This window comes from Idiotropiscis lumnitzeri, chromosome 2 (assembly GCF_059441095.1).
Source record: "Idiotropiscis lumnitzeri isolate Australia: NSW breed Sydney's pygmy pipehorse chromosome 2, RoL_Ilum_1.0, whole genome shotgun sequence".
Taxonomy (NCBI): Eukaryota; Metazoa; Chordata; class Actinopteri; order Syngnathiformes; family Syngnathidae; genus Idiotropiscis; species Idiotropiscis lumnitzeri.
Window position 1 is genome coordinate 21,508,505 of NC_142392.1, and position 72,089 is coordinate 21,580,593.

At 46.3% G+C, this 72,089-nt stretch overlaps 1 protein-coding gene across 3 annotated transcripts; it reads left to right on the forward strand.

Annotated features, from left to right (window-relative positions):
• The first annotated feature begins 41,433 nt into the window (after positions 1-41,433).
• Positions 41,434-47,983, forward strand: LOC148341944 (uncharacterized). 3 transcript variants are annotated; one of them, XM_088288368.1, is made up of 3 exons: positions 41,434-41,840; positions 44,156-44,362; positions 46,683-47,983. In XM_088288368.1, the coding sequence occupies exons 1-3, from the start codon at positions 41,660-41,662 to the stop codon at positions 46,820-46,822; spliced, it is 528 nt and encodes a 175-aa protein (XP_088144494.1). In that variant the 5' UTR covers positions 41,434-41,659; the 3' UTR covers positions 46,823-47,983. The 3 variants fall into 3 exon arrangements, with proteins under 3 accessions (XP_088144494.1, XP_088144492.1, XP_088144493.1); XM_088288367.1 differs by lacking the exon at positions 46,683-47,983 and adding an exon at positions 42,262-42,750 and having other exon boundaries at positions 41,705-41,840; positions 44,156-46,317; XM_088288366.1 differs by lacking the exon at positions 46,683-47,983 and having other exon boundaries at positions 44,156-46,317.
• The last annotated feature ends 24,106 nt before the right edge of the window (positions 47,984-72,089 follow it).

Here is a 72,089-nt window from a genome sequence, read left to right on the forward strand (position 1 = left end):
CAGCAACCGTATTTCCTTGGGTCAGTGAGAAAAGCAAATGGGACTTCACAGCAATGGGCCGTGAAGTTGTTGCTGGGATCTACACCAGCAGAATTTAAAATTGACACAGGGGGAGACGTGAACATCATCTGCGAACAGACCTATCGCTCGCTAATCCACAAAACACAATTGCAGCCTGCTGACATTCCGCTTGATAGTCGAGGTGGTGAATTGCAGTGCTTAGGTCTGATCCAAAGCACAGTTAACTATAAAGGCAAAACCTACCCTCTCGCAGTTTATGTTATTCGTGGTTGCACGGTGAATAACCTCCTCAGCCGGCCAATGTCTGTGAAAATGAACCTGGTGAGGAGAATAGATAAGTTGGTGACCAACAGAGGCCACATACAAGCATACGGTGAACATGGGACTTTAAAGACTGAACCGGTGCGAATACAATTAAAAGACAATGCTCAACCATATGCTGTACACACAGCGCGACGTGTTCCTCTGCCCATGCTGCAAAAGGTGAAAGAAGAGTTACAGAGGATGGAACAAAATGGCATAATAGAGAGGGTTACACAGCCCACTGACTGATGTGCACCCATGGTGCCAGTCCTGAAGAAAAGCACAGGAAAAGCCCGCATCTGTGTCGACCTCAAAAGGCTGAATGAGGCTGTTAAACGAGAACGATACATTTTGCCCACAGCTGATGACATCATAGCGGAATTAAGCGGAGCTACAGTCTTTTCTTCCTTGGATGCAGCCAGCGGGTTCTTCCAGATACCTCTCCATCTAGACTGCTGTAGGCTCACTACATTCATCACTCGTTTTGGCCGCTTCAACTTTAAACGTCTCCCGTTTGGAATTACAAGTACACCAGAGATCTTCCAGAGAAAGATGATGGAGACTCTACAGGGCCTTGAAGGGGTTGAGGTCTTCATGGATGACATCCTGGTGTACGGGGCTACTGAGAAGGAGCATGACGACAACTTGGAGAAGGTAATGCAACGCATCAAGACTGCTGGCCTGAAGCTCAACAAAGATAAGTGTTCAATTAAACAGAGCCAGATGCGATTCCTTGGACACCTCATCGACCGGCCTGGCATCCAGCGAGACCCAGTGAAGGTGGAGGCTATACGGCAGTTGTCGCCACCAGGTGATTTGAAAGAGCTGAAGAGGATATTGGTGTCATGATCCGTGTTTTGTCATGCCACGTGTCTTTGTGTTTTGTTTGTTTATGTTCTCAGCTGGCCCGTGGGCATTCTCGTCATGCCATGTTTTCACGGCCGGAGAGACACGCCCACCGGCCACACAGCTGTGTCACGTAAGCCATGATTATTCAGTGTATTTAAGCCTCCGACGCTGAGGGGTCAGCGTCGGATTATTCCTTCCTCATTGCTCTCGCTACGTGCCACGTCTGTGTTGATTCCTCGTTTCCTTGATTCTCGTGTTATGACCTTTGTTACGCCAATTGACTACGTCTCGTGCCCAGTACTTGTCGGATTCCTTTGCTCGTTCCCAATTGACTCCCCTTGCTCTTCTGCGGCAAGCGATTTCCGTTCTTGTTCTTTTCCCTTGCGTTGCAAGCGTTTTTCGTTATCGTTAATGTTTTCCTCCTGGAGTGGACTTTCCCTGCAGCGCTTTATGTTGGACTTTGTCGGCTCCGCGCCCGTTTGTATTGTAAGTACCATTGTGCTAATAAACATTCTGTTAAGCACTGCATCTCCTGAGTCCGCGGTTAAAGGGTTCCTTCCACACTGCTTTTCCAGCCACGGGTGGAAAAGCAGCCCCTTACAATTGGGAATGGTCAATTACCTAGGAAGGTTTATTCCAAACCTCTCAACGGTGGGTCAGCCAATGCATAAGCTTATGAGGAATGATGCCGTCTGGACTTGGAGTCACGCTCAACAAGCAGCTTTTGAGAACATTAAGGACTTGCTAACAACTGCACCGGTGCTTGCCTACTACAATGTGGGGATGCCAACTGCTGTGTCAGCTGATGTGAGCAGTTATGGATTGGGTGGTGTGTTACTGCAACTCCATGGAGATCACTGGAAACCCGTAGCTTATTGCTCCCGAAGGCTAAGCGATGCAGAATCTCGCTACACACAGATAGAAAACGAAGCATTGGCTGGTGTCTGGGCGTGCGAGAAGTTCGACAGACACCTTAACGGACTGGAACAGTTCAAGTTGGTCACTGATCACAAGCCGCTTCTACCTCTCATCAACAATCGAAGCTTGGATAATGTACCCTTGCGTTGCCAGCGTCTTCTCATGAGACTAATGAGATTTAACCCTATCGCAGAATATGCTCCTGGGAAAACCCTGATTGTTGCGGACGCATTGTCATGCAGCCCGCTACTTAACGTAAACACTGTAAACGAAACGCATAGCGATGTGGCCTGTTATGTGGCTAGTGTGGTGGAAGGGATCCCGGCATCTACAGGCAAATTGGATGAAATTAGGGTAGCGACAGCCGCTGACCCCGAACTTCAATGTGTTGCAGGACTAATAGAGAGAGGATGGCCTGAGCACATCAGTAAAGTGCCAGTAGTTGCTAGAGCATATGTCAGTGCACGATGGCCTAATTCTGAGAGGGTGTAGGATTGTTGTGCCACGATCAATGAGAGGGGAAGTACTTCAGAAAGTTCATGAGGGACATCAAGGCCTCATCAAATGTAGACAGAGAGCGGGTTCATCCGTGTGGTGGCCCGGACTTTCATCAGAAATATGCAAGCTCGTGGCACCATGTCAAGTGTGCTACGAAAGGAGAAGAACTCAACAAAAGGAGCCACTCCTATCCACACCGCTTCCGGAGCGACCTTGGAAGAGAGTAGCCATGGACATCTGTGAATTTAAACAACATAACTACCTTGTAATCTCGGATTACTACTCAAGGTTTATTGAAATATTACACCTGCCATCTACAACGAGTGCACAAATGATAAAAGGTTTGAATACAGTTTTCGCTAGATTCGGCATTCCAAGTGAGATAGTGAGCGACAATGGTCCCCAGTTTACAAGTGCTGAATTCCAGGAGTTCGCGAAACAGCTCGACTTCCAACACTACACGTCCAGCCCTCATCATCCAAAAGGAAATGGACATGCAGAAAGAGCAGTGCAGACAGCTAAAAGGATCCTGTGGCAGGAGGACCCTGTCATGGCTCTCATGTGTCATCGAGCTACTCCCTGTTCCACGACAGGCTACAGCCCAGCTGAGCTGTTGATGGGGAGGAAAAATAGAACGACACTTCCAACGCTGGAGGAGAACCTCAAACCTAAGTGGCCCAGCAGGACAGATGTGGAGGAGACAGATAAGAAGGAAAAGGCTAAACAGGCTCACTACTTCAACCGTCGCCATGGAGCCAGAACTTTGCCTTCTTTACGTCCAGGTGACCAAGTGCTTTCCAAATTGGATCACGAGAAGTCATGGTGTTTGCCAGCTGCGGTTTCATGCGAGAGTACAACACCTAGGTCCTTCATCATCCGGACACCACAAGGAGCAGAACTGAGGCGGAACCGCCGTCACCTCAAACCTGGGCCAGTTCCCCAGCCAGTCCCAGCAGCATCCGAAGACTACAAGCCGACGGACGTCCACCCTGTCAACACCGGCATAGACGACAACGTTCCTGTATGCCGGAGCGAGTCGACATCCTCGACTTCCCCACCTACTCGGGTGGTGACCCGTTCTGGACGGGTGTGCAAACCAGTCGACAGGCTTGACCTGTGAGACTGAGACTCATGGTCTTTGGGAGGAAAAGGAAAAGAAAAAAAAATGGGAAAAATGGAAAAAGAAAACATTTCTCATGCTGTTGGGATTTGTTTGATTGATGCATATTTCAGGTTAACTTGTTTTCTGAGAGGCATCTTTACTTTTTTGCATTTTGCAGCCCAGTTGGGGAAAATGTATGCTTGTTTGATGTTATTGAAAATATTTGATGTTATTGAAAATAACACAAAAGAGGGGAGATGTCATGTAATGGTGCTAAATTTGTATTTGCGACTGTGTTGCACCTTTACGGTAACTGAGTGTCACAATTGTCTCGCAGGGGTCTCGCGAGATTGTTCATGCAAGTGGGGAGTTGTTGGAGTGGTATCGCCATTAAAACGTGTTACAAGACAAGAGCCTCGTTGCCATCATTTGCAATGACAATGCTCCACACAGCCAGTAGCCAATCATATCACAGCGGGGTGTGTCCTGTTCTTCCGCTTTAGTGCCGAACAGACTGCGGTTTTCTCGAAGGAAATCCTTTCAGTGCAACTTTGAAAAACGACGCCATCTTTCATTCGTCTCGTCGAACAAAGAGAAGCACACGAGTTATCGCCAAGCGGAGATCAAGTGCGGATTTGTTGGGATTGGCGTTTGAAAATGTGTGCAAAAACGACACCCAAGTACAAAGAGGAACTTTGTGGAATAAAAGAGAACGAGCAACATCTTCAACTGCTGGGCGAAGGTTGGAAGCAGCCTCGTGTTGTGCTACACGAAGCAGGTTTGTACACGTCTTACTCTCATTTGCTTTGTAAAGAACAACGTTAAAAATATGCATCACAACATGAAGTTGTTTGGGGGAAATCGTTCAAGGTTATTGCCGTTTTATTTTTTTAATATTGGGGGGGGGGGCTAGCAGAGAGAGGGTGCACAGAGCTGAAGGAAGCAGGTCGGCTGTCTGTCTCACTTTCCCGGTCGACCGGTAAAAATGAACAACAATACCTGCTTTTTCCCTGCTGTCAGTCACCTTTATCTGGTGCAGGAAGCTCAGGGCATTTCAACCTGACACCTCATGTTTCAAAACTATGCTTATAGGTTAATAGAAGGTCACAAAAACATGGACCTCTTAAACAGGAAAACGTGAGTTCAGTGGTAACAGAGTTGTGTCTATGCTGGCAGATTAGCAAGAATCCACTGTCAGGTTCGTCAATCAGACATAATATATTTTTAAAGTTTATCTTACCCCTGGTGTTCCGTGCTGTCCCTTCTGGTTCAGTCGGATGGTGATCGAGCCGAGAGTCGGGATGTTCTAGCGAGGCTGGCCTCAAGATGAGGGTTTTAAATACTAGTTGCTGTGCACAGTTTTTGTCCAGCCGTCACTGTTCCCTCCGCTCGATCCAGTCACCATCCAGCCCGAACTTTGAAATGTCACGGAAGAATCAGAGACAAAATAGACACGGACACCAAGTGGCAAGAGTCTGGCAGCCAGGAGAGATGATACCCCAGTGATAGGGTCGAATCTCTGAAGCTTACTGCACCTCCCTGGGCCTTTTATTGAAAATCACGAGTTATATCACAATACAGGTTTACACAACAGATCAAGGGTATGTTTATTCTGGTCGCAGCTGTTGTTGATCCTGCTCACGTCCGCACTTCTTTCATGTTGATTTGGAGTCGACTTAACCTGGGTGCAGGTGGCTGTTCCCAGAGTTGTTAGTTAATGTGTGAACCAAAATTAGCAACAAAACCTATACCGTGTAGTTAATGTTGTGCCGTGTGATATCAACTTCTCTTTATTACATTTGTTAATAATTGTTCTTATGTTATTTCTCTGTAGCCACTTCATAAGAATTTCTTTATTATTCTCGACATTCTTCTTTAGCATAGGTGTCGTCGTAGTTGCAGCAGACTTCAGCAAACATCTCTTATCAGGATTCAGCACGATGTTGGTTGCGTCAGCTTTTCTCCTGCATTTCAACTCAAACTGCAAACACTCAAGCATAATCTACTTCACTAGATTGCAACATGTGATATGCACTACGTATTAAAATAAAGCTGTGTCACGGCAAATGTTTAATAACCTCTTAATATTATTCTTACAGCCACAAAAACAGATGCACGCCTTGAACCGTGTTTGACAGGAAACCGTTTAGCTCGCATTTAACAAAAGTGTGACCCAAACATGTCTTGTAAGCTGAAACCGTTCGAACACCAGGAAGAGTGTGGACGGGTGTGATAAAGTCAAAGTGTTCATGTTTTTCCATTCTTTATGAGTTTGCATATTCAAATTGCTTTGCTGTGCTTCAATAAAACGCCGCACAGGAGCGGGAAAGGTTTTCTCTTTGGCGGACTGCTCCTTGCAAGTGACAAAGACAATCTTGGCTGGGTGATTCATTTGTGCAGGCTTGTCTCGTTTTTGCAAAAACTCTGTCTGACATATCTTGTTCAAGCAATTTCTTACGGAAGGAATTCTGCCTGACTCTAAAAAATGTGCACACTGGTGCAAAAACATCAATGGCGGTTGATCAATTTTAGTGAATAAAAAACAAAATATTAAGTTTTTTAAAAAAATCAAGTCCGTATTGGTCTTATTTATTTATGAACTTTGTACTGGCTTGGTCGGGCGAGAGTCAAAGAACCTCGGGTGGCCCTGCACAGTTTTGTGCACATGTGCGTAGTTTCACCCCATCCAAACATTTAAAATACATTGAATGCATCCATCCAGGGGTGCACGGTAGGGCTGGGCGATAAACCGAAAATTTACCGTAACCGAAATTTATTAGAATGACCGGCATCATTTTGCCCATGTCGGTAAATTCGGTGTCTAAAAAAAAAAGAAAGAAAAATAAGTCTTTTCTGTCTGCGGCGATGCTCATGCCCCTTTACGGCTCCAGCGCGTGTAGTCACGTGACTCCTCCCTTCTGAACAAGAATGTAAACAAGATGCGTTCGTAGCTGGCGATTCAAATCCTGAAGCGGCTGACACGGCTGCGGACGAAGTAACGTTAGTTGAAATTGTTCCTGTCGCGCTTGTCCCGAAAATAAAGTGGACATCTGTCGTTTGGAAATGTTTTGGGTTCCATAAAGACGACGTTTAAGCAAAAAAACATGAACTACAAAGTGCGTCGTAAGCAACAGAAACAGCGCGTCCAACCTTTTCTTTTTCACCACCCACAACACAACCATGCTGTTGACTTGGAGCTTGTGCTAAAAGTTCAAAGTGAGGAGCAAGTTTGGACAAGTGACAACAGCCCATAACGGAGGCGACACCATACGAGAGAACGTCTCAGAGGTGGACGCAATAGCCGAGCACATAGCTAAAGATAGAGCTCCTCTTGTTACAATGGAGCGGACAGGATTCAAACGCCTCATGAAAGTAGCCGACAAGAGGTACGAAAATATTTGCCGCAAACAGCACTTCCGATATGGACAACATCGGGACGGGAGCGGAGACATGTCAAGCATTTTGCATCCACATCCGACTTGTAGTCAAGTCGCAACATGGATCCCTGTTTGCGCCTGAATGTGCATTACATAGACGGCAAGTGGCAATTGCGCACCAGGGTAATCGAGACGGCACATTTTCCTGATGAAGCACATGCGTTTATTTGGCATTGGCATTCCATTGACATTTTTTTCCCATTCTATTTAGCATTTTGTTTACAGGCGACTAGCGCCTTTGCACATGGCATTATTTAGATTGTTTACACGATACCTTCACACAAATCTAGGCCTTTGCAAATGGAATTACAGCATCTCGGCACAATATATTTACATAAAAAGATTTTGTGAGAGGTACCCTTTTTCTCCTGTTCTTTGTGACATTGTTCAAGGCACGCAAAGCAAGCTAGTTTGAATGTTTATTCAAATGATTTTTGTACTTCTATTTTTCATTGAAAGTAATGCGTACCAGTTGGTCAATAAAAAAAGCAGTCAATATGCATTTCCTGCATTTATTTTGATTTTGGTCCTCAGGGGGAATTTATCGCGCATTTATCGTTATCGAGGTAAAACTGCCTAATTTATCGCGATATTGATTTTAGGTCATATCGCCCAGCCCTAGTGCACGGATCTCATCAGTGAACAAGCGCATGCTGCAAGGAATGCATCTGCATCTTTGGCTTACGCTGAAATTAAAAAGGGAGAACGTCACACCCCCCTTTTCTACCAACAAGCCCAGGAGCATTTAGTTATATCTCTTAATGCAAAATGAAATACTTGTAAACATATTTTACTTGAAGGATTTCTATTCTATCAATTACATTATGTTGCGATGGCCCCCAGTGGTCTGCATCAATATGTTAAGGTCCCACAACAGGTGTTCCATCAGATGCACACAATAGCTTGTGTGTGCTAACTTCAGCTCGCTTCCAGAAACGTCTGTGACTAATTCAGGAATTAAATCGGGCATCAGCCGCAACGTGCTTCCTTTTTAAATGCTCGTTTATCACTGTTGTGCTGCTAGGAAAGGGAGGTTTACATCGTAGGACGTAATTTTGTGAAATGCCCCCATGGTCTGGTCCAAATCGGGTTCGCACACATTGCACCGTGTGCGGCGAAACAAGTCAAGGTAGCACGGTGGAAACAATATAAGACAAAGTCGCCGCATGAGCTTTGACTTGACCAAACAAAATGTGTGTTTGTCTTTTTGTGTCCTGCAGACGTCTGTGAAAACAATCTCCGTTCTGTGAAAGAGGAGCCAGACTTGACTCACATCAAAAAGGAGGAGGAGGAGGAGATCAACAAGTCACCAGTGAACATTCTCCCTATAAAGACTGAAGATGAGAATGAGGACAAAAGAGGGGCGGAGCCTACAAGCAGCAGCTCAAGTCATCACGTGACAAAAGAAGTTGATGAAGACCACTGGGGGCCATCACACGCACATAATGAGGACACATTATCAGACGCTCATGACGACGATGATGATAATGGGCAAGCTAAAAGTAAAAGGGCATGTCACACTGACTCATTCACGTCAAAGCTGTTTTTAAAAGGGCACAGAAAAACACACAGTGGTGAAAAACCTTTTTCTTGCTCAGTTTGTGGGAAATGCTTCTCTCGAAAGTCTTATTTAGTAAGGCACACAAGAACGCACAGTGGAGAAAAACCTTTTTCTTGCTCAGTGTGTGGCAAAAGCTTTTCTCAAAAGTTTCATTTAACAATCCACACAAGAATGCACAATGGAGAAAAACCTTTTTCTTGCTCAGTTTGTGGCAAGAGTTTCTCTCAAAAGTCGCATTTAACAACCCACACAAGAACACACAGTGGAGAAAAACCCTTTTCCTGCTCAGTTTGTGGAAAATGCTTCTCTCAAACGGCAAGGTTAATAGCACACACAAGAACACACAGTGGTGAAAAACCTTTTTCTTGCTCAGTTTGTGGTAGACGCTTCTCTGCAAAGTCTAATTTAACTTGTCACACAAGAACACACACTGGAGAAAACCCTTTTTCTTGCTCAGTTTGTGGTAAAAGCTTCTCTCAAAATTCAAGTTTAACAATCCACACAAGAACGCACAGTGGTGAAAAACCTTTTTCCTGCTCAGTTTGTGGAAGACGCTTCTCTGCAAAGTCAAATATAACTTGTCACACAAGAACACACACTGAAGAAAACCCTTTTTCTTGCTCAGTTTGTGGTAAAAGCTTCTCTCAAAATTCAAGTTTAACATATCACACAAGAACGCACAGTGGAGAAAAACCTTTTTCCTGCTTAGTTTGTGGAAAGAGTTTCTATCATAAGTCGCATTTACGAAACCACACAAGAACACACACACACATTCCAAGATGGCGGCGCGCATGGACGCAGCGGCTAACAGCTCCCCCTCACAGTGCTCCTTTTTACTTTTTATTAGTGTTTGCTTGCTCTTATTGGCATCAACTGAGGCACAACATCGATATACCCGCCAGGACATCGTGAACATTGGATATCGATGCGAAATAACCATCGCAGAGGAATTTTGCTATGATCGCAAAATTCCGAACGAACTGGCGAGGCTGCCCGGCTCACCATGGCTGGTCATCGGGGCCGGGAGGCGGCGCAGGCAACGCAGAGAGAGGAAGCAGAAGCGAGGCTGCAGGTCCGGTGTCTTGCAACGGCTGCGACGGCAGCCCCATAGGCAACCACTACCGAGTCTGCACCTCACCAACGCCAGATCCGTGGTCCACAAAATCGACGACCTGGGATTACAAATCCTGGGAAACCGCTATGTGCGCGATAGCAGTGTGATCGTCGTCACGGAAACCTGGCTGCACGCAGACGTCCCCGACGCTAGCATCCAGCTGGCCGGGCGCTCGCTACATCGCGCGGATCGGACTAGGGACACCGGTAAGAGGAGGGGCGGGGGGCTCTGTGTTTACGTGCATGAGAACTGGTGCGGCGATAGCACGATCGTCGAGAAGCACTCTTCCCCCGACATCGAGTTCATGTCCGTTAAATGCCGGCCTTATTTTCTCCCGAGGGAGCTAACGGTAGTGATTGTCACAGCTGTTTACATCCCTCCCGACGCTAGCACTAGCACGGCGCTCTCGCTACTCGCGTGCGTCATCAATAAACATCAGTGGGCCCACCCTGATGGCGTTCACGTAGTAGCGGGAGACTTTAATAAGGCCAATTTAAAGACTGTACTCCCAGAGTTTCACCAGCATGTCAAGTGCCCAACGAGGGGAGACAACACTCTCGACCATGTGTACTCGAACATCAAGCACGCATACAGAGCCCTCCCACTCGCCCCTCTCGGCCAGTCAGACCACCTGTCCTTGCAGCTCGCACCTGCGTACACCCCTCTCAGGCGCAGATTCAGGCCTACCACAAAGACTGTGAAAACCTGGCGTGACGACGCCATGAGTGAATTACAGGACTGCTTTCATGACACAAACTGGGACCTTTTTGATCATCAGGACCTTGATGTCTACACGCATTGTGTACTGGACTACATCAAGTTCTGCATGGAAACTGTGTCCCAACATAAGACTATACGGACCTTCCCAAATGCGAAGCCCTGGATGTCCAGCAGGGTTCGCTCTCTCCTCAAGGCCCGTGACGCTGCCTTCAGGTCAGGCGACAAAGCCCAGTACAGGGTGGCTCGTGCTGACCTGAGCAAAGGCATCAAGCTAGCCAAGGCAACCTACAAGGGGAGGCTGGAGGCCCACCTTGCCAGTAACAGGCCACGGGAGGTGTGGCAGGGTCTACGGAGCATCACCAACTTCCGTGGCAGCAGCACGACCTCTGTAGACCCGAGTGCATCGCTGGCAGAGGAGCTTAACTGCTTCTTCGCTCGCTTTGACTCGCCCCAACCGTCACACCCCCGCACTTCAAGCTCCAACTCCCCCCCACTCATCGTAGAGGAACACGATGTGAGGCGCGCGCTCCTGGCGGTCAACCCCAGGAAAGCTACTGGACCCGACGGAATACCAGGCAAGGTCCTCAGAGCATGTGCCCACCAACTGTCACATGTTTTCTGCAGGATCTTCAACCGCTCCCTGGCTCAGGCAGTCATCCCCTCCTGCTTGAAAACTTCCACCATTATTCCTGTCCCCAAAAAGTCACCAGCCGTCCACCTGAATGACTACCGTCCTGTTGCTCTCACACCAGTCATTATGAAGTGCTTCGAGAGGCTGGTTCTCCAGCACATCAGGGACTGCCTTCCTCCCACTCTGGACCCCTACCAGTTTGCATACCGGGCTAACAGATCCACTGAGGACGCCATCGACACTGCTCTGCATGTTGTGCTGGGCCACCTGGAACGACAGCAGAGCTATGCAAGGATGCTCTTTGTGGACTACAGCTCGGCATTCAACACGATCATCCCAGACATCGCCAAACTGGACACTCTCGGCCTCCCTGCCCTCACACGCATCTGGATTAAGGACTTTCTGACCAACAGACCCCAGACTGTGTTGCTCGGCCCCTACACGTCCTCCACCCTCATGCTGAGCACCGGTTCCCCCCAAGGATGCGTGCTGAGCCCTCTCCTGTACGCCCTCTACACCTACGACTGCAGCCCGGCCCACGGCAACAACACCATCGTCAAGTTTGCTGACGACACGACAGTGGTCGGTCTGATCTCGGAAGGTGACGAGACAGCCTACAGAGAGGAGGTAAAGAGACTGACAACTTGGTGCAAGGACAACAGACTGCACCTTAACTCTGCTAAAACAAAGGAGATTGTCGTCGACTTCAGGAGGAACAAGACGCTGCCGCCCCCCCTCTGCATCGAAGGCGTGTGTGTGGAGAGGGTCCACACGTTCAAGTTCCTGGGAGTACAGATCTCCGATGACCTTTCTTGGAGTCACAACACCACAGCAGTGGTAAAGAAGGTCCGCCAACGTCTGCACTTCCTGAGAGTCCTCAGGAAATTCAACCTGGACAGGAAGCTGCTGCTGGCCTTCTACCACTCGTCCATCGAGAGCCTGCTGACGTACTGTGTCTCCACCTGGTACAGCGGCTGCACTGAGGCGGACAGAGTGAGGCTCCAGAGGACAGTCAAAACAGCGCAAAGGATTATTGGCTGCCCTCTCCCCCCACTGTCGGACATCTACACCGCCCGGTGCCTCAGAAGGGCTCTCAACATCGTCAATGACAATACCCACCCAAACTCACACCTGTTCGACCTGTTGCCCTCTGGCAGGCGCTACAGATGCATCAAATCAAGGACCAATAGACTGAGAAACAGTTTCTTTCCGAGAGCCATCTCCTTACTGAACTCTCACACACACACGAGACCACCCTAACCTCGCAAAACAGCATTGTGATGTGTTTCTATATGCCCTATTCAGTACTGAATTCCATTGCACTGTCTTCTTTATTTATCTAATTTATATATTTGTCTGTATTATTGTTGTATTGCACTGGAGAGGGGAGCCCTCTATTCTCGTTGCACACTTGAGTACAATGACAATAAAGGGATTTCTATTCTATTCTCTATTCTACAATGGAGAAAAGCCATTCAGATGCAGCGTTTGCGCTTAAAAATTCTTCACTAAACGTAGTGCTGAGAGACACGATTGTGCTGGTGAGAATTGCAGCGATCCTTGAAGCTTAAAAAAAGACAACAAAAAACTGAAGGAACTGACTCTTTGTGGTAAGATGTAAATGTGATTTTGAATGAAATATGCTTTTTTATTGACATTTACATGGCTACCAGGATGGCCGAGTGGTCTAAGGCGCCGCGTTCAGGACCCAGTCTCCCCAGGAGGCCTGGGTTCGAATCTCGAATTTCCCCATTGTGGGACTAATAAAGGGCAAATTATTATTATTATTATTATTATTTAGCCAATGTGATCAGTGCCAGAAGAACCATTGTGTCTGAGTGATGATGATTTTTTTGTGTGTGTTTACATCAAACATGTAAATGAAATTAATTGCCTTTGCCTGGAACAATATTTGTTAACGTTATGCTTTTCAGTTGTCTTTTTAATCGTACCTATTGGAAAAGGTGTGAGAAGAAACTGTGCTTATGAAATCGGTGCCTTCGACAATCATCAATTAAATAACTTGTTCCACTTGCTCAACTGGCCTCCATTACGCTGTGTGAAAAGGTGAAAAACTGATCGAGAAGTTGAACTATAAAAAGAACCAGAAAGAGAAACGCGAATAGTCTGTTTCTCTCAAAGGTTTTGGAATGTCAGGAGTTGGCAACTTGATGGCGACTCGAGTCAGCGCTGGTTTTCTCGCTGTGTTTGGCTGACTCGTATGTGTATGGTCCATTGAACAAAACTCAAACTCTTCAAATATCCCCTGTTGGAATTTAGCTCTAAATCAATGCTAGAATTTAATTTTAAACCAATGTAACCTCAAATTAGTAATCTGACTCCAATTTGTGACCTTACCCAACTCTCACTCATCCAACAATATGCGCGCTCGTTCTGCAATAGAAAGGTATCAGGAAGCCGGCATTTTCACGCACGAGTGGTGTTAGAATAAGAATCCTTCAGAGCCGTGAACCCAACATACTGGAGGCGTCCAGGGGCGAAGCCGACGACCGGGGACAATCGTGGCCACGACAAGATAAGGATTCTTTCTTTTTTTGGACCTGGTCCTCGACTTTGCTACTGGATGCTGAAAGTTGAAGGGAGGCTGCGGAGAGAGACGTTCAGCTCATCTTGGGTGAGTGTGTGAAGTCCGAATGTGATGAATGAGTGTGATAAATGTGTGCATGTGAAGGTACGTAGTTAAATTCCGCAATAACAGGAGGGCGGACTCCTCTGCAAATAAGTAGTTAAATTCCGCATTAACAGGAGGGCGGACTCCTCTACGACTAGACAGAGTAAGTCTTTAAAACTGTGTAAAACCGTAAGAATACTAGTCAATGTTACGTGAAGAGACAGAGATAGTCTATAAAACTGATAGAGGATAACAGGGGTGTATCCTCCACGCGTGTTTGAAAGGGAAAAAAAAGAGGGAAATAAGTAAGAAGGGGGAAAAACCAGTGTGAATGGAAAAGTGTGCATGGAGGCTTGCAACCTCATTTTGGAACAGGAAATTTAACCGACAACTGTCTGGGAAGCAGAAGCTTGGGAATTACCTAAGACAGAGTAATTGTCAGCCTGTTCAGGGATTGGAGAACAGTTTAGGAAAACATGGGGAAATCAAACAGTAAAAAAGCTAGCAAAAAGGATCCGAAACAACAATTGACGTGTAAGGACTGGAAATTTATAGAAAGCCAATGTCCGGAAAAAGTAAAACATTTAAACTCATGGATAACAAAATATAAATTCGCTGGTCAGCTTAATACACAAAAAATAGTCGACTTACAAAATAAAACGAAGAGAGGAGAGAAAGAAAAAAAAAAAAAAAAAAGGTGAATAAAGACGGATATGAAGATACAGAATTTTGGATGGCAATGGCACAAAGACAGAAACTAGATAAAAATAACAAAACCAAATTGCAACATTTAAATGTTCCACACATACTGTGGATACTGATGACATTACTTTAGGAAAGATAAGACAGCAAAAGAAGCAGCTACCAAGCCATTCATAGGTGTGGCTGTGTGTGCGCTGATAGATAACGTTCTGCGAGGCAACATCCTTGCAGACATGAAACAACAAAGTCTTATGCAAGAGAAAATCTATGGCTAGAAAAAGGAGCTACTTTGACTAATGGCATATATGTCAGTTCAGAGAAAAAAAAAAAAAAAAAAAAAACAATTCTTCCAAAAAATATTTTTCGCAATATTGACACATGTTGTCACACATGTCAAACAGGAGGGATGGTATGGTAAGACAGATAAACCAATTTTATACAACATATGGGTTTAATTTTTTCTCAAAAGATTTTTTGAAGAGCCTGTATGATCTGTGCTCGACACAATTGTCAGGGAAACATAAGCCCAAAACGAGGACAGTTTCCCCAAGCAACATACACCTTGTGCATTGTAAAAAGTCATCTCAACCCTACCCTATTAGGGGTCTCTCGGTTGACATGATTTTCGCGTGGATAAAAAATTGAGATTTTGTGTTGTGTAGTTTTGGTTGCACTAAAAGCTGTGTTTCATGCATGTGTCCGAGACCATTACTATGAGTAATTCCAACAGCTCTTCCATCAACATGCCTTTTAGAAGTAATGATGAAATTAACACCTAATGCGGACTGCATTGCTTGGAATGATGTGTACGCTGCGATTAAGGCAACGAAAGATAAGCCTATCTTTTCTACCGATGTGGCAGTGGCTAACTTTACTTGTGTTAATCTCACAGGAACACAAGTGGTGTAAGACAACTGTACTCCAAGCAGGTACACTACTGCCACGCAGCGATGTGTGGTGGTGGTGCGGGGTACTAAATTATGTGATTCATTAAAGGACGCAGTTGGAACTTGTGCATTGGTGTCACTTCTCTTACCAGTGTCTATTTTTCCATCCACAGCAGGGGACATTCGGAAGGCAGTTGAAGCCCACGAATAACCCTATTATTACGCCAGGAAAAGACGAAGTGCTTCCTGGAGGGATGGTGATATGACTTATTTGGATGCAATTGGCCAACCAAGGGGCGTACCAGATGAGTATAAGTTGGTAAATCAAATTGCAGCGGGGTTCGAGTCCATTCTTCTTTGGATTACACCGAATAAGAATGTGGATCGAATAAATTACATACACTATAACGTGCAAAGATTGGGGAACTTCATTGAAGAAGGATTTATAGCTATTAAAGAACAATTGGTCCTTCGTCGTCCTTCCATCTGGGGTGACGTAAAATTGGTCCAAAAGAACAATTGGCAGCAACATCACTCATGGCATTTCAAAACCGCATCGCGGTGGACATGCTGTTGGCAGAAAGAGGAGGGGTTTGCGCCATGATTGGGGATCAATGTTGTACTTTCATTCCTAACAACACTTCTCCGGAAGGGTCCCTCACAAGAGCCATTGCAGGCTTGCGCACCCTGAAGCATAAGCTGAAGGAACACTCAGGTGTGACTACCTCTGCATGAGTGGTGGAACAAAACGTTTGGTAAATATAAAAATATGGTATTTTCTGTAATGATTTCTATAACAATGTTCACCTCAATCCTTGTACTGTGTGGATGTTGTTGTATTCCCTGCATTCGCGTTTTGCTTTTCCGATTTATCTCAACAGCTCTCGCTCCAACAAATTCCAAACTACAGGAAATATATCCTTTGATTAATTACAGAAGTGCTGGTGATGGAGGAGACAGTGATGACCAAGTTGATGATGATGACTGAATTTACCTGGGAGATCCTATTCGTTAATCCAAAACGCTCAAATACATTAAAGTTAAACAAAGAAAAATAGAGGGGTTTACATTTGCTATCAAGCTAATGATTTGATGGAATTAAATCTTTGGAAATTCCATTGATGATAATATTTGGGGCAAATGTAGAATAAACAGGGGGGAATGTTAGAATAATATTTAGAGGTTATTATACATTTGCCATGACGCAACTTTATTTCAATACATGGTGCACATATCATGTTGAAAAGAAGGGCGGTGGCACTTCTTCAGAAGTGAGGATGAAGTAAACAACATCGTGATGAGTCCTGATAAAGAAGTTGGCCTCAAAGTCTGAAGCAAGCAACATCGTGCTAGGTCCTGATAAGAGATGCTGACGTCAAAGTCAGCTGCGACCCACGACGACACACCAATGATAAACCGGACCAAACCAGCTTTTGAGAAGACGAACTGTACCACCCTTGAATGTAATCTGATTTCTCGAAGTGTAATCTGATTCCTCGATGTTATAAAAGGGAATGTATGAAAAACATCGATGAACAGAAGGGAGATGAAGTTGCCAAATAAACTTTGTTAACCTTTCTGTCTCCACTTGGGCTGCGTGTCTCTCCTTTCAGCTATGAACCCTATATGTCAAATTGGCGAACCTGACAAGTGGATTTATTCCCAATACACAGATTTACTACATATGCGCCTGAGTCTCATATCCCTCTCAATACAACTCTACACCTCTCTTGCCACCAACAGAACAGAACTTTTCCAAGTTGCCCAGTAGTGATTCATACTATACAATATGTAAATGACACAAAGACAAAGGCATCCTGGCATGATTCTATTGGCTATGTGTATCCTGCAGTTAACTTTAGCTTGCTCTTATTGGTCTTTCTTTCCCCGCCGAATCCCGTGGCTCCTCCTGCGTGTGATCTTTTGATGGCTGCTCCTTCACCCACTGACCCCCGGAGTCATCTCGTCTCGCTCAGCACCGTCTGCTTCTAAAACATTCCATTCTTGCACATTCCTGCACCCCACACACCGTTCCGCACCACCAGTCACACGCTCAGCACTTTACAGTCTCACACTTTCATACACTGGACGCAGCAACATCGAATGAACTATGTTAAGCTCAAACTCTTATATTCCTTTAATAGTCAAATGTATGAAATCCTTTAAGTGTAACCGAAGTTTGGACCATGCTAATGACAAGACCCTCAGGAGATGAATGCAGGAAGATTGGATCAAGGCTGCAACAAAGGAGGTGTGAACGAGACACCTCTGAAACAATGGAATTTCATGCCGGGACAACAAAAGTCATGCTGGTGGCTCCTACCAGTCTACCCTTTGCTCTGTGTTTAGATCATGACTGCCATGATTACATTATCCTTTAATCCCTCTCATGACCTAAGACACCTGAGGTCATCACTTGAAGACCTTATTTTATTGTTGCACACGAGCTAGACATCACTTGCCATAAAACTAAAACTCATCAAACAATTAGTAAAAGAATAAGAATCAGTAGAAAATTTCATTCCCTCCTCATGGCTTCAGGTCCCTGAGGCCATCTTTCCATACTCACATCCTGGACTCCCGGAGGGCCACGCTACCTCCGCCTCCTGGGGGTCCTTTTGAGGGATCATCATGTACTGACCCCCCGGAGGGAGTGGCCCCAACGTGCGTTCTATTGTCTTAACAGTTAATGATCTGATACATGGAATACAGCAACATCCGCATAACACCATAATAGCGGCAAACACAGCGATAGAAATCAGTACTGATGCAATCAGGCTTTTATATTTACCAAAGATGTTTAACCAGTCAGAATACCAACTGGTGTCCACACCTGAGTGCTCCTTCATTTTGTTACTTAGCGTGCGCAGACCCTCCAATGCCTTGGTAAGGCGACCGTCAGGAGATGTATTGTTGGGAATCAGAGTACAACACTGATCCCCAAAAATACCACACACCCCTCCTCTTTCGGCTAACACCATATCTAAGCTTATTCTGTTCTGGAATGCCATAAGAGACGTGGCAGCCAATTGCTCATGCACTGCCTGGAGTGCTGAGGTGGTAAAATTCGCCAATCGTTGGACATTATAGTGGACATAATTAATCCGGTCCACATTTTTGTTTACTGTAACGAACAGGAAAAGACTCTCCCATCCTGCTGCAATTTGATCCACCAATTTATACTCGTCAGGGATCCCTCTTGGAACTCCAATTGCATCTATATACGTGGGATCTCCTGCATTCAACCATTCTTGCATGTCCCTTCTCTTCCTGTTAAGGAAGGGGATTCTTCCCCATTGTCCAACACCTTCCCACTCCATTTTGGCCAGATCTAAGGCTGTCACACTAACTGGCATGATCAGCGTTACCAGGGCGCACTTACCTGAGGCATTGGTGGGAAGCCTATCGTACAGCACTTTCTCTCCACACCACAGCCAAACATCATCACGAGCGAGAGGGATTCCTACTGGCAAAGACACATTTTCATTACACCATGACTCCTGGAGATTTCCAATCCCAGGACCAGTCCCATTTAACTTTTAGGCAGGTGAACTTTTGTTTTGCAACTTGGGTGTCAAAAATAGGCTCTTTCTTTTTTATTCCCACATCATTCCATGGGTGTGTCCAATTAAAATTGTCACCCAAGTGTTCACCTGTGTCGGTTGTTTACATTTCAGATTTAGCAGTAGTTGTTGTGTCTGTGTCAGCGTCTTACCATCATCTCGCTCTGCTCCATACCATACCATTCCATTACATGCTCCTTTCGCTCCATCACTTCTGTCATCCCGCATCCTATGTTCAAACGCCAACATCGTCCACACAAAGCACACGCCAGCAGGTAAAATAGTCAATAAGTTAAACATTTGCATCGTCATCGTCTTTGTTCAGACTCGAAAGTGTCTGACTTTGATCCAATTCATGCCATCTACACATTCCCTCTCTTGACCTGCCCGTCCGGGCGGTCAACCTCTAAGCTCAACCATGGCGGGCACAAATACTGGGGCCGGGCGCAACTGTGAGTTATGGTACCACTTTTGTCCTGTAGTTCCCAATTGGATGGCGTGTGAGGTTCTAGCCCGAACTCTAAACTGTCCTTATCAGCGAGATTGAGACCACCTCCGGGAAAGCACCCGGAGGTTGATGTACGGAGCGATGTCCGACTCCAGTGATGCTGAGTTCACTGAGTTCAAATATCTAACTGTGTTCCGAGATTACAAATTAAGCCTCGAGCTAACGCTCCAATTTTGACTGTTAATTGACAAATTTTAAAGCAACACAAATGAAATAGTAACCATTTATGCTTAAAATAAAAAATCCCAAAACTATAATAACGCAGATACCGAATTAAACCTCTATTTTTCTTTTTTTTTTTTTTATGGGAAGAAAAGGTGCTCTACAAGACATAGACAGCTCCAAGACCGCTGCAGTCTTCACCTCCTATTGTCTCATGATTGGCTCAATCCACCTACAGGCTGTGCCCACACTGATTCTGTCAACTGGGGGAGGGGGTAGAGACAGTAAAAACAATCGCGGAGCTGTGGAGCCGAGCCCCAACTCAGTCGGGCCCTGGGTCCACAACACCTCAAGCAGAGACACACACAGAACTACGACTTCTGAGCGACCCTTCTCTGGAAATTTCGACATTTAGTAATGTTCCCAAAACCAAAGAATTTGTAGTCGGTGCTGAAATATGATCTCCCGATTGTGACGCGGAGTATTCAACAACGATGGGGTCTAGATCTTTAGTATGATGACGTGCATCAATATTCAATGTGATTTGTGGCTCGGCGAAAGAAAACAATTCATACCATTACCGCTGCCCAGGGACAAGGCACGCGTGCGAGGCAACGCCGGTAGACATAACAAATATATAATTCTAACGCATGATGCACTCATGACTAAATTTGGATGAGTGCATTTTTGATAAACCAAATCATGTTTGTGATCACATGTACAATGTGATATGTCAATTGGTGAATTGAAAGGGTGGCGGTTGCTAAACCAGTCAGACCAGAGCAGAAACAGGGCATACCCACCGCGGGAGGATGGGAACCAGGTTTCAGAGCTGCCCTCAAATGTTTCAGTTCAGTTTAGCCACTGGGAAGGAAGAGAGCACGACATATGCTCCCTCCGACGGATGTGCACAGTCAAGTTCAGTCCCATCCGGGAATGCCACTCGAATTCCAGTGTTCATTCAGTCAATGGCAGTGACTCAGGCAATCTTGAGAGTCCACATGGCTCAGTGGGGGTTGCGGAAGGAACTCATAACTCGCCCCAATATCCAGCACCATCGAAAACTTGTCCATCCACCGTCCCCGGAATGCTAGGACCTGCTAGTCCTCGAACGCTGAAGCTCCGCTGCCCCCTGTCATGGAATGGGGTACGAGCGGGTTTGTGTCAAGTGCGTTGGGAGTGGGTAACGGTAGCGCCCCCTGCGCTGGTGGAGCTCTTTGTGACAGATATGGCACCGGAGGATGGCACATTCCAGAAAGTGGCTCGGCATGGACAGCTCATCACCCAGTGACCCCACACCCCGCAGCCAGAGCACACCCCACTCACAATCCCTGTCCATAACCACCCGTACCTCTGTTACTGCAATCCCAACCTCGTTGACCGGCCTGCTAATAGACAGCAGCCAGTCTGCTGTGGCGCTGCGTCACCCGAACCTTGCCCAGAAGCAGCAGAAGTGGAAGGAGCAGCTGCCTCCTTTTTTCTTATCTCTCTTGGCCTTCTAAACCTGCAAGTACAACAATTTTAGTCACGCTCCTTAATCCAATCCCATATTTTCCTTTTCTGATGTTGTGCAAAATTATGTACAAAATGTGTTCTACTTAGCCCGAGTAGCATTTCTCATTGATGGACTATTTCGCCTGATTTCTGCCACTGGGAGGGGCACGCCCTTGTGGACGGCCAACTGGAACAGCTGTGTAATGTCGACATTATTGGATGGGTCACTGCCGGAAGTCTCACTCCATTCACGTCTCGCCCTGGCCACATAGACCAGGCCTGTCTCCCCCTTCCCCACCTGAAAGACACAGCAACATCGACCCCAACGGGCCAGAAATATCTGATGCACGGCACGGCCAATCTCACCTGAGGTGTCCCCATTTAGCTGGTGACCATCATGCTGGTCAGCAGATCTGGCCTCGGCCTCAAGTGAGGACAGTTCCTCTTAAATAAATTTTGTCCCGCTTGTAACTCTGTATAAACCTCTTAGTCTGGTGTCTCCTTTGTAGGAGATTTCAACCAACGTGACCTCTTTACAACGTGTGACCTCTTTACAACGTGTCGAATAAACCAATGTTGACCTTTCTGCTATCTTTACAGCTGTGAGAGCTGTTACTAACCCCTCCTTCCCCCTTGGGTAATTACAAATGTCTTATCTTCAAACTTCTTACAAGCACCCAGTATCCTGGCTTCACTATATTAGTGCCCCTGCTGGGAGACAGAAAGATCCTTGTCACTCTAAATTTGCGCCTGTCTTTTGTTTTCCTAACACTTTTCACATATGGTCAGCTAAAGTTGCTTTAACAACTATTTCCCATTTGTTCTTAAATTTGAGGTATTCTATAAGTTCTTCCAAACAGTGTTTTACAATGTCTTAGTCCTAAAAACAATGAAATACGTTCCAATGGAAAATATCAGAATAAAATTTCATACATCCAACATGAGACACGTGCTTGTGACCACTTCAGGGTCATTTTTGTCTGAAATATCTCCTCTACAACAACTTACCCTTGCGTTAAGTGAGTAATTTTCCATAAAAACAGTGCCACTAATTCGACATTAACTTCAAGTATCACTGCTGTGGTCCTGTATTATATGGAAAAGTCTGAACAATCCAAGAAAATTTTGCCCTATCCTGGACTGGATGTGTGTTCTCTAGTCGCGCATCCAATGTGAATATATCTTATATCTCCCTCCTTGTTGAGGAGAACCTCCGGGATGGGCGTGGTGAGGCGCTATTTGAAGCGTTCTCCAGCCTTCTGGTCACACCGGTCACATGTCACCTCAAACCTGTGGACAGAACTGGACGAGTGGCACTTGCCAGTGAGAATGAGAAGGGGTAAATTATCTTCCTTCCAAAACTTTCAGTTTTGCATAAATTTTGTGTAATAACGTCAATCAACCATTCACTTGATGTTTGAATTTAATTACTCCAATCTTTCTCCAATAACAATTTGAAAATCAATACTCGGGAGTGCAATAGGGATTCAGGTTGATCAGGCCTGTCCACCCATCGCACCCTAAGTACTGTAAGGGCTTGCCGGTGACCTCAAACAATTTTCTGTCCTGAGGCCCGTCCCTTAAACATTCACTCAAACCACATATGCATCCAAACACTTTTTCTTTCACACTTTCATTCATCAAACGATACTTTCCAATTCCACACAGAGACCCCTCCCTTGGCGCGTCCGCCTTGATTTCACTGAGATTTGTGCTGGCAGATCCATAATTTTGCCTTAATTTAGCCAGCGTATGCCAAAATTTACAACTGTGGGTCTCTGGATTTTCCCATTCACTCCCCGTGAAGTTGTTTCTCCTCTCCTGGACGTAGCTGACGAAACTGCACCTGTGACATCAAACAGCTCATAGATGCGAATGTTCGCAGTCTGGTATTTATGGAATGATGTCATATCCTCTAAAATTGTCATGTCAGCATTCGCGTTGTACAGTCAAAAAAAACATCTGTCTTCCACCTTTGTCACATTTAATACACATCAGTTAATAAATCATCTACAAAACTATTTAGTCCAACTTTATATTTGGTAAACCAATCTCCAATGGCTAGATATTCCCCTTTCCAAAGATTTTCTTTCAACATGTTCATAGAATACTTCACTTAAAACTTATCCCAAAACTATAATCCCTTTGCTTAAAAATTTAAATTTTATTAAGATTGTCGCCGCCCTGCTGTTCCTCAGGCATCCCCTGCATGTTTCAGTGTTTAACTTGTGTTCTAATTCCCTGCTAATTTGTATTTATTGTTCGGTTGAATACATATATTTTATCCCGTACCTTACTACACTAGCACTGCAAAAAAATTGCTCCACACCTCAAGGAGAGGCAGATGCCTGAAGATTAGGTCAACGTCTGCCACATCGAGGGGGGGGGTGCCGAGACACACCTCTGGAACAAAAGGACTGTGACCTTCTTTCGAGAGCACCAAAAGGCATATCTTCCTTTTCAATCAGTTAACGACTGCCATTGATGCCTGTTTTTCCTCTTGTGTCTGAAATGTTTACATGTTCCTGCTGGTGCTCCCCCCCCCCCCCCCGGGGCCAGCACGGGCGTCTCCACACTCCCCTGCTGTTCTCCGCGCACCCTCTCTCTCATTATTCACAGCCTGTTCGATCAATTGTATGGTCGCTGATGCCATCCGTGAATCGTTATCTTTTGCATCTCAAACCATTCTGCCCCCCCAAGGTGACTACGGGGCCATTAATTGCGCCGTCGGAACAGGCGGCGGCTCAAACACATACTGTTGCGAGTCTGGCAACTGTGGATAAATGCCTCTCAGACATTCCGTCTTTTCTTCCACTTTTTCAATCACTTCATCCTCTTTCTCTGACTTCCTCCCCCTACTTGGGAACGAGCATCTAACTTCAAAGAGCTGTTAACTCTTTGTGACAGCACACTCATGATTTTACGATTACACCTCTACCCATTGCCTTCTGTAAAATCTTTCTCACTCTTATTTTTTCCTTTAATTTTCCAAATTCACTGTAGCCTTACCAAAGCCACTCAAACAATCAAGGTATCAAATCACAAACTACAAAGTCAGGAACCACCTATGCTCTTGCAAAGGTTTCTCATGCTCTCAAAAGCTTCATTCAATTATGATTTCATAACACCAATCTTTTTTCTTTGTGTCATTTCCATCTGTGCATTTCATTCCAGTTACTAATTACAGTTACCTTAATAGAAAGACCATCAACTAAAGTATGAAACATAAAATATTTATTTCTTCAATTCCTCCTTACAGCAGACCCTAATTCTTATCCTTTTCATTTGTTCAAGTCACATCTTCTTCAATACTGCCTGTTTCATCATCCTCCTTTCAATGGAACATTAATTGTTCCTTTCTCTTTTCTTATTGAACTTCCAATCTCTACACTGACACAATTTCTTCTCTTTTCTCTAGCTTTTTTCTTTCTCTTTTCTTATTTCATCCCTACTTCATGTTTTTCTTCTCTTTTTTAGGTTTCATTTTTATTAATTTATTCTTAATCTCCGTGCCACACCCGGGACCTGAGACCACTATCACACTTCCTCTCCTTCGCCATCTTGAAATCAAAATCCACTCGTGCGTGTCCCAAACACACTTCTTACGCAGAACAATTTTAGCCTTCACATTTACACAGCTTCCACACAGACACGTAAATCCCAGATTTTAAACCGTGTCCCGATACGTAAATCCCAGATTTTATACCGTATCTTAACCACGAATAGTTCCAAACTATTCTAGTAGGTAAATCCCAGATTTTAAACCCTATTTACGTCCACACTGTTACACTTTTTATTTTTGCGCCAATAACTATCGCCATTAATTATGCTAGAAGGTAAATCCCAGATTTTACACCCTAATAGCGTCCAACACTTTTACGCTTACTACGTTCCGCTCCTCCTTCCTCTTATAATTTAGCGTTGCCAATGTGCAGAATTTGAAAGGGTTCTGCTTACCTTGTTTCACTGTGGGCCCAAGAGGAAAGACGATCGGATGTGCGGCTCCTATCAGGTCGTCACCTGGTGTGGACGTGGGTCCCAGACCCGAGTCGCAGACTCTTGTGGTTTTTCTCGAAGTTCCAAACTTCTTTTACCTCTCATGCATCGCGTCGGCGTCACCATAAATTGTTGGAATTTATCTTTAAATCAATGTTAGAATTTAATTTTAAACCAATGTAAACTCAAATTAATAATCTGACTCCAATTTGTGACTTTACCCAACTCTCACTCATCCAACAATATGCGCGCTCGTTCTGCAATAGAAAGGTATCAGGAAGCCGGCATTTTCACACACGAGTGGATTTATTCCTAACACACAAATCTACAACTTGAGTTTGGGTCCCTCTCAATACAGCTCTCTTTGTCTTCGCTGTTCAGCATTAATTTATAGACACAATATGCAAATGACACAGAGACAAAGGCATCCTGGCATGATTCTATTGGCTATGTGTATGCTGCAGTTAACTTTAGCTTGCTCCTCTTGGTCTTTCTTCAAGTGGTGGCCCCTCCTGCTTGTGGCTGAAGGGTCCAGTTTCTTGTGCATCCCTTCCCCCTCGAGGTATCTGTCTGCGCCAGGCACCGACCTAAAACCTCCCAAACCTCACATTCTTTCACTTTCTTTGTTCAGCTTCACCAGCCACACACTCAGCATTCCACAGAATAACAGTGACACAAGATGCAGGACATCGAATAAAATTAGCCAGGTTTAAACTCTTCCACTCCTTTAGAGAGATGGTGTTTGTGCTATGTTCGGGGAACAATGTTGCACATTAATTCCCAACAACACAGCGGTGGGTGGTAGTCTAACCAGGGCCATAGAGGTCTCAGGACTCTTAATGGTAAAATGAAAGGACAACTGGTCTTGACGCCACCACGTGAAGTTCCTGGATGAATGCCTTTGCACAATACAGAGCCCTAGTGTCCTCAATTTGGTATCAATCGCAGTTTTTGCAGCATTCTTGACCTTGTGAGGATGCTGTTGTATTCGTGTATGCGTTCTCTGATTAACAGATTGATAATCACAGCAAAATCGCCCATGGAGAACCGGATGGCTCGAATGTATCATTTGTTTGGCCCTGATCAAGAAGGTAATGGCAATGATGAAAATAATGATATGGTTTATGACCAACCTGAATTGTTTCCAGACCCTGGGAACTGCGAATAATTAACATTGCCTCTGAGTGTAAATGTATTTCTTTTCATAAATATGATCTTACAGTCAAAAAATATCTCACTGAAGTGACTGACGTATGGTGATGTGAGAATTTGAGTAAATATGTGATAAACAGGAGGGAAATGTTAGGTTGAAGATATATTTTATCCCATATTTTACTCTATTAGTATTGCAAAAGAATTGTTCCACAGCGTGACCTATGTTTGACCATATGGATGAGAAGACTTCACAGAGAAGCGGATGCCTGAAGACTGGATCAACGTCTGCAACATCAAAGGAGGTGTGCCGAGACACACCTCTGAAACAAAAGGACTGAGACATTTAGTACCAAAGCACTAAAAGGGCATATCTGCCTTTTCAATCAGTGGATGACTGCCATTGATGTCTGTCTTTCCTCTTGTGTCTGAGATGTTTCATCCCTTAGTGCAAATACATTGTATTGTTAGGGACTTCCCTAATAAAATAGAGGGCTCAGCGAAGTGTGCGCCAGAACGAAGTAGGAGATGTAACTGAGCACACCTCCGTTCGTTCTCCTCGCGAGTAAAAGATCAACTCTTGTCTTCCTTCCATTCATTTAGCCTATGTTCAGTGAATGCTTAGGTGATTAAACCTGACATATATTTATATATATATATATATATATATATATATATATATATATAGGTGCGAAGTATATATATATACACAGTGTTTTTTTGTGTTTTTTTGTTGTTTTTTTTTGAAGGTGCGACGCTACTTCGCGGATTTTCAGTTTTCGCGGGTGGTCTCGGTCCCCATTAACCGCCATAACCGGCGGTTCACTGTACTTGTAAACATATTTTATCAATGACTTTATATTGCGATGGCCCCCATTATTATGTTCGGGTCCCACAACAGGTGTTCCATCAGACGCACACAAAAGCCTGTGTGTGCTAACTTCAGCTCGCTTCCAGAACCGTCTGTGACCATGTCAGGAATTAAATCTGGCATTAGCCGCAACGTGCTTTAAATGCTCGTTTATCACTGTTGTGCTGCTAGGAAAGGGAGGTTTACATCGTCGGACGTAATTTTGTGAAATGCCCCCATGGTCCGGTCCAAATCGGGGTCGCACGCATTGCTCCGTATGCGGCAGGCACAAGTCAAGGTAGCACGGTAGATACAATATAAGACAAAGTTGCCGCCTGAGCTTTGACTTGACCAAACCAAATTTATCTTTTTGTGTCCTGCAGACGTCAGTGAATACAATCTCCGTTCCGTGAAAGAGGAGCCAGACTTGACTCACATCAAAAAGGAGGAGGGGGAGGAGGAGGAGATCGACAAGTCACCACTGAACGTTGTCCCTATAAAGACTGAAGATGAAAACAAGGATGAGAGTGAGGACAACAGAGGGCCGGAGCCGACAAGCAGCAGCTCAAGTCATCACGTGACAACAGAAGGTGATGAAGACCACTGGGGGCCATCACAAGCACATAGTGAGGACACATTTTCAGATGCTCTTGACGATGATGATACTAATGATGTTGATGGGCATGGCAAAGGTGAAAGGGCATGTCACACTGACAATTGGGTATGTTCTCAGTGTGGGGAAATCATCAAATTCAAAGTTGTCTTTAAAACGGCACACAAGAACACACAGTGGAGAAAAAACTTTTTCATACTCAGTTTGTGGAAAATGCTTCTCTGAAAAGTCACATTTACAAATCCACACAAGAACACACAGTGGAAAAAAACCTCTTTCCTGCTCAGTTTGCGGTAAATGCTTCACTCAAAAGTCTAATTTAGTAAGGCACACAAGAACACACAGTGGAGAAAAACCCTTTTCATGCTCAGTTTGTGGCAAAAGCTTCTCTCGAAAGTTTGATGTCACAATCCACACAAGAACACACAGTGGAGAAAAACCTCTTTCCTGCTCAGTTTGCGGTAAATGCTTCACTCAAAAGTCTCTAGTAAGGCACACAAGAACACACAGTGGAGAAAAACCCTTTTCATGCTCAGTTTGTGGCAAATGCTTCTCTCGAAAGTCTCATTTAGTAAGGCACACAAGAACGCACAGTGGAGAAAAACCTTTTTCTTGCTCAGTTTGTGGCAAAAGCTTCTCTCAAAAGTTTGATATAACAATCCACACAAGAACGCACAGTGGAGAAAAACCTTTTTCTTGCTCAGTTTGTGGAAAATGCTTCTCTCAAAAGGCACATTTAACAGAACACGCAAGAACCCATAGTGGAGAAAAACCTTTTTCCTGCTCAGTTTGTAGGAAAAGTTTCACTGAAAAATCAACTTTAACAAGGCACGCAAGAACGCACGGTGGCGAAAAACCCTTTACCTGCTCAGTTTGTGGAAAGAGTTTCTATCGTAAGTCGCATTTAATGAGCCACACACACTGGAGACAAGCCATTCAGTTGCAGCGTTTGTGCTAAAAAATTATTTTCTAAAAATGGTGCTGAGAGTCACAATTGTGCTCGTGAGAATTGCAGCGATCCTTGAAGCTTAAAAAAAGACAACAAAAAACTGAAGGAACTGACTCTTTGTGTTAAGATGTAAATGTGATTTTGAATCAAATATGTTATATTGAATTTTGCAAAGCTTTTTTATTGACATTAAGCCAATGTGATCAGTGTCAGAAGAACCATTGTGTCTGAGTGATGATGAGTTTTTTTGTGTTTACATCAAACATGTAAATAAAATTAATTCCCTTTGCCTGGAACAACATTTGTGAACATTCTGCTTTTCAGTTGTCTTTTTAATCGTACCTAATGAAAATGGTGTGAGAAGAAACGGTGCTTATGAAATCGGTGCCTTCCACAGTCATCAATAAAATCACTTTTTCCACTTGCTCAACTGGCCTTCATTACGCTGTGTGAAAAGGTGAAAAACTGAACAAGAAGTTGAACTATAAAAAGAACCAGAAAGAGAAACGCAAATAGTCTCAGTTTCTCTCAAAGGTTTTGGTATGTCAGGAGTTGTCAACTTGATGGCGCCTGGAGTCAGCGCTGGTTTTCTCGCTGTGTTTGGCTGGCTCGTATATGTATGGTTCATTGAACATAACTCAAACTCTTAAAATATGCCCTCACATACATTTAATATTTCACTTTCTGACTTGCTAAAACCACTTTCTAGATTGAGCTCTATCAAGCGTTTGGGGTTTGTTGCTAAGCAGAATCTCACTTCGGAAAAAACGTATCATTTTGTCAAATATACCAAATATTTTTTCTCATGCTATGTTATATTTTTTATACATTGGATTACCGTATTTTCGCAGTCATAAGGCGTACTTTAAAGTCCTGAAACTCGTCCAAAAAAGCCAGGGCGCCTTTTGAGGTGGAGCGCCCATTATGTGGACCAAGTGCAACCAGTGCACTGCTGGGCTGACTGCGAACATTTACTGCCTGCACACCGCTTATATAGAGAGAGAAGGCGGGCGTGGAACGATGGGCGTGAACGACAACAGGCGGACGTGAGAGGGGAGATGGGCGTGAATGACAATGCAAAGGCACGCCCCCAGTGCAAAGCAGCCCGATGCCCCTATATATACCAGGTGCAACACGTTGCTCAGGCAATTAATCAGCAAAAATGGCATCAATGAAGAGACACTCTTAGAAGCGCAGTTCAAGCTACAAGCTATCAGCTACGCAAATGTTCATGGGAATCGAGCAGCTGCGAGGGAATTAAAAATCAACGAATCCATGGTTCGCAAGTGGAGGAAGCAGGAAGACAGACTCCGCCAAGTCGAGAAAACTACACTGAGTTTTCGTGGAAGCAAGGCAAGGTGGCCCGTGTAGGAATACCAGCTCGAGCAATGGATTGCTGCTCACAGAACAGCTGGGAGAAGCGTATCTACCATCATCATTCGACAGAGGGCAGTAATGCTTGCTGGCGAATTGAACATCGAACATTTCCAAGGAGGGGCGTCTTGGTGTTTTCGTTTTATGAAACGGCGCCATCTATCCATCCGGGCAAAGACGACCGTCGCACAGCAACTCCCAGAGGATTACAAGGAGAAGATGGTCGCCTTCCGCTCTTCCTGCAGCAAAAAGATTGCTGACAAACGTATCCAGCCCAGTCACATCACCAATATGGACGAGGTGCCGCTGACTTTCGACATCCCGGCGAGCCGCACTGTGGAGAAGAAGGGGGTCAGCACGGTAGCAATCCGCACAACGGGGCACGAGAAGTCGGCTTTTACTGTTGTGCTAGCTTGCCATGCTAACGGACAAAAATTGCCACCTATGGTGATTTTTAAGCGGAAGACGCTGCCTAAAGAGAAGTTTCTTGCCGGCGTTATCATCAAGGCCAATCAAAAGTGCTGGATGGACGAGGACAAAATGAGAGAGTGGCTGAGTGAGGTGTACGTAAAGAGACCCGGTGGTTTTTTCCACGCGTCACCGTCGCTGTTGGTCTGTGACTCCATGCGTACACATCTGACAGCCGCTGTGAAAAACCAAGTCACGCATATGAACTCAGAGCTTGCCATCATCCCGGGAGGCTTGCCAAAGGAACTCCAACCACTCGACATTAGTATAAACAGGGCGTTCAAAGTGAAGTTGCGTGCTGCGTGGGAGCGATGGATGGCGGAGTGCGAACACAGCTTCACAAAGACTGGGAGACAGCGAAGAGCAAGTTATGCCACAATTTGCGAGTGGATTGTAGGTGCTTGGACGAACGTGTCTGCTAGCTCTATTGTAAGAGCTTTCGCGAAAGCCGGCATTACATCCGAGGAGCCGCTCAGTAGCGACACAGAATTGGACAATGACGAGAGGGAACCTGGCGTGTTTGTGGGAGAACTTGCCCAACTGTTTGTATCTGATACGGAAGAATATGATTTTGAAGGATTTGTGAATGACTGATCAATATTAATGTGAGTACATTGTTAAATAAAATACAACCAAACTCAGTTTTGCTCCTGTTGCCTTTTTCAAAACAGCTAGCCACGCTAACCATGCTATCTTCTGTTTTAGTGTGCATGCATGTTAACTAAACTAGTGTATGGTAATCTGGGAGGTGTAATTTTGCTGGGCCTACACTATTATGCTATTCAGTTGACTTGGGGTGATAGTTTTAGTTTTGATGTAACTCCGTGACCGCACATCGTTTGTTGATTAGTGACTTGCTCACGCCGGCATTGTGTCGGCATCCCATCTGAGGGGCTGCGCCGCAGCGAGACGGCGAGGCGGACTGATAATGACTCTCGTGTTTAGTGGAGAACTGTCCCTCTGTTTATCTTGGATAGAGAAGAAAGGGACTTGGTGCATTTTTGGATAAGGACAACTTCAGCACGTTGTTAAGAGCTAAAATAAAATACCACAGAACTCCCGCTGCCATTTTAAAAACACGTGAGCGCGACCGAGCAGCTAGCGCGACTGCTCGGTTGCTTGGTTCTGTTTGCGCCCAATGATACGGTGCGTTCTATCTATGTATCAAATACAGAAATAGCACCCTCACCTGGGACTGCGCCCTTTGATACGGCGCGTCTTTTGGCCGCGTCTCTCCAGCCATGACGACATGAACAGGAACAAGCGCTGGAAGGAAACGCCCCCACTCCAGCTGGGCAAACACAAAACAAAAACATGACAGGACAAAACGGACCATGACACAAAGGGATTAGGTTTTGGGGATAGGTTTTAATTGAAACATTTTATGATCATGTTTAAAGAAAATCTTTAGAACAGGAGATGTCTAGCAATTGATGAGAAGTTTGCCAAGTATAAAGTCGGATTAAATAGTTCGGCAGCTGATTTATTAACTGATGTGTATCAAATGTAACAAAAGTGGACGACAGATGTTTTATGACTATGCGACACCAGCCCTGACATGACAACTTTTAAGGGACAAGACAGCATTCCATAAATACCAGACTAACATCCGCATCTATGAGCTGTTTGACGTCACAGGTGCAGGATCGTCAGCTACGTCCAGGAGGAACAGGAGAAACGATTTCATGGGGACTGAATGGGAAAATCCACAAACGCACAGTGGTAAACTTTGGCATACGCTGGCTAAATTGAGGCAAAATTAAGGTTCTGCCAGCACAAATCTCAGTGAAATCAAGGCGGACGCGCCAAGGGAGGGGTCTCTGTGTGGAATTGGAAAGTATCGTTTGGTGAATGAAAGTGTGAAAGAAAAGTGTTTGTATGGATATGTGGTTTGAGTGAATGTTGTAGGGACGGGCCTCAGGACAGAAAATTGTTTGAGGTCACCGGCAAGCCCTTACAGTACTTAGGATGCGATGGGTGGACAGGCCTGATCAACCTGAATCCCTATTGCACTCCCGAGTATTGATTTTCAAATTGTTTTTGGAGAAAGATTGGAGTAATTAAATTCAAGCATCAAGTGAATGATTGATTGACGTTATTACACAAAATTTATGCAAAACTGAAAGTTTTGGAAGGAAGATAATTTGTCTCTTCTCACTGGCAATTGCCACACCTCCAGTTATCTCCACAGGTTTGAGGTGACATGTGACCAGTGTGACCAGAAGGCCAGAGAATGCTTCAAATAGCGCCTCACCACTACCATCCCAGAGGTTCTCCCCAACAAGGAGGGAGAAATGAGATATTCTAATTTAGGGTCCACGGTACAGATTAAAATATAGTTGTTGCTTTAGCCTGTTCATGTGCCCCACAGGTTTGATGATTATTCACATTGGATGCGCGACTAGATAACTTTGGCATACGCTGGCTAAATTGAGGCAAAATTAAGGTTCTGCCAGCACAAATCTCAGTGAAATCAAGGCGGACGCGCCGAGGGAGGGGTCTCTGTGTGGAATTGGAAAGTATCTTTTTGGTGAATGAAAGTGTGACAGAAAAAGTGTTTGTATGTATGTGGTATGAGTGAATGTTTAAGGGACGGGCCACAGGAAAGAAACCTGATTGAGGGCACCGGTAAGCCCTAACAGCACGTAGGATGCAATGGACGGACAGGTCTGATCAACCTGAATCCCTATTGCACTCCCAAGTACTGATTTTCAAATTGTTATTGGAGACAGATTGGACTCATCAAATTCAAGCATCAAGTGAATGATTGATTGACATTATTACACAAAATTTATGCAAAACTGAAATTTTCAGAAGGGAGGTAATTTACCCCCTTCTCGCTTGCAAGTGCCACTCCTCCAGTTCTCTCCACAGGTTTGAGGTGACATGTGACCTGTGTGACCAGAAGGCCGGAGAACGCTTCAAATAGCGCCTCATCACGCCCATCCCGGAGGTTCTCCTCAACAAGGAGGGAGATATAAGATATTCTAAGTTAGGGTCCATGAAAACAGATTAAGATATAGTTGTTGCTTTAGCCTGCTCATGTGCTCCGCAGTTTTAATATTCACATTGGGTGCACGAATAGATAACACACACCCAGTCCAGGATAGAGCAGAATTTTGTTGTATTGTTAAGACTTTTCCATAATATACGGCATTACAGCGGTGATACTTGAGGTTCACGCTCCAAGATGGCGGCGCGCATGGACGCAGCGGCTAACAGCTCTCCCTCCCAGTGCTCCTTATTGCTTTTTATTAGTGTTTGCTTGCTCTTATTGGCACCAACTGAGGCACAGCATCGATATACCCGCCAGGACATTGGATATCGATGCGAAATAACCATCACAGAGGAATTTTGCTATGATCGCAAAATTCCGGACGAACTGGCGAGGCCGCCCGGCTCACCGTGGCTTGTCATCGGGACCGGGAGGCGGCGCAGGCGACGCAGAGAGAGGAAGCAGAAGCGGGGCTGCAGGTCCGGTGTCTTGCTACGGCTGCGACGGCGGCCCCACAGGCAACCACTGCCGAGTCTCTACCTCACCAACGCCAGATCCGTGGTCCACAAAATCGGCGAGCTGGGATTACTAATCCTGGGAAACCGCTATGTGCGAGACAGCAGTGTGATCGGAATCCTGGCTGCACGCCGACGTCCCCGACGCTAGCATCCAGCTGACTGGGCGCTCGCTACATCACGCGGATCGGACGAGGGCCACCGGTAATAGAAGGGGCAGGGGGCTCTGTGTTTACGTGCATGAGAACTGGTGCGGCGATAGCACGATCGTCGAGAAGTACTCTTCCCCCGACATCGAGTTCATGTCCGTTAAATGCCGGCCTTATTTTCTCCCGAGGGAGCTAACGGTAGTGATCGTCACAGCTGTTTACATCCCTCCCGACGCTAGCACTAGCACGGCGCTCTCGCTGCTCGCGTGCGTCATCAATAAACATCAGCGGGCCCACCCTGATGGCGTTCACATAGTAGCGGGAGACTTTAATAAGGCCAATTTAAAGACTGTACTCCCAGAGTTTCACCAGCATGTCAAGTGCCCAACGAGGGGAGACAACACTCTCGACCATGTGTACTCGAACATCAAGCACGCATACAGGGCCCTCCCACTCGCCCCCCTCGGCCAGTCAGACCACCTGTCCTTGCAGCTCGCACCTGCGTACACCCCTCTCAGGCGCAGATTCAGGCCCACCACAAAGACTGTGAAAACCTGGCGTGATGACGCCATGAATGAATTACAGGACTGCTTTCAAGACACCAACTGGGACCTCTTTGATCATCAGGACCTTGATGTCTACACGCACTGTGTACTGGACGACATCAAGTTCTGCATGGAAACTGTGTCCCTACACAGGTCCATACGGACCTTCCCATATGCGAAGCCCTGGATGTCCAGCAGGGTCCGCTCTCTCCTCAAGGCCCGTGACGCTGCCTTCAGGTCGGGCGACAAAGCCCAGTACAGGGTGGCTTGTGCTGACCTGAGCAGAGGCATCAAGCTAGCCAAGGCAATCTACAAGGGGAGGCTGGAGGCCCACCTTGCCAGCAACAGACCACGGGAGGTGTGGCAGGGTCTACGGAGCATCACCAACTTCCGTGGCAGCAGCACGACCTCTGTAGACCCGAGTGCATCGCTGGCAGAGGAGCTTAACTGCTTCTTCGCTCGCTTTGACTCGCCCCAACCGCCACACCCCTGCACTTCATGCTCCAACTCCCCCCCACTCACCGTAGAGGAACACGATGTGAGGCGCGCGCTCCTGGCTGTTAACCCCAGGAAAGCTACTGGACCCGATGGAATACCGGGCAAGGTCCTCAGAGCATGTGCCCACCAACTGTCACATGTTTTCTGCAGGATCTTCAACCGCTCCCTGGCTCAATCAGTCATCCCCTCCTGCTTGAAAACTTCCACCATTATTCCTGTCCCCAAAAAGTCACGCGCCGTCCACCTGAATGACTACCGTCCTGTTGCTCTCACACCAGTCATCATGAAGTGCTTCGAGAGGCTGGTTCTCCAGCACATCAGAGACTGCCTTCCTCCCACTCTGGACCCCTACCAGTTTGCATACCGGGCTAACAGATCCACTGAGGACGCCATCGACACTGTTCTGCATGTTGTGCTGGGCCACCTGGAACAACAACAGAGCTATGTAAGGATGCTCTTTGTGGACTACAGCTCGGCATTCAACACGATCATCCCAGACATCCTCGTCGCCAAACTGGACATTCTCGGCCTCCCTGCCCTCACACGCATCTGGATTAAGGACTTTCTGACCAACAGACCCCAGACTGTGTTGCTCGGCCCCTACACGTCCTCCACCCGCACGCTGAGCACCGGTTCCCCTCAAGGATGCGTGCTGAGCCCTCTCCTATACGCCCTCTACACCTACGACTGCAGCCCAGCCCACGGCAACAACACCATCGTCAAGTTTGCTGACGACACGACAGTGGTCGGTCTGATCTCGGAAGGTGACGAGACAGCCTCCAGAGAGGAGGTAAAGAGGCTGACAGCTTGGTGCGAGGACAACAGACTGCAACTCAACACTGCAAAAACAAAGGAGATCGTTGTCGACTTCAGGGGGAACAAGACGGTACCGCCCCCCCTCTGCATCGAAGGCGTGTGTGTGGAGAGGGTCCACACGTTCAAGTTCCTGGGAGTACAGATCTCCGATGACCTTTCTTGGACTCAAAACACCACAGCAGTGGTAAAGAAGGTCCACCAGCGTCTGCACTTCCTGAGAGTCCTCAGGAAATTCAACCTGGGCAGGAATCTGCTGCTGGCCTTCTACCACTCGTCCATCGAGAGCCTGTTGACGTACTGTGTCTCCACCTGGTACAGCGGCTGCACTGAGGCGGACAGAGTGAGGCTCCAGAGGACAGTCAAAACAGCGCAAAGGATTATTGGCTGCCCTCTCCCCTCACTGTCGGACATCTACACCGCCCGGTGCCTCAGCAGGGCTCTCAACATCGTCAAAGACAATACCCACACAAACTCCCACCTGTTCGACCTGATGCCCTCTGGCAGGCGCGACAGATGCATCAAATTGAGGACCAATAGACTGAGAAACAGTTTCATTCCGAGAGCCATCTCCATTCTGAACTCTCACACACACACGAGAACACCCTTACCTTGCAGAACAGCATTGTGATGTGTTTTTATATACCCTTCAGTATTATTTTCCATTGCACTCTCTTATTTATCTAATTTATATATTTGTCTGTATTATTGTTGTATTGCACTGGAGAGGGGAGCTCTCTAATCTCGTTGCACTCTTGAGTACAATGACAATAAAGGGATTTCTAATTCTAATTCTAATTCTAATTTCAGTTAAGGGGGCGGTAGCGCTGTTTTTATGAAAATTACTCACTTAACGCAAGGGTAGGTTCTTCGTAGAGGGGATTACAGAGTTACATGCGGGACAAAATTTACTTGTCAGGAACTGTCCTTACTTGAGGCCGAGGCCAGACCTACAGGCCAGCATGACGGTCACCGGCTGAATGGGGACACCTCAGATTGGCCGTGCCGTGCATCAGATATTTCTGGCCCCGTTGGGGCTGATGTTGCTGTATCTTTCAGGTGGGGAGCGGAGGAGACAGGCCTGGTCTATGTGGCCAGGGCGAGACGTGAATGGAGTGAGACTTCCGGCAGTGACCCATCCAATAATGTCGTCATTCCGCAGCTGTTCCAGTTGGCCGTCCTCAGGGCGTGTCCTTCCGGTTATGGACATCATGTGAAACAGTCCATCAATGAAAAAATGCTAATCAGTCTCAGGAGAACACTTTTTTTTTACATCATTTTGCACGACATCAGAAAAGGAAAATGTGGGATTGGATTAAGGAGCGTTACTGAAAATTGTTGTACTTGCAGGTTCAGGTGGCCAAGAGGGCTAAAAATTATCAAATAAAAAATTTTTTTAAAAATGGGGGGGGGCATGTTGGAATTTCTTTCTTTAAATGTACCAAAAGTTTACCAAAATAGTTCGACTTAATTATCTGACTCCATTAATGGTTAACCAAACACGACCTTCATTCATCCAACAATTATGCGCGCTCGTTTTTGAGAGAAAGATGACCAGGAAGCCGGCAACTTCACACGGGAGCGGATTTATTCCTAACACGAGATCTAATACAAAGCCTGGGGCTCGGTTCCTACCATTACAGCTCTGCGCGTCCCTGTACCCCCCCCCCCCGAGTTGCCCAGGATCATTTATACATTTCAGCAAACAAAGCAAAGATATCCTACTATTCTACTATTGGCTATGTGTCATCTGCAGTTAACTTTAGCTTTCTCTTAGTGGACGTCTTCTGCCCGCAAGGTGACGTGTCGGCTCTTCCCACGGTGCGCGCCAAGGCAGTTGTTTGTGCGCTCGACTGCCCATGAACCACTGGATCTGTTATTCTGCTCTCACGGTCGACCGTGTGACCATCTCACACAACAACAGCCGGGTGGCCTTGATCGAAGTCCGGGACCCTTCGCGTCTGCACACTCAGTTCTCCGACGTGCGGCTCATCCTGCACAAAACATCTGCCACCCATGCATTTCACACAGCCTGGCCTGACTTTTTCTCATACATTGAATTAAAACCCAATCAGTATTTATCTTTATTGCATTAAACTGAATACATGTCACTTGTAGTCAAGCTTATAAAATCCTTTAGGCAGCTAATGCATGCAGCTCCCATTGCACCTGCGCCTTCCGCTCCTGCTGCTCCTAGGCAAGGTTCGGGTGACGCGGCACCACAGCAGACTGGCTGTCCGTACCAGGCCGGTCAACAAGGTCGGGATTGCGGTAACAGAGGTAGGGGTGGTTATCGACGGGGGTTGTGAGTGGAGTGTGCTCTTGCTGCAGGGGTCACTGGGTGATGAGCTGTCCATACCGAGCCACTTCCTGGAATCTGCCATCTGCCATACCTGTCGCAAAGAGCTCCACCAGCGCAGGGGGCGCCACAGTTACCCACTCCCAACGCACTCTTGACACCAACCCGCTGGTACCCCATTCCATGACAGGGGGCCACGGAGCTTCAGCGTTCGAGGACTGGCAGGTCCCTGCATTCCGGGGACGGTGGATGGACAAGTTTTCGATGGTGCTTGATACTGGGGTGAAATATTCCACGCGCTGTGAGCTCCTTCCGCATCTCCCAGTGAGCAACAACACTATCCTCCTTGTGGACTCTCGAGATTGCCTGAGTCACTGCCATTGACTGAACGAACACTGGAATTCGAGTGGCATTTCCGGATGGGACTGAACTTGGAGCTGTCTACATCTTGGAGAGCACCTATTCTTCCCGTAAAAAATTGTTTAATTTGGTATCTGCGTAATTCTATGTTTGGGATTTTTATTTATTTTTTTTTTTTATTGGAGCGTTAGCTCAGGGCTTAATTTATAATCTCTAAACAGTTAGATATTTGAACTCAGTGAACTAAATTTTCTTTAATTCAGGAATAATTTGCCCATCTTGCAAAGCCAAATTCTAACATTGTGCCATATTAGCTGGATATCATTCAGACATTAATGCAAACCAACGCTGCTGGATTGTGGTGATTATCGGCAAAATTAAATGTATACGTTGGAAAATTGTTTCTGGGGGCAATGCCTGTGAGGATGCCACTGTCTAGATTATATTCAAAGAAAGCTTTTACAACAGTCTGGGAATTGAAATAGATATAGATATAAAATTTGGTGGGTCTACGTTAATTACAATATGTTATTCAAGTGACTGATACAAGCTTCACAAACAAGTTTAAAAAGTTGATTGAGTGCAATTAATGACGGTAGTGTTGCGATTATTTAGTTAAGAAATTTAATTGCGGGACGGCACTAGTTAATTTGTTACTTTTTGTTGTCTAATATAACTTTGATTGGGATCAACCCCACTAGGGGGTGGGGTCGACATGGGGGGGTCATAGTATATTTCTTGCCGCATGCATTTTTTGTGGCCACAGGTTGCATTTTCATTTTCATGGTAAGGGATTGAAGGATTGTATTACGATTACTGGCATTATTTTGAACACATACGGGACAGAATGTCGATAATTAAAGTTAGCAGGTGCATATTTACTGAATATTTTAAACATTGATGAAACAAGAAGCATTTATCAAATGAAACTAGAAGCACGGGTCACAAGAATGACTGGGATTGTAGGCCTGATGTTTACTCTTTTATTATATTATTCTCATATGCTAAATTTATAGTACTTAGTTTAAATGTGTGAACTTTATTGAAATTCTCGGTAGTGAGAACAAATTTGCGCACATAGCATTTCCATGAGCTGCCCTCACATTCACAGCACTTCATGGACAAAGACGACGAAGTACATTCTCCACATTGGCTGTAGAGATGCAAACATACCAAATTTGGCACTGGAGGTGTCACATAGACGCTATCGCAAAAAACACATTCCGAAAGACATAACAATTGGAGATCGGAGCACATGCACATACGCATGCACACACACAGACACATACTTACACCTGCACATACACACCCACACATGCACACCGACAAGATTACAGAGGAATGCCAGCGAGGAGAGAGACGGAGAGACTGCCCGCCAGAGAAGGCCAGCCTTGGCGTGCCAGTCTTGGGGACCAGACAGGAATCAACTTATCCAGACAATGACTAACCTGGGGAGGACCTTCCCTTGGAGCGAGGACGACCGATTCAACCGATTCAACCTACATTACCCTTGACATAAAAAACTCCTATAAAAACTGAAGCTGGGCTGAAAGATGGTGCACATTTTTCGACTGTGTTCGCCCGAGTGCAGTTTCTCGTGAGATTAAGAAAAAGCCGCCCAGATATCTGTCTTTGTACTATTTCCTGAACTCCAGAAATTGAAGAAACTAAATATCGGAACTCTAATCAGTTGTTGAGTCTTTATTTGACCCTTTTCTTCTTGAGTACAAAAAACGAACACGCATTGGAGTAAGTTTGGCTTTTAAAGGTGGATTTAGTAACTACTTCTCATTTCCACGGTGACTCAACTCCAACAATGCTAAAGCTGTTGCTTTATGTTATTCATATAGAGTTTTTGTTTAAAATCCCCCTGGCTCTTCTTTTTGTCTTTTCTATATTATGTACGTATTAAGAACTGTGTTTGGTTTGTTAATGTTAAGAAAGTTTTTTACAAAAAACGTATTCGTAAATATTTATCATGTCACTGATGGTGTAGTGGTACACTCCCCTGAGTGTGTGCAGGCAGCGTGGGTTCAGTTCCCACTCAGTGACGGTGTCTATGTCTGCCCTGTGACTGGCTGGCGACCAGTTCAGGGTGTAGTGCGCCTTTCGCCCGTAGTCAGCAGGGATAGGCTCCAGCACCCTCCCGCGAGGATAAGCGGTGTGGATAATGACATGACATGACAAATATTTGTCATCTCATCAATATTTGCACAACAGAGTACTGAGTTTCGAGATCCTCACTATAATAGTTCTCAAAATTATATTTCTTATCAATTTAGGTTAGTTAAGGGATATTTTATTGACAATCTAATATCAATCTACAAAGACGGAAAAAAAATGGTGGTGGGGAGGCGCGAATCTTTTTCTTCTTGGTAGGGGCGGGCGTGAAATAATTGAGAAGCACTGCTAGTATATGTAGACATTATATTCATACAATCTTGCAGCCCGATTGAACCACAGCATTGTTGCTTCGTCCGGTAGGAGAAACGGAAACGTCTCACTGCTGTTGCAGCAGCGGCTTCTCGGGGCATAGGCAGAAGTGACGCGAGAGATGACTCGCCAATGTGGCGTTAATTTAGTTATTTTGTTTATTTTTTTATCAACCGAATTAAAATATTATATAAAATATATATTAAAATAGAACAGCCAGGTGTAAAAAAACCCACTGAGGCAAAGAAATATATTTGAAAAATACGTGCTCAAAGCATGACGTCATTAGCAAGCGCGCAGCTTCCGAAGGTCCTGGACCACATCCCCCGACCTGTCCACACCGGAACAAAAACACCCACCGCTAAATTCTTCTGATTTAGTGTGGAACTGACTGTAATTTTCTCACAGAATGTCCATTGCTACTCTAAAGGACTACGACATAATTCATTAAGTCTTTGTGTCCCGATAACCTCATCTTCGCGCGTTGGTGCTTTTCGGTGTAGTTAGCTTAGCTTGTTAGCTAGCTAGCCGCTAACGAAAAGAGGCACATGACTCATCGCCAAGCAGAGATCAAGTGCGGATTTTTTGGGAACTATAATTTGAAGATGTGTGAAAGAACGACACCCAAGTACAAAGAGGAACTTTGTGGAATAAAAGAAGATAACGAGCAACATCTTCAACTGCTGGACGAAGTTTGCAAGCAGCCTCGAGTTGTGCTACACAAAGCAGGTTTGTACCCGTCTTACTCTTATTTGTTTTGTAAAGAACGACTTTCTATCGTTAGAAATATGCATTGCAACATTAAGTTGTTTGGGGACATGCGTTCACGGTTATTGCCATTTTATTTTTAAATGTTGCATTTTACTTGTCGGTTTGCTTAACATTTGTTTATGCCAAATGAAATCAGTGCAGAAAATAAATGACAAAGAATAACCAATAGTGGGGGGTGAACTCCATGTTTTTCCCAGTATAAAATTTGAACTCATTATTTAACGTTTTCCATTTTCTGGTTTTTATATCTTGTTCAAGCAATTCCTTACGGAAGGAATTCTGCCTGACTCTAAAAAATGTGCACACTGCGGTAAAAACAATTTCAATGATCAATTTCAGTGGATAAAAAACAAAATTATTAAGTTTTTTTTTTTTAAAGTTTCGCCGAGCGGCACGAGGGGGCGCTGGAGCGGTTAGACGGCCGGCGTGTGCCGAAGAGGAGAGTGGACGAAGAAGAGCACGTTCCCCCGGACACGATTTGGGGCGACGTTTCGCGCGGTTCGGACCGTACCAGAGCTCCGGAGGAGGCCGGCGTGCGTGGCAGTTAAGCCGAAGAGGAACAACTTCCGCCCGGGCACTAGCGGGCGACATTTCGCTCCGTGCGAGCGCTCCGGAGGAGACCGGCCGGCGTGCGTGGCAGTTAAGCCGAAGAGGAACAACTTCCGCCCGGGCACTTGCGCGGCGACATTTCGTTTTGTGCGAGAGCTCCGGAGGAGACCGGCCGGCGTGCGTGGCAGTTAAGCCGAAGAGGAACACCTTCTGCCCGGGCATGAGGGGAGCGCGAGGCTGTCAGTTATGAATGAATAAATAAATAAATGAAAAATGCCACCTTTTATTTCACCGGGCACACCGGACGGCGTACCAGCAGGTAAAAGTCGAAGTAAATAAATAAGTACAAAAAGAGGTAATTGAATAAATACAAAAATAATGGCTGGGGAATTAAAAAAAATTATTTTTTTTTGTTATAACATGAATTTCACTCTCTCTCTACCCGTATATATATATATATATATATATATATATATATATATATATAGGTGTGAAGTATATATAAGTATTTTATTCAATTATTTTTTTTTTTTGAAGGTGCGCCGCTACTTCGCGGATTTTCAGTTTTATCGGGTGGTCTCTGTCCCCATTAACCGCGATAACCGGGGTATTACTGTACATTGAATGCATCCATCCAGGGTTGCACGGATCTCATCAGTGAACAAGCGCATGCTGCAAGAAATGCATCTGTATCTTTGGCTTACTATGGGCTTAAAAAGGGAGACCGTCACAACCCCCTTTTCTACCAACAAGTCCAGGAACATTTAGTTTCTGTTAACAAAGTTCCTGTGGCCCAGGTGGTTTGCATCTCCCCCGCAACTGATAGTTCTTGATAAGACAACGATGACGTAACAGTGAGAGGTTACTCATTACTGACACCCTATGGCTGTTAAGCATCATTGCAGTTACAAAATAATTCAGTGAACTCTTATAATATTATGGTGTATCTTAGTCTAATTTTAATACGTATTGGATCACTTAAAAAATATACAGTCATTATTCAAATATGTCAACATAAAAGTCAGAGTTAGTGTTGTTGCTTAATGCTTATGTGTAGGAATTTTGACTCTTCAAACGTAATTTAGTTTTTTATAAAAAATAAAAAGGGGAATGTTGGAACATACTAGCAGGCTAAATGTCATTTTGGATGAAAAAAACAAACATAAATCATGCAATAAATAGCGACTATGATGCCAGTGCCCCTTTTATTCTTTTAGGTATCCAGATTATAATGGAAGCAAAAAGTACCCATGATGAAACTATCTCTAAATGCAAAAAGAAATACTTGTAAACATATTTCACTTGAACAATTCCTATTTTATCAATGACATTATGTTGCGATGGCCCCCAGTGGTCTGCATCAATATGTTAGGGTCCCACAACAGGTGTTCCATCAGACGCACACAATAGCCTGTGTGTGCTAACTTCAGCTCGCTTCCAGAAACGTCTGTGACTTTGTCAGGAATGAAATTGGGCATCAGCCGCAACGTGCTTCCTTTTTAAATGCTCGTTTATCACTGTTGTGCTGCTCAGAAAGGGAGGTTTACATTGTAGGACGTAATTTTTTGAAATGCCCCCATGGTCCGGTCCAAATCGGGGTTGCACCACGCATTGCTCCGTGTTCGGCAGGCACAAGTCAAGGGAGCACGGTAGAAACAATATAAGACAGTCGCCACATGAGGTTTGACCTGACTAAACCAAATTTGTCTTTCTGTGTCCTATAGATGTCAGTGAAAACGATCTCCGTTCTGTGAAAGAGGAGCCAGACTTGCCTCACATCAAAAAGGAGGAGGGGGAGGAGGAGGAGATCAACAAGTCACCACTGAACGTTGTCCCTATAAAGACTGAAGATGAAAACAAGGATGAGAGTGAGGACAACAGAGGGGCGGAGCCTACAAGCAGCAGTTCAAGTCATCACGTGACAACAGAAGGTGATGAAGACCACTGTGGGCCATCACAAGCACATAATAAGGACACATTATCAGACGCTCATGACAATGATGATGATGTTGATGATGATGGGCAAGCCAAAGGTGAAAGGGCATGTCACACTGACTCATTAACTTCAAAGTTGGCTTTAAAACCGCACACAAGAACACACAGTGGAGAAAAAACATTTTCATGCTCATTTTGTCGCAAAAGCTTCTCTCCAAAGTCACATTTAACAGCGCACACAAGAACTCACAGTGGAGAGAAGCCTTTTTCCTGCTCAGTTTGTGGAAAAAGCTTCTCTCAAAAGGCACATTTAACAGAACACGCAAGAACACACAGTGGAGAGAAGCCTTTTTCCTGCTCAGGTTGTGGCAAAAGCTTCTCTGGAAAGTCAAATTTAAGAAGGCACACAGCAACACATAGTAGAGAAAAACCTTTTTTTTGCTCAGTTTGTGGTAAAAGCTTTTCTCTAAAGTCGCATTTAACAAGCCACACAAGAATTCACAGTGGAGAAAAACCTTTTTCCTGCTCAGTTTGTTGCAAAAGCTTCTCTCAAAAGTCGCATTTAACAAGCCACACAAGAACTCACAGTGGAGAGAAGCCTTTTTCCTGCTCAGTTTGTGGAAAAAGCTTCTCTCAAAAGGCACATTTAACAGAACACGCAAGAACACACAGTGGAGAGAAGCCTTTTTCCTGCTCAGGTTGTGGCAAAAGCTTCTCTGGAAAGTCAAATTTAAGAAGGCACACAGCAACACATAGTAGAGAAAAACCTTTTTTTTGCTCAGTTTGTGGTAAAATCTTTTCTCTAAAGTCACGATTAACAGAACATACAAAAACACACACTGCAGAACCTCTTTCTTGCTCAGTTTGTGGTCAAAGCTTCTCCCAAAAGTCGCATTTAACAAGCCACACAAGAATTCACAGTGGAGAAAAACCTTTTTCCTGCTCAGTTTGTTGCAAAAGCTTCTCTCAAAAGTCGCATTTAACAAGCCACACAAGAACACACACTGGAGAAAAGCCTTTTTCCTGCTCAGTTTGTGGCAAGAGTTTCTCTCATAAGATATGTTTAACAAAACACACAACAACACACAGTGGTGAAAAACCTTTTTCCTGCTCAGTTTGTGGCAAAAGCTTCTCTTGTAAGTCAAATTTAAGAAGGCACACAAGAACTCACAGTGGAGAAAAACCTTTTTCTTGCTCAGTTTGTGGTAAAAGCTTTCCTTTAAAGTCACGATTAACAAAACATACAAGAACACACACTGCAGAACCTCTTTCTTGCTCAGTTTGTTGCAAAAGCTTCTCTCAAAAGTCACGATTAACAAGGCACACAAGAACACAGAGTGGAGAAAAACCTTTTTCCTGCTCGGTTTGCAGTAAAAGCTTTTCTCTAAAGTCACGATTAACAAGGCACACAAGAACACACAGTGGAGAAAAACCTTTTTCCAGCTTGTTTTGCGGTAAATGTTTCTCTCGAAAGTCTGATTTAATAAATCTCACAAGAACACACACTGGAGAAAAACCTTTTTCATGCTCCGTTTGTGGTAAATGCTTCTCTGACAACTCGGCTTTAACATAACATAGAAGAACACACGGTGGTGAAAACCGTTTTTCCTGCTCAGTTTGTGGCAAAAACTTCTCTCAAAAGTCACATTTAACAAGCCACACAAGAACACACACTGGGGAAAAACCTTTTTCCTGCTCGGTTTGCGGTAAAAGCTTCTCTAAAAAGTCACATTTACGGATCCACACAAGAACACACAGTGGAGAAAAGCCATTCAGTTGCAGCGTTTGTGCTACAAAATTCGCCACTAAACGTAGTGCTGAGAGACACGATTGTGATGGTGAGAAGAGCAGCGATCCTTGAAGCTTAAAAAAAAGAAAACAAAAAACTGAAGGAACTGACACTTTGTGGTAAGATGTAAATGTTATTATGAATAAAATATGATGTATTGAATTTTGCAAAGCTTTTTTATTGACACTAAGCCAATGTGATCATTGCCAGAATAACAAATGTGTCTGAGTGATGATGATTTTTTTTGTGTTGACATCTAACATGTAAATGAAATTAATTGCCTTTGCCTAGAACAACATTTGTTAACGTTATGCTTTTCAGTCGTCTTTTTTATCGCACCTAATGGAAAAGGTGTGAGAAGAAACTGTGCTTCTGAAATCGGTGCCTTCCAACAATCATCAATAGAATCACTTGTTCCACTTGCTCAACTTCATTACCCTGTGTGAAAAGGTGAAAAACAGTACTAGAGGTTGAACTATAAAAAGAACAAGAAAGATAAATGCAAGTAGTCTCCGTTTCTCTCAAAGGTTTTGGAATGTCAGGAGTTGGCAACTTAATGGCGACTGGAGTCAGCGTTTGTCACCACGGACGAGATGATTCGCATCACGCTGTTCGTTGCTGCTGCTGTCTGATTTGGACCCCGGAGGCCACCCGCCAGCGTCCCTGAATTTCACCGGCGGATCTTCAGCTATCCCACGTCTGACCCCCGATTGTTGTGGATTTTTCAGCAGTTAGGGAAGATCAATGAGATAGTCTGGAAAATAAATTGTCTTTTGGGTCAGTCTGCAGAGTAATCTCAGTGGGAGAAGTGGGTGGGAAGATACTGATGCACACACGAAGATGAAGATTTATTTGACAGGAACTGTGGAATCTTAAAACAGAAAGATATTTTTTCTGCGTTGAGCATACTTATCAGTCAAGGTCGTGTTGTTCTGGCTTCACAAAGAATCCTCTTGTACAAGAACCGAAAAGCACTTATTTCAAAAGCAGGTAGCCACAATAAAAGACAAAAACCTTACTTGCTAAATAATTTTCCATAACATTAAGATTGAACAAAATAGTGACACGAATATTTAAAAAGTAACGACAGTAATGATTAAACATTGAATACTAAATTATTACTAAAACAGTTTAATGAATCTTGAAATAAATAATCGCCGTAGTTTAATGAATATTGAAATGAATAATAAAATATTTAAGTACTTATATCAACACTGAAATCATTTTTAACACTATAACATTGAGATAATAAAACAGTGACGTATTTTAATTTAAAATTCGGAACAACGTCGCCGGCGAAAAACCCTGTAAAAAGGCAAAGGTGCAAACATGTTGACATAAAGTATCACTTCATCATGTCAACTGTTAATAATAGGGAAATAGATTTGGAATACTGTCCAACCGACGACATGGTGGCAGATGTTTTTACAAAACCGGCAACAAACGTTAAATTCAATACATCTGTCAAGTTCATATGTTTGTTCATTTTCATACGGTTTAAATCTTACGTTTTTCCAATGTTTAGAAGAAGATCACGATGATTTGCATCGCAAATGGCGACATCTGTCGGTGAGTTGGTGGCAGTGCCAGCCAGCAGCCAATCATATCACAGCGGGGTGTGTCCTGTTCTTCCGCTTTAGTGACGAACAGACTGCGGCTTTCTCGAAGGAAATCCTTTCAGTGTATATTCTTGATTGTTTTCTTGTCCAATTGTTCGATTTACTATAATGACTTTTACATTTGACTAATTGTTGTATTTTCTGCAGTTTGCAATAAAGAAAAAAAAAAAAAAAAAATCCTTTCAGTGCGGAGCCAAGATGGCGGACATGTGAGCGAGAACGTATGTTGTTCAGATAGTCAAGGGGTTTTGTGATTAACACCAAGTTATGTAAGTACAAGTTGATTTTTTTAAGCTTTCACGCATCCAACCCTGTATTTTGAAGTGAGACACGATTTTTTTTGGATGGGAAAGGGAGTTAAAGGGAAGAAAAGGAAGAAAAGCAATAACTTGTCGACAGCGGAGCCCTCAGTCATGTCTAGCAACGACACAACTGCCGCGGTAATAATGGAAGAAGTTGATGGAAATATGGAACTTGCAAGCTTTAATTTGCCCCAGAACGATACTCCAAAGAAACCGGTGTCGTGCCAAAGTACTTAACCCCTGCCAAAATCTGTATCCCCTGTCGCGGGAGCGCGCACGCATTGACTGAAGGCGGCGCGATGTTACTACGTTTGTTTTCATTGAAAGGCACGAAGAATGTATGATTTTGTGTTTTTGATTTGCTGTAATTTAAACGAGGGTTTCCATAAAAGTGGTAGTCTTCGTCGGTGTGGTTTTCAGCACACCATTCGCTACAATTTAATACGTAAAGTAAGCGTTTGACTGCGCAGAAATCGGGGGAAATTACCTGCATTTGCATTCGTTAGACCAAAGAAATTTTGCAATCAATGAAGCTACCATAAGGGAATTTCAGTGATCAAAACACGATGGAAAGGGGAGAGGATGAGTGATTCCAGCGAGATCAAATTAAGTGGCAAAATACAGATAGGTGGTATCCTGTTAGAGAACACGTAATTGTATTCCAATTGACTGATTTGTTTATTTTTTTTTATAACCACTGATAGCCGCGTCAAGAGTAGCAAAAGAATAAAAAAATAAATAAAGTCACTCGCGTTCTGCGTCGGACTCGAGGTGCATTCACTGACCACTTACGCAGTAGGAAAGTTACCAGGGGGGACTGATTCTGGCAGCCCTTGCCACAATAAGTACCCCCCTATCCAATATGTCATTTTTGCGGGGAAGTTGACCATGACCCAGACCAGATTTGGGTAATAATATCAGTTCTTGTTAACTAATGCATGTGACAAATAGGAAATATTATAATAATAATAATAATATCTCTTTGTTTACCAGATCCAGTGTGACAAGTGTGACAGGTGGTTCCACCACACGTGTATTGGGGCTTCTCCGACAGAGGGGACATTTTTATGTGCGGCATGTACATGTTAATAAAAACCCATTACTATGAGCACCGTATATGCCCTTCCTTCTGTCAGGTTCGCCGGTAGGCGAGGTGGGGAAGGACCCAAGGTGCGAGGAAGCAGGGATAAGGGTAACTTAAAGGGGATTTATTAAATCAAACAATGAACTAGGGGAACAAACATAACTAAGGGCCAAAACAATGAGGATGAACAAAACGAGACTAACAGAACTAAACTTGACGGGGAAACAGGAACAGTGACAAATTACTATGAACCTGAACAAGAGCAAGAACGAGAGCATGAGCGTGAGCGAGGGCGAGGGCGAAACGAGAGCGAGAAGGAGGGTGGTGGTGACAGTCCATACAGGGCGTAGACAAGGCGAGGGTGGTCATTGCCGTGAGAGGGGCAATCGCGTATCGCGGGCGTAGCAGGAGCAATGTTCCGACGCAGAGCTGTCGGCAAGGGGTGCTTACATAGTCCATTGATTAGGGGAGCAGATGGGAGTCAGGTGCGCTAATGATAACGGGGAACAGGTGCGTGGCTGGTGAGGACGAGACGGCTGAGAGGGAAACGCCCCTACACAGCTGACAAAACAATAACAAAAAGGCACATGGCAGGAAGGAGGGAAGAAAACAATAACAAAAACACAGACATGCCCGACACAGGTCATGACACATTCATGTACTGAATACAACATTTAAGGTTTTTTTCGTGTAAACCTGACAAATAATGTGATGATTACACCAAATGAAATTTACAATCACCCTCTAGTTTATTTTAACAGGAGGGCAGTACATGATACATGAATCTGTCAGGTTTAAATGGCCCTGATGCCTTTTTTACACTGGGAATTATTTAAATAATGATGGCTGAATGTCCAAAGTTAATCAAGCAAAGTTTTATTTGACAATTCGCGAATTGGTGAGAGAGAGAGAGAGAGAGAGAGACCGGACCAGGCATCTTGGCCGTTCAGCCTCGCACCCTCTCTTCCCTGACCCCCTCCTCTGACTCCCCTCCGGACTTAAAGAGACAAAGAGGGGGCTGTCTTCTGGAATTCTAGCAGGCAGGCAGGAAACAACCAATCACAGTGGTCAGTTGAAAACTTCAGCCTGAGGCTGAGGAATTCGAAACTAAAACAATGCTCTAATGTGTGTGCGTGTGTTCCAGCTCTGCGTGTGTGTGCTAAAGCAATAAAATGAGTGTCTTTGTGTATACAATTATTACTGACACAAATAGTGTACAAAACATGATTATGAATACACAAAATTGGTGACATATCCTAACAGAATCGCACAAAGATTAACAAGATTTATTCATAGGTTCCTCAAGTAAATATGATAAACCATGAAAAAATAAGACAGCGTAAGTATGCATGTTCTCCCCATGACTGTGTGTGTTTCCTACTTGTACTCCAGTTTCCTCCCTCATTCCAAAAACATGCATAGTGGGTTGATTGGACATTCGAAATTGCCCCGAGGTATGAATGTGAGCGTGAATGGTTGTTCGTCTCTGTGTGCCCTGCGATTGGCTGGCAACCAGTTCAGGGTGTCCCCCGCCTACTGCCAAAGACAGTTGGAATAGCCTCCAGGATGCCTGCGACCCTAGTGAGGAGAGGCATATCAAATGGTCATCCAACAGCTTCCGACACGTCACAGCCTCAGCAACCCTCCCATCCAGTCTGCCTGTTGTACTTTTGAAGGAAATCGAGGAGTGCTTTCTTCATTTGCAACTGGCAAATCTGGCCAGTTTACAACACTTAACTGGCTGAAGTTCTTCAGTCCAAGTGTGTCCACACACTCAATTCGGTCCAGGTGTGACAGGGTCGCTGTCCGGCCGAGGCCGTAAGCGTAGGGTGGACTCTTAAAACGCTGACAACGGAAAGAGGTTCTGACAAGGTGTTTATTGGGACCGTCAAAGAGTAATCAATCCACACCAATACTGGAGTATGAATTAGCGGGGAATCTAAATAGAGGCAGATATCTATAGTTACAACCGTCGCGGGGGACGATAACGCAAAACGCTGGTGGACACAATCACACAAGGAAAGAAAAACGATGATTAAACTTAAGGCGCTTGCAAAGCAAGGATTACAAGAAAACGAGAATGGCTTACCACGAAAGGATAAGGAAAATCCAAACAGCGAACACGAGAACATAAAGCGAGCCGAAAAGTAGCTGAGACAGAAAATGCAGATAACGCAACAATCAATACACGGAACAAGAAGGGCAGAATCTAGAACGTGAAGCATGAACGTGAGCATCGCAAGATAACTATCCGACGCCGACTGATCCTCGGCGGTGGCTTAAGTAGTCTGTAATCATGACTTGATCAGTTTCAGCTGCGCGGCTTGAGGCGCGTCTCTCCCTGCCCGATGACGTGCGACGGGACGAGCGCGGACGGAACGCCCACTCGCTGAAAAACAAACAGACACGGATCGTGACAGTACCCCCCCCTTAACGGACGCCTCTCGGCGGACCACCTGGTTTGGAGGGGTGAGCGTTGTGATAGTCGCGGATCAGAGATGGACACAGGACCCAGGAGCGGGGAACCCACTGACGCTCCTCCGGACCATAGCCTTCCCAGTCGACCAGGTACTGGAAACCCCTTCCCCTGCGCCTGGAGTCCAAAATCTCTCGTACCTTGTACGCTGGGCCCCCGTCGATGATCTCCGGAGGTGGTGGTGGGGTGGAAGGAGGAACCATGTGGCAGGTAGGAGCCGACTTGATCAAGGAGACATGGAAGACCGGGTGTATTTTCATGGTGGGGGGCAACTTCAGGCGGACGGAGACGGGGTTGACGATAGCTTCCACTTCAAAGGGTCCCACGAATCTCGGGCCCAGTTTCCGGGATGCCGCCGCAAGGTTGAGGTCCCGAGTGGACAGCCAGACTTGGTCCCCGGTCTTGTAAGCGGGTGCCGGTCGTCGACGGCGATCCGCGATTCGCTGGTTGCGCTGCGCGGTTCGGGAGAGACCCGCCCTGGCCTCCCTCCATACCTGGTGGGCCCTCTTGAGGTGGCGCTGGACCAACGGCACCTCCTCCGCGCCTGCCTGGGTAGGAAACAGCGGCGGTTGGTAGCCATAGGCGGTCATGAAGGGGGACCGCCCGGTGGCAGATGAGACCAGGGTGTTATGGGCGTATTCTACCCAAGGTAGATGGTCGACCCAGGACGAAGGCTGGTTGTTGCAAACGCAGCGAAGAGCTGCTTCGAGGTCCTGGTTGGCCCTCTCCGACTGACCGTTGGACTGCGGATGATACCCGGAAGACAGGCTCGGCGTAGCTCCCAGCGACTGGCAAAACCGTTTCCAGACCCGTGAGATGAATTGCGGCCCACGGTCGGACACCAGGTCGTCCGGAATCCCGTGCAGTCTCACCATGTGTTGGACTAGCAGGTTGGCCGTTTCCAGAGCGGAAGGAAGCTTGGACAAGGGGATGAAGTGCGCTGATTTTGAGAACCGGTCCACGATGGTCAGGATGACTGTCTTTCCTCGTGATGCGGGTAGACCGGTGACGAAATCCAAGGCTATGTTGGACCATGGACGTGCAGGAATCGGTAAGGGCTGCAGGAGTCCCGCCGGCGGTGGTGCAAGCGGAGCATGCCCGAATATAGTCTGTTACGTCAGTCTTTAGGGATGGCCACCAGAAGCGTTGCCCGATCAGTCCCAGGGTGCGGCGAATGCCCGGGTGGCAGGCCAGCTTGGAAGCATGTCCCCATTTAATCACCTCCGCGCGATGTTGGGTCGGGACGTACAGTCGTCCCTCGGGACATCCGGCCGGAGCGCCGATCTCCTCCTGCGCTTCCCGGATCTGTTGCTCGATCCTCCACTGCAGGCCCCCCACCACGCGATGACTTGGCACCACGCTTGCCGGACCTTCCTCCTCCTCCTCCCAGGAGTTGTGGATACGTGACAAGGCATCAGGCTTGGTGTTTCGCGAACCTGGGCAGTAAGTCAAGGTGTAGTTGAAGCGGCTTAGCAGGAGCGACCAACGCGCCTGCCGCGGATTTAGTCTTTTCATGGATCGAATGAAGGAAAGGATCTTGTGGTCTGTGAAAACCGTGAATGGCTCCGGGGTGCCCTCCAGCCAGTGGCGCCACTCCTGGAGTGCCAATACAACGGCCAAAAGTTCCCGATTGCCCACGTCGTAGTTAGCTTCCGCCGGAGAGAGCCGGCGGGAGAAGAAGGCGCAGGGGTGGAGCCTCCGGTCGACCGGGGAACGCTGGGACAAGACGGCCCCCACTCCTGAATCTGATGCGTCCACCTCTACAACGAAAGACAGATCGGGATTAGGATGGTGCAGAACCGGCGGGTTAGTGAAAGCTCTCTTTAGGTTCTTGAACGCGGCTTCTGCGAGGCTATCCCACGTAAAGCGGGTCTTGGTGGACGTAAGGCGAGTGAGGGGCAGTGCCTGACGGCTATAGTCCTTGATAAAGCGCCGGTAGGAGTTGGCAAACCCGAGAAAACACTGTAGCTGTTTACGCGTTGTAGGCGCCGGCCATTCTATCACCGCACGCGTCTTGGCCGGATCGGCTCTGAGTTGCCCGTTTTCTACCACGAATCCGAGAAACTGGATCGAGGTCTTATGAAAATCGCACTTCTCGGCCTTTACGTAGAGCTTGTTTTCGAGGAGACGCTGCAGTACGGCCCGGACGTGCTTCTGGTGTTCTTGAACGGAGCGTGAGAAAATGAGTATGTCATCGAGGTAAACGAAGCAATAAACATTGAGCATGTCCCTCAACACGTCGTTGATAAGTGCCTGGAAAACCGCAGGTGCATTAGACAGACCGAAGGGCATGACTAGGTACTCGAAATGGCCTAGAGGAGTCTTAAATGCAGTCTTCCTCTCGTCACCCTCCCTAATACGAACCAGGTGATAAGCGCTACGGAGGTCCAGCTTAGAGAAGATGGTGGCCGATTGCAGAGGAGCGAACGCGGAGTCTAGCAGTGGCAACGGGTAACGATTCTTCACCGTAATCTCATTCAACCCCTTGTAATCTACGCACGGCCGAAGAGTCTTGTCTTTCTTCTCCACAAAAAACAACCCCGCGCCAACCGGAGACTTGGAAGGTCAAATCAATCCCGCGGCCAAGCACTCAGTGATATACTCCTTCATGGCGGCTTGTTCGGGCAGGGAGACCTTGTACAACCGGGCCGACGGAAGCGCAGCGTTCGGCAGCAAGTCAATGGCGCAATCATAGGGCCGGTGAGGTGGCAGGGACTTGGCGCGTTCTTTACAAAAAAACGCTCGAAGGTCGTGATAGACTTGCGGTACGTTCTCCAGGTTTGCCTCTTTAACGGGGGTGATCCTAACCTTTAACCCTTCTTCGGCAGACCGCAAACAGTGAGCATAGCAAAAAACGCCCCAGTTTTGGATCGATAAACATTCCCAACCTATGACCGGATTGTGTGCCCTTAGCCAGGGAATCCCGAGAACAACCGGAGCTGACCTTGACGGCATAACAAAAAAGGAACGCTGCTCGATGTGGTTCCCTGAAATCTTGAGGGACAGGGGTTCAGTCAACCGTCGAATGTCCGCCAGCAAGCGCCCGTCGAGGTCGTACAGCGGTTCGGCTTTGTCCAGCTCCATGACCGCGCAACCGAGTTTGGCCACTAACCCGGCATCGATGAAACAATCGTCCGCCCCTGAGTCAATCAACGCGCGGATACGGACGGAAGTGGTCGGGCCCGAGATCTCCCCCTCGACCTCCAGTCTCAACGCGTCCCGGGGATTACCGTCCCCATGTCCTGGAACCCCGACGCCAGGCTGCTCCTGTCCGGGAGTGGTGACCGCGGGGGAAACGACCGCGGACTCACAGTGGTTGATGCGGCCGGGCGGTGAGTTGCGAAGAGCGGACCTTTTAGGGCACGAATCCACTCGATGGCCCTGGAGACCACAGTAAAAGCAGGCTCCCGATCTGCGCCGTCGCTCCCGCTCGAGGGGATCCAGGCGACCCGCTCCCAGCTGCATGGGCTCGTCGCCGGAAGGAGGCTCGGGAACCCGGGAGGCGACTGGCTCGGTCCAACGTTGCTCGGCTGCCCTCTCTCGACGACGCTCTCGAAGACGGTTGTCCAGCCGGATCGCCATGGTGATGAGCTTTTCCAATGACCGGGCGTCCTCTCGCACGGCCAGCTCATCCTTCAAAGCGGAGCTCAGACCTCTCCTGAAGACGGCTCGCAGGGCGCAGTCATCGAAGCCGCTCTCACCTGCTTTGATGCGGAAGGCGATGGAATAATCCGCGACCGATCGGGAACCCTGGGTGCAGTCCAAGAGCTCGGCGCCTGCCTCTTTTCCCCTGACCGGTGGTGAAACACCCGCTGGAACTCCGTAAGGAACCCGGCAAACGACGACCGAATTTCCGGACGAGCGGTGCTCACGGCCATGGCCCACGTGCTGGCTTGACCAGTCAGGAGGCTCATCATGAACGCGACCTTAGAGCTATCATGGGAGTAGGTGAAGGGCTGCTGATCGAAAATCAGCCGGCAGTGATGTATGACGAGCCCGCAGAGACCGGGCTCCCCGCCATAACGGGCGGGGTGGGGCAGGCTGGGTTCTCTAACAGGGAACCCCGGATACGGCGTTCCGGACGCAGAAGCGGCCGGACCCGCACCGGGAGCAGATAGGGGGTTTAAACGAGCGTCGTAGATTTCTAAGCGTTGAGCAAGCATGCTGACCGCCTCGCGCAGGGAGGCGAGCTCGGTCCCCTGCTGACCCACTAAGCGTCCTTGACTGGCCACAGCCGAAAAAATCTTTTCGCGGTCAGCAGAGTCCATGGTCGGATAATTCTGACTGGGTCGCTGTCCGGCCGAGGCCGTAAGCGTAGGGTGGACTCTTAAAACGCTGACAACGGAAAGAGGTTCCGACAAGGTGTTTATTGGGACCGTCAAAGTGTAATCAATCCACACCAATACTGGAGTATGAATTAGCGGGGAATCTAAATAGAGGCAGATATCTATAGTTACAACCGTCGCGGGGGACGATAACGCAAAACGCTGGTGGACACAATCACACCAGGAAAGAAAAACGATTATTAAACTTAAGGCGCTTGCAAAGCAAGGATTACAAGAAAACGAGAATGGCTTACCACGAAAGGATAAGGAAAATCCAAACAGCGAACACGAGAACATAAAGCGAGCCGAAAAGTAGCTGAGACAGAAAATGCAGATAACGCAACAATCAATACACGGAACAAGAAGGGCAGAATCTAGAACGTGAAGCATGAACGTGAGCATCGCAGGATAATTATCCGACGCCGACTGATCCTCGGCGGTGGCTTAAGTAGTCTGTAATCATGACTTGATCAGTTTCAGCTGCGCGGCTTGAGGCGCGTCTCTCCCTGCCCGATGACGTGCGACGGGACGAGCGCCCACTCGCTGAAAAACAAACAGACACGGATCGTGACAAGGTGTCGCGGTAATGATATTTAGCCTACATGCAAAGAAAGTCAAAAAGCCACAAAGTAACCCACTGAGGATCAAACAATAAACAAAATTACACATAGAAATATAATTCCAATGATAAAACAACTGACACAATTTACTGAGGACAGCATAAATATTACATAAGGACTGCACTATTACAGTATGTAAAGTTCTATGATACAGTAGTATTACTTTGTGAAATTTATTTGTTATAGTATTAGCACTTAAATAAATATGTAAATGTGTGTTTATGATTGTTTGCATATGCATTAATTTGATTACTGCATTTATCAAAGCAGGTGATTAGAGGGGGGGTACTTATTCTGGCAGGTGCTGCCAGAATCAGTCCCCCCTGGTAACTTTGCCTAGGAAGAAGGGATCCTGCTCAAACTTGCCACACATACTCAAAATGATCCAATAAGTACACAGAATAAGCCACTCGATGGTTGGGGTTAATATTTTTGTGATTAGAGGGGGGGTACTTATTGTGGCAGGGGCTGCCAGAATCAGTCCCCCCTGGTAACTTTGCCTAGGAAGAAGGGATCCTGCTCAAACTTGCCACACATACTCAAAATGATCCAATAAGTACACAGAATAAGCCACTCGATGGTTGGGGTTAATATTTTTGTGATTAGAGGGGGGGTACTTATTGTGGCAGGGGCTGCCAGAATCAGTCCCCCCTGGTAACTTTCCTACTGCGTAAGTGGTCAGTGAATGCACCTCGAGTCCGACGCAGAACACGAGTGAGTTTATTTTTTTTTTTTATTCTTTTGCTACTCTTGACGCGGCTATCAGTGGTTATAAAAAAAAACAAACAAATCAGTCAATTGGAATACAATTACGTGTTCTCTAACAGGATACCACCTATCTGTATTTTGCCACTTAATTTGATCTCGCTGGAATCACTCATCCTCTCCCCTTTCCATCGTGTTTTGATCACTGAAATTCCCTTATGGTAGCTTCATTGATTGCAAAATTTCTTTGGTCTAACTAATGCAAATGCAGGTAATTTACCCCCGATTTCGGCGCAGTCAAACGCTTACTTTACGTGTTAAATTGTAGCGAATGGTGTGCTGAAACCCACACCGACAAAGACTACCACTTTTATGGAAACCCTAGTTTAAATTACAGCAAATCAAAAACACAAAATCATACATTCTTCGTGCCTTTCAATGAAAACAAACGTAGTAACATCGCGCCGCCTTCAGTTAATGCGTGCGCGCTCCCGCGACAGGGGATACAGATTTTGGCAGGGGGTAAGTAGTACTTTGGAACGACACCGTGAATGAACGGGAGTGACGTACGTCTTTGCGACAGTTACGTCAATTTACGGTGTTGCGGTCGTGTCTCAGCGCTGGAGGGAGACGCTTGACAACCAAAACAGTAGATCACTTGGGCATTTGTCGGGGGAATAAAACCTGGTGCTTCACGGCCCAAGCTGCTTCCTTCGCTGCTCGATGATGGATGAGAGACATACAGAAAAGAAACAAACAAACAAACAAAAAAAAACTGAGAAACGCCGCCCCAAAAGCGCTTCCGTAAAAAGAAGAAGAAAAAAAAGCATAAGCGTCAATGTTGGCACTAAGGAGCTACACTGCAAGGGGCAGCATTTATCTCATCTCGGTTTGGCCCACAGTGACATTTGCTTTTGTTTCAGACTTGATCCCTGAAAACATGCTGACAAATTGTGTTTTCTGGCAACGCAAATAAATATTTACATATGAAAAGACACGAGTGTGTGGACTTTTCTGACCCCAAAAGTGGAATGGATTTTACTTCATTGAAACAAAAATAAAGAATTGAAGGCTTTTAATATTGTCTACATTGTTCATCTTCTTATGCTTTTGATGACATTTTACGATTGTTTGTGGATTTAATTCGCTCAGAGTAGGGGCTTATTATTAAAGCGACCAATATATTTCGTTTTTCTTTGTGATTTTTCTAGTTTTATTCCATTGTGTACACTACAGTTTTCTTTTCGCAGAAGAACACATTTCTTTTTGTTTTAGGCCAGATTGGGCTCTTTTGGAATATTTCTCAAGTTATGTTGGATATTATTTCTTTTTATTTTGGATTACTTCATTGCTGTATTTTTAATATAATCTGCGTTTTCCATAGTTGAGCTTTTTGTTTGTATTTGTGTATATTGACATTGACTTTTTTCTTTTGATCAACGACCATTTAGAAGTCACCCGAACCAATTCGAACAGGCGCGCGTGCGCGCGCGCACGCACACACCACCCCTGACCTTGCAAAACCTCTGTGGCATCTGTGTGTTCAGACGAACACTTTTTTCTTTGTCCGCGTGTGCGTGCGCGTATGTGTTTTCCGATTAGTTTGTCCAAGTCTTTGTCTTTGTCGGTGCTCATGTTCACGATGTCTCTCAAAAACCCTCCTGCCTGTACTCCTCCATATGCATAGTTGGGAGGAACGCTTGGTTCCTGTTCAGACATTGTGTTCTTGTAGCCACATAGCACGATGTAACAAAGTGGAGCAAAGCAGTTCCAAAATAGCCAAAAGACTTGAACGGCCCTCAAGTTGGAACATGAAATCAGTCATCAGCATTTGGAAAAAAACGAGACTCGGAACCTGCCCGTGTGGGAAGTGGAAACATTAATTGCCACACATTAGCATGTTCCAAATGTCTCCGGATGGAATGCAAGAAAAGTGCTCGATTTGACTTAGGCCTTTGGAGTGACGTCGGCCTCACTTTGACTTGCTGCTGCGGTGAGAATCAGGACGCGCGAGTACGTACGTGCTTGGGGGCGTGGCTTGGGGCCACTCGCACTCGGAGCTGTTTCACTTGCAAGTCAACACTTGGAGCCTGACCATCTCCCCGACAGATTGCGAGACGGCTGAACATGAGGATGTCGCTCCCCTGGGCGTTCTTCGTCACCTTCGGCCTTTGCTGCACTTCGGCAGGTAAGCACATTTCACACTTTTGCGCGATCCACTTTTACATGTCTGGTTGAGTGGACGCAGCCAGGCGGATGCATTCGTTTCTTGCTTAAATGTGTTGTGTTCTCAAGAAGCTGCATTTCCTTTAGTCTCCCTGCAATCAGTTGAGGGCCTGCTTGCTTTATTTTTCCCATGGTAAACTAATAATAAAAGGCTTTGATTAATTGCGCCCTGCGTCATCCAATTTGCGGCCGTTTCATCAGAGTATATAAATGGCATTGTGCTCGAGAAAGCCGCTGACATGTTTAGAATTGGAACTAATTGGGAACGAGGGGGTCTTCCGTGATCGAAATGCCACACAATCAACATTCCAGTTTTCTCTCGCGAGTCGGCTGCCGTTTCTTCAACTGTTGATAAATTTATTGTAGCGACCTTGTATCTAATTCACGGGTTCTGTCGTTTCCTGTTTTCTGGGGAGGCTGTGAAGGCAACGAGAGGGGGGGGGCTGGACGGCGGAAGGTGGGAGGAAAGGGGAGAGAGAGGAGAGGCCGATTTCTTAACTGACACTTGTCAACGTTGTGTTACTCGTTACCCGCACGATTCCATATTGCCCTGTTTGTTGAAAGAGCGCGACGGCCCGCGTTTGGTGCGGACTTTGTTGTCCTGGAGCGCCGTCGTGTGGGCACCACTTGAAATGACCCTCCAACTTCAAGAAGACGTGGAACCATGACAACGGCAATGAATGATACGACACATTTTGAACTGTTGGGTAACAAAAACAAACAAATAATAACAAAGACCCACCAACAAGGTCTGTGTCTCTTTTGGTCCTTGGTTATTACGTTTGAAAACAAATTAAAAAAAAAAAAAGACTGATTATTTGAGTTTCATTTTCACATCGACACAATTGATATACAGCTTCATATTCCAGCTTGTTGTCTGGAATGAGTAAGGAAATGTCTAAGAAAATGTCGAAAACGGTTTAATTTTCATTTTTAAAATTCTAAATCGAAAATAGAACATAGTTTGTATATTTCTTTTGGGTTCCCGGAAGTTGTCATGACATCATTTCTCCTACTGACCGGAAGGTGGCGATATGCACTGGAATGATCAAGCCTTTTCCCAGAATGATAATTATGCTTGGGGGAAATGGTTGTTGCCCTTCTGATAAATAAATAAATAAATCATCACTGGTATGTGGACTGCAATTTAAAAACATATTACATACACACAAAGTATTTATTTATGTATCTATTTATTTATATAATGAACGTGTTTATTTCTTTTTGTAGCTGAGAATGTGTGACCAAAATGTATGTGATTTCCAGGGCGTTGGTCGACCCCCGCCACCCACACGCTACGCTGTCTCCATCTCCTGGCCAGTAGGAGAAATGTATCGTGCTATGTTGAATTTTGTTTTAAAATAAAAATTGAAAATCAAACTGTTTTTAGACTTTTACCGACTCGTTCCCGACAACAAACTACAATATCACGCTGTATTTCAATTTTGCTGTTTTGATATTACAATGAAAATCAAGTAACCAGCCGTTTTTCTATTTTTAAAATTTGTTTTCAAATGGAATAACCAACGACCAAAAGAGACACGGACACCGACCGCTTGCGTCAATTTGACTCAACTTTGGGTTGTTCAAGAAAGATGGGTCAGAGTGGGTCAGTTAATATTTTTGATCGAGGTTGTGTTTTTCTTTTTTGGGGGGGGGCAGCAGTTTTAAGAGCGCGCAACCACATTGCAGTGCAACGGGCACTCAAACCAACATGAAGTTTTTGCTTTTTTTTTTTCATAAAAAAAATGGACTGACTTCAAACTGTGATATTATTGAGGTACACCCAAAACAGATTGGTTAAATTTAACCAATAATTTGTGATATTACATTTGACCAATCTGGTTGGTAGTGCTGTGTTGGACCAATCCTTTGGTTAAAACATCCAATCTAGAATGTTGGAGGGTTGTGATTTCAACCAATCTTTATTGGTGAAAGGGCCAACCGATACAAATTGGTCGTTTTAACCAAGATATTGGTTAATTTGCGGAGAAAAAAAGGCCATGGTATGAATTTGAACCCACAACATCAACACTGTTTAGCACCTCATCACTCAGAATTGAAACAAAAATAATGTCACAACCAAGGTCACGTCTCCAGTGCAGCAAAATACTCTGATAAAACAAGCTACAATGTCCAAAGTGTGAAGTTTCTTCTTCACTAATTAATAATAATAATAATAATAATATTCCCTTTATTAGTCCCACAATGGGGAAATTCGAGATTCGAACCCAAGCCTCCTGGGGAGACTGGGTGCTGAACGCGGCGCCTTAGACCACTCGGCCATCCATAATTAGGGTCAAGGGTTCATTGTTACATTAAATAAAATCTATGAATGACAATGATGTGAATTAAAACATTAAATGAATTACAATTCATTTTAAATGAATATACTTGTTCTCTGGTTCTATATCAACTACACACTGCACATGAATACAGCTAAACAGTGGGGCGAGTGAAGTGTACTCTCCATAACCAATTTCATTGGTTGGATGGCTAACCCAAATTGGAACCGAAAGTTGAAGTTCCTGATCTAAATGTTTGAGTCAACTCAAACGTCAGTCACTGAACACAGCGCCGATGCTTGTTGCTCTTATTTTGAAACTCACAATTGCACCACTTACAGTGGCGGACTTTCGACGCTCCTCTGACATTCAAAAAAGTGGCACGAGACTTGCTGCGATGCCTCGGGGGCGCCACCGTGTGCCCACCTGTTGAACTGCATGAAGCGTGGTGTTATGAGTTGAATAGCACGAGGACGACATTACAAGTGTTGGCCAAGTTACTTCCAAAATGTAATATCCAGTAATACTGTCTTTGTAGAGCAGTGCTTCCCAATTATTTTTCTTCACGCCCCCTCTACCAATACAATTTGAAAAAAATTGAAAAAAACCCAAAAACAAACCAAACAATTTGCGCCCCCCCACCTCCAATATTTTTTACATTTTGTACGAATGTACATGTTAACTGCATATTGATGTTAGATTATGTCAAAAAATGTCCCTGAGCAAAGCTAAATTGATAAGAAATATAATTGTGAGAACTATTATTGAGAGGATCTCTCAACTCAGTACTTTGTGGTGCAAATATTGATGATATGACAAATATTCACTATACTGTAACAAATTGGGTTGTCTGTTCTCGTGTTGACATTTGTGTTTCTCAGAGTTGTGTTGTGTCCGATTTCTGTGAATGCATCGCGCAACTCACTGGACAGGAGGTGTGAGTGAGAGTGTGAGAGTAGTGAGAGAGAGAGAGAGAGAGAGAGAGACAGACAGAGAGACAGAGTGAGAGAGAGAGGGGTGCGAGTTGTTGTTTGATCGGTTACGGCCAATAGAGCCGTTTTCTATGAGAATAAAAAGTCGAGAACTGAATGGAATTCTGACATGGTCTTTTAAAGACGCTACAATACGTTTGACGTCGAACCTCTTCACCGTGATGACGACATCCGTGTTGACGTCATCCTGCCTGAGAGCGTCTTCTAAATTGCTAACGTAGCTGTCGTCTTATTATATGTTTCTATATGTAATGGTTGGAATACAACATTTCTGTTCATAGCTGCTGGCTCTCCGCCCAAACGCGTTTCAAGTCAGACTAATGATAAAAGTCGAGCGTACATCGGTCGAAGCACTTATTACTCTGTAATTCATTTTAGCGATTAGCACGGTTAGCGCTGCCTCGTTCGACGACTCGTTTACAACGCTTCTAGGTTTAGCACATGGGAATGCAAACTGACTCAGAATTGCAACAAGAAATGTTATGAATTGAGATAGAAAGAGAAATCAACGTTAACTGTGCACCAATGGCTGACATTACAACTGATTTGTAAAAAATCATTAAAAATTAAGTTTTCGTTATCCCGCAACCAGACCGGTGCTGGGGCACACTAGGCCACCCCAGGTACCAACCAAAGTACTTTCATCAAAATCTGATGTAGAATTTGAAAATAAAACGCAGAGGAAATCTCAACTTTTGACCAATACAACTGAATTTGAAAAATGGAAACTTAATTTTTAATGAATTTTCGAAATCGGGTGTAACGGTAAAATTTTGATGAAAGTACTTTGGTTGGATACCATGGTTGGCCTAGTGTGCATCAGCAGTAGTCTGGTTGCAAGATAACAAAAACTTAATATTTATTATGATTTTTCAAAATCGTGTGTAACGGTCAAATTTTGAGATTTCTTCTGCGTTTTATTTTGAAATACCGCAACAGATTTTTATGAAAGTACCTTGGTTGGATACCTGGGGTGGTAAAGTGTTCCCCAGCCCTTGTCTGGTTTTGGGATAACAAAAACTTAATTTATTTTGAAATGCCACATCAGATTTTGATGAAAGTACCTTGGTTGGACACCCGGGGTGGTCTTGTGTGCCCCAGCGCTTGTCTGGTTGCGGGATAAACAAAACGTAATTTTTATTAATTTTTTCGAATTTGGGTGTAATGGTCAAGCATTGAAATTTATTTTGCCTTTTATTTTGAAATGCCACACCAGATTTTGATAAAAGTACTTTGGTTGGATAGCTGGGGTGGCCTAGTGTGCCCCAGCGTTGGTCTGGTTGCATGATACGAAAACTTTTTAATTTTTAATGATTTTTCAAAATCGGGTGTGACTGTCAAATTTTGAGTTTTCTTTTTCCTTCTATTTTGAAATGCCACATCAGATTTTGGGATCACGACGACTGAATTATTTGTGATTTTTTCAAATTCAGTTGTATTGGTCAAACGTTGAGATTTCCTCTGCGTTTTATTTTGAAATTCCACATCAAATTTTGAGGAAAGAACTTTGGTTGGATACCTGGGATGGCCTAGTGTGCCCCAACACTGGCCTGGTTGCAGGATAACAAAAACTTAATTTTTTATGATTTTTATAAATCAGTTGTAATGTCAGCCATTGATGCACAGTTCACATTTTTTTCTCTCTATATTTCAATTCAGAACATTTCTTGTTGCAATTCTGAGTCAGTTTGCATTCCCCCTGAACAGAACAGAGAAGTTTAATAACATTATTTTAAATCCAAACCACTGACGTGCATACTTGAGTTTCAGAGCTTTTATTTTGAATGTAGCCAACAACAAGCGCTTTCGGCGCATTACCGGAATGCACCATGAAGCACAGTATTAAAAATAACAGTGGCGGCTGGCTTGACTTGGTCCCTGCGAGCGGAGGCTGGCCTGACTGCAGTTTGTTAGCGGGGTTGTTGATTTGTCATCGCGCAGCATGTTGCTGCTGCTGTGCACGGACTTAGATATAGTACAAATAAAGCTCATACTGCTGCGGCGCAAGATAGCTTGGCGGCTAGTATTCAAGTAGGGGCGAAAGAAATTACCTCTGGGTCAACGAGCGACAAGGCAACGTCTGTTTTCTTTTTTTTTTTTTTTTTTAATCAGTACTGCGAGACCTACTGTGTGAACAAGGGGCACAAAGCGCAGCTTTGACGATCTCAAATTTGCGTTGTCCGAGATTGCAATTTCGGTTTCAAAACCATACACATCGTTCAGCCGTAGTACGGCGGAAAAATAAGCATGTTTCCCAGGGTAACACGCGCCCCCCTCAGCATCGCACCGCGCCCCCCAAGGGGGCGCACCCCGCTATTTGAGAAGCATTGTTGTAGAGCAACCCATTATTTTTATTTTTTTAAATTAATTTATTTAATAATGATTTTTGACACTTTGAAAGGCAAATTCTAAATTTTCTCCCATACTGTAGCTGGTAAAGTTAACTCGCAATGTAGATATTTAACTTTGTAATGTGGGCTATAATAGTAAATGGTTTGAGTCTATGGTGGGAGCTCACTACCGATGATCAATATTTATTATGTAGTGCACTTCCATATGGTCTAACATATGCCCAGTCATAATTCTCTTCTCATGACCATGACGGGACTGTTGTTCTTAGTGTTGCGTTTGCAGCTTCGTATTCCATATTTTCTTTCGGCTCACCGCACCAACACAACACCACGACAGGTTTAGGATGTTTCCATCTTGCTGTTTATTTTTCAGTCACTCGACACAACAACCTTCCACAGCCTACATCCATAAAAGGGCATTTCAACAAACGTAAAACGTCATCACGTAAACCACGCGAGATTTACGACAGTAACAAAAATAAATGACATTCAACAAAATACACACATACCCGGAATTTACATAATGACAAGTAATTAAATATATCATTACTTAAACTAAAGAATACCATGAGAGCATATAACTCAACACTTAGGATTAAATAGCCTTGTGTAGAACCCCACAGTAGTACAAGTTACTTTCTTGAGAGGCAACAGGCCTCAACATTGTGCATGGAAAACTGATGGGGACCGAGGCTTCCCAGGGTATGGAAGCACTCATAGGGGGCCGTGAATTAGACGAGATGGCGCAGAGGAGCTGCATAGGGGTGGAGGCTAAACTGGTCGCCCTCAGGAGGCTTTTGGAGTGGTGCCTGACATGCATGTGGAGCGCACGCACGCACGCACGCACAACTTTTTGGGGAGACTTCTTTTGACATCAGCATGTGACGAGAATAAAATCTTATTTTTTTTAACCAAAATGGCTGTATCAGAGAAGTTCATCACCAATCCAGCCTTGCTCGGCTGCCTCTCTGGAAGGACAAAATCGCATCAATAGCCTCTCTTTGCTTTTTCAGGGTGGCGCTGGTGACTTGCTCACTGGCTTTGAGCAGAGTATTAAAATGCGTTAAATTTCCCTTTTGAATATGCGCCTTGAAAAGCTTTAGTTTGTTGACAAACGCAAACACACTTTGCACCAGGTCAGGCAGCATTTTTAACTTACCCTTGAGTGTCAGGTTCAGTCTGTCCAAGTGACACAGCATGTCGACTCAAAATGCCAGATCCTTAATCCACTCAAGGTCCGAGAGCTCGAGATAGTCCTTGTCCTTCAATTTCACTGCATCCAAAAGCTCAAAAAAGCGAAAGAGTACCTTGCTTTTTGCAGCCACCTCATCGTGCAGTACAGTTGCAGGGCACCTAGAAGCCCTTGGTCCAGCTTAGCGATGAGATTCCTGAATTGCCTGTGGCTAAGCGCATGTGTGTATTATCCGTAATTGCGTTGACGATTTCCATCACAGGCTGCATGACGTTTTCTAAATTCACTGATTTAGACACGAGCTGCTCCTTGTGGATGATGCAGTGGAAATTCCAAAAGTCGGGAAATGTTTGATTAGCTTTGCACAGGCCCACCAGCCCGTTCATCCGTGGCTATTTAGTTCAGGTATGGGGAGATTTGCTTTTGCAAATGCTGCCATCCTTGATTCTATCACATCTATTCCAAGGGTATAGGAGTTCGTCTTTGATCATACGTGCAAATATTGCCAACTGAGGCCTGTCTTGTATGTCATAACTCTCATCTCACGCCACACTAAAATACTCACATTCTTGAATGTCAGAGTGCAACTGTCAGGGTTCGCCTTACGGCGAGGAGGAGGTGGACCCAAAAGGCGAGGAGGCAGAGAGGTGAGTAACGTGAAGGGAATTTATTAACTGAAACAAACAAGGACAAACAACGTGGCATGGGGCTAGGGAACAAGGGCAACCAAAACGGGACTAATAGAAAAGGAGGGCGAGGAACAACACAGAGCGAGATAAACGGGAACGAGGAGGGGAACAAGAGCATGAGCATGAACACGAACGTGAACAAAGCGTGGTCGTGGCAGTCCGTAGTTGCGGAAATGACCCGACACTGCGTTGTGGGTCTGGAAGGCTTAAATAGTCCAAGTAATCAGATGAGCAGATGGGGACCAGGTGTGTGATGGTTGACGGGGAGCAGGTGTGTGGCTGGTGAGGACGAGTGCTAAGGGAAACGCCCCCACTCAGATGAACAAACACAGAAGGCAAGGGAAAAGGAACGTGACCAAAACAATAACAAAAACACCTGACCAAACAATAACAGAAAAGCACATGGCAGGAAGGAGGGAAGAAAATAACAAACAATGACAAAACCCACATGCGTACGAAAACAATAACAAAGGCCTGTCATGCCCGACGCGGATCATGACAGTACCCCCCCCTCAAGGGACGGATTCCAGACGTCCCACAAAAAGAACAAAAAGAAAAACCATGTCCAAAAACGAGGGTGGGCGGAAGGGGTCGGGCGGTGGGTCAACGACCCGTGATCGAAGCCGGTCTGGCGGATGTCCGGGAGGCCAGACCAGCGAGTCCTTTCTTGGCCATTCAGGCGGGCGTCCGGAAGGCCAAACCGGGGAGTCCGACTGTGGCCATTCAGGCGGGCGTCCGGGAGGCCCAGATCGCCACATCGAGTACGCCGCAGAGGCTGAGACGAGAAGCGGCGGCGGACCGGGCGCAGCCGAGACAGGAACTTGGAGCGACGGCTGGTCGTCCAGCCCCGCCGAGTCAGGAACGTGGAGCGGCGGCGGGTCGTCGAGCGTCGATGAGACCGGAACGTGGATCGGCGGCTGGTCGTCGAGCGTCGACGAGACAGGAACGTGGAGCGGCGGCAGGTCGTCGAGCGTCGCTGAGACAGGAACGTGGAGCGGCGGCTGGTCGTCGAGCGTCAACGAGACCGGAACGTGGAGCGGCGGCTGGTCGTCGAGCGTCGACGAGACCGGAACGTGGATCGGCGGCTGGTCGTCGAGCGTCGACGAGACAGGAACGTGGAGCGGCGGCTGGTCGTCGAGCGTCGACGAGACCGGAACGTGGATCGGCGGCTGGTCGTCGAGTGTCGACGAGACAGGAACGTGGATCGGCGGCAGGTCGTCGAGCGTCGCCGAGACCGGAACGTGGAGCGGCGGCTGGTCGTCGAACCCCGCCGAGTCAGGAACGTGGGGCGGCGGCTGGTCGTCGAACACCGCCGAGGCCGGAATGTGGGACGGCGGCCCGTCGTCGAACCCCGCCGACACAGGAACGTGGAGCGGCGGCTGGTCGTCGAACCCTGCCGAGACAAGAACATGGAGCGGCGGTGGGTCGTCGTCCACCGCCGAGGCAGGAACCAGGAGCGGCCGTGGGTCGTTGAGCGCTGTCGGAACCAAGGCGAGCAGTGGCGACGGGTCGTCGGATGCTGCCGAGGCCAGAGCGGGGCGCGATGGTGGGTCGTCGTGCGTCGCCGAGGCTGAGGCGTGACGCGGCGGCGGACCGTCGTCCATCGCGGGCACCGGAACCGGGAGCGGCGGCGGGTCGTCGAACCCTGCCGAGACAGGAACCAGGAGCGACCGTGGGTCGTCGAGCGCTGCCGGGACCAAGGCGAGCAGTGGCGACGGGTCGTCGGATGCTGCCGAGGCCAGAGCGGGGCGCGATGGTGGGTCGTCGTGCGTCGCCGAGGCTGAGGCGTGACGCGGCGGCGGACCGTCGTCCATCGCGGGCACCGGAACCGGGAGCGGCGGCGGGTCGTCGAACCCTGCCGAGACAGGAACCAGGAGCGACCGTGGGTCGTCGAGCGCTGCCGGGACCAAGGCGAGCAGTGGCGACGGGTCGTCGGATGCTGCCGAGGCCAGAGCGGGGCGCGATGGTGGGTCGTCGTGCGTCGCCGAGGCTGAGGCGTGACGCGGCGGCGGACCGTCGTCCATCGCGGGCACCGGAACCGGGAGCGGCGGCACTTCGTCAGGCGCCGCTGAGGCAGATACGGCAGGCGGCTGCTCGTCGTCCACCACGGATGCAGGGACCGGGGGTGACGGCTGCGGGCCGTGTTCGGCCGAAAAGTGAGCTTGGGGCGGAGGCAAGGCGTGCCCCACCGGAACATGGACTTGGGACGGACGCACAACGTGCTCCGCCTGAACGTGAGCTTGGGACGGGCGCACAGCGTGCTCCGCCTGAACGTGAACTTGGGTCGGGAGCAGGATGTGCTCCGCCTGAACGTGAACTTGGGTCGGGAGCAGGATGTGCTCCGCCTGAACGTGAACTTGGGTCGGGAGCAGGGTGTGCTCCCCCTGAACATGGACTTGGGACGGACGCACAACGTGCTCCGCCTGAACGTGAGCTTGGGACGGACGCACCGCGTGCTCCGCCTGAACGTGAGCTTGGGACGGACGCACCGCGTGCTCCGCCTGAACGTGAACTAGGGACGGACGCACAGCGTGCTCCGCTGGATCAGGAGCTGGGATCGCCATTGGGACCCCGGAACGGGGCTCGGTCGCTGACGGGGAGCCGGGACACGGCTCAGCAACTGGCGGGGAGCCGGGACTGGGCTCAGCAGCTGACGGGGAGCCGGGACAGGGCTCAGCAGCTGTCGGGGAGCCGGGACAGGGCTCAGCAGCTGGCGGGGAGCCGGGACTGGGCTCAGCAGCTGGCGGGGAGCCGGGACAGGGCTCGGCAGCTGGCGTGGAGCCGGGACTGGGCTCGGCCGCTGGCGGGGAGCCGGAACGGGACTCGGCCGCTGGCGGGGAGCCGGAACGGGGCTCGGCCGCTTTCGGGGAGCCGGAACGGGGCTCGGCCGGTTTCGGGGAGCCGGAACGGGGCTCGGCCGGTTTCGGGGAGCCGGAACGGGGCTCGGCCGGTTTCGGGGAGCCGGAACGGGGCTCGGCCGGTTTCGGGGAGCCGGAACGGGACTCTGGAGGCTGCGGCTGACGTGGAGGCGGCATGGTCTGCGCAGTGGGGACTGCGTTGGTCACTGCTGCTGGCGTGGGGGCGACAGCGGGCCGGGCGCAGCAGTCGACCCGGGCACAGCCGAACCTTGGGCCCTGATCCCTATCAGCCTGCCGCCATAGGGAATCAGGGGAACGGGGAACACGAGGGACCGTGACTACTGGTGCTGGTGATCGTGAGCCGTGAGACGCAAGGGGGACGTGACAAGGCGTGGGGACCGACGGTGGACGAGGTGCGCGCCGTGAATGTGGCTTACGTGACTCGGGGCGTGAGGCGCGCGAGGTAGAGTGAGAGGTGGTCTCGAAGAACTCGAACGAAAAGGGTGTCAGGAATTGCTCGGAGGAAGGAAGGGAACTGGTCCTAACTGAGCCCGGGTTGCGCTGGGCATCTAACAGGGCGTAGATGTACTCGCCATCGTCCTCGTGATCCGAGTCAACCAAAATGTGCGGGGCATAGTGCTCTGAATCATCGACGGGGTTGGCAATTAGCAGGAAGTCAGTGGGTGAGGTAGCATGGTGCTCAAAATCATGGTCGTGACCCGAGTCGACCCCATAGTGCTCAAAACATTCCGTTAACTCATAATCAAAAAATGCGTGAGGAGGTGAATCGGCCTTGCGGTCAAAATTGTCGTCATAATCGGGATCTATGATAAGGTGGGGAGGAATGACGGGTAAGAAGTCGAGGGCGTTACCGTAAAACGAAGGCGAGGTAAGGGGCTGGTCGGCAGGCTGATGAGGGCGGTTGTCTGTGCGGCGGTGTCCGTGACGCCGCCGCGAGCTCCTCGCTGGGTCCTTCTTTCTTGGTCGGATCATTCTGTCAGGGTTCGCCTTACGGCGAGGAGGAGGTGGACCCAAAAGGCGAGGAGGCAGAGAGGTGAGTAACGTGAAGGGAATTTATTAACTGAAACAAACAAGGACAAACAACGTGGCATGGGGCTAGGGAACAAGGGCAACCAAAACGGGACTAATAGAAAAGGAGGGCGAGGAACAACACAGAGCGAGATAAACGGGAACGAGGAGGGGAACAAGAGCATGAGCATGAACACGAACGTGAACAAAGCGTGGTCGTGGCAGTCCGTAGTTGCGGAAATGACCCGACACTGCGTTGTGGGTCTGGAAGGCTTAAATAGTCCAAGTAATCAGATGAGCAGATGGGGACCAGGTGTGTGATGGTTGACGGGGAGCAGGTGTGTGGCTGGTGAGGACGAGTGCTAAGGGAAACGCCCCCACTCAGATGAACAAACACAGAAGGCAAGGGAAAAGGAACGTGACCAAAACAATAACAAAAACACCTGACCAAACAATAACAGAAAAGCACATGGCAGGAAGGAGGGAAGAAAATAACAAACAATGACAAAACCCACATGCGTACGAAAACAATAACAAAGGCCTGTCATGCCCGACGCGGATCATGACAGCAACTGTGATTCAATGGCCGTATTAATATCCGATATTCTGCGCTCAACACTGTGGCGGGACAGTTGGATGTCTGATACTCCGTTTTAGTTTGTCGTCTTCACGGGGCAATATTTCAACGGCGTCAATTAGGCATTTTTTAATTAAGTCCACTTCGTTGTACGTTTTTTTTAGCCCGTTGATATGAGCCAAGCGTTACTCTGAGTCTCTGAGTGTTTCGTAAACTTTTTGAAAAAATGCATCTGCTTTTCTGCCTGACTTTTCAAAGCAACCAACTTGTGCTTACAAAGTTCAGTCCCTTCTGGAAATTTCTGTTCGATGTTTGGATGAAGTGAGCTGAAGTGAGGCTGAAGATTGGAAGCTTTGAAATGCACTCATGCTGCGTGACATATAAGACAGACCGGTGTAGCAATCATCGTAAGGTTTATTTTGATTAATTAACTGCGGTTAAATTGTACTACCTCCAGTACACTTTGTCACCACTAGGGGTACCACATTGTTTTTTTTTTTCTTTAAAAGGCTTAAACCGACGAAAAACCTGTGAAAATCAGTCATTTGTTGGAAGGCTGCTACATTTAGAGAATTTGATTACGCGATATAATCTTTGATGTTCC

Coding starts and splice junctions, on each gene's coding strand:
- LOC148341944 (XM_088288366.1), top strand. CDS start 41,660: ATGACTCATCGCCAAGCAGAGATCAAGTGCGGATTTTTTGGGAACTAT. Junction 41,841..44,155: donor AGTTGTGCTACACAAAGCAG/GTTTGTACCCGT, acceptor TGTGTCCTATAG/ATGTCAGTGAAAACGATCTC.